At 52.7% G+C, this 71,079-nt stretch overlaps 2 protein-coding genes across 2 annotated transcripts; both read right to left on the reverse strand.

The window, feature by feature from the left end:
• Nucleotides 1-11,161: 11,161 nt before the first annotated feature.
• LOC148161562 (voltage-dependent N-type calcium channel subunit alpha-1B-like) lies at nucleotides 11,162-28,252 on the reverse strand. The gene is given in 11 exon segments (XM_088020737.1): nucleotides 11,162-14,339; nucleotides 14,342-14,471; nucleotides 14,876-15,120; nucleotides 15,356-15,563; nucleotides 16,948-17,064; nucleotides 17,297-17,369; nucleotides 18,725-18,852; nucleotides 19,858-19,970; nucleotides 20,475-20,582; nucleotides 26,507-26,615; nucleotides 27,871-28,252. Coding segments are annotated over 11 exon segments (1,638 nt in total). The 5' UTR covers nucleotides 27,880-28,252; the 3' UTR covers nucleotides 11,162-13,941.
• A 7,405-nt stretch (nucleotides 28,253-35,657) lies between these two features.
• Nucleotides 35,658-51,518, reverse strand: LOC114204121 (uncharacterized). Its single transcript, XM_088020738.1, has 5 exons — nucleotides 51,079-51,518; nucleotides 50,081-50,282; nucleotides 38,115-38,217; nucleotides 36,753-36,945; nucleotides 35,658-35,789 (listed from the first exon to the last, which is right to left on the reverse strand). Exons 3-5 carry the CDS (start codon nucleotides 38,186-38,188, stop codon nucleotides 35,658-35,660), a joined length of 399 nt encoding a protein of 132 aa, XP_087876864.1. The 5' UTR covers nucleotides 38,189-38,217; nucleotides 50,081-50,282; nucleotides 51,079-51,518.
• Nucleotides 51,519-71,079: the final 19,561 nt, after the last annotated feature.

Consider the following 71,079-nt stretch of genomic DNA (forward strand, 5'->3'; position numbering starts at 1 on the left):
CTGCAGACTGGCTGGGATCATCTTCAGGCTGAGGAGGAAGGTGAGGGGAGCAGAGGGGACTGAGGAGGTTCGGCTCAGACAGGAGAGGGCTGAGCCACACTTTTGGGGGAAAAGCGGGGTCAGGTTCAGGCTCACAGGGACAGACCTTGAGGCCATTATGCCATGTGAAATAAGCCAGTCCCTAAAGGACCGACACTGGAGGACCCCACTTGTGAGGGATGGAGAGCACTCCCATCACAGAGGTGGAAGGAGCTGCTGGGTGCCGGGGCTGGGGAAAGGGAATGGGGGGTTAGGGTTCAGTTGGGGATGATGAAAACATTGTGGCGATGGACGGAAGTAGCCGGTGCAGAACAGGGAATATACTTATTGCCACTGAAACGCGCTTCATGGTATCAACTGTATGTCCATTATACCACAATACAAAAGAAGTGAGTCAGGACGTCGGGGCCGTCACAAATCCCTGGAGGGCCCAGGAGCAGGGAGCCTGTATCTTAGTTCTCGCTCTCACGCTCTGCCCCTTGTTGGGTGACTGAGCTCAGTAAGTGCTTGCTAAGACACAGTGCAGGCAGCTGGTCCAGAGAAAGTGCACAAGTGCAAACCCACTGGTGGGCACTGAGGAATCCCAAGGGGACGTGCATCCAGACGGAGCGAGTGCCCACATTTCACAAACACCAGCATAGAAATAGCCATTTATTTTTTTTAAAGATTTTATTTATTTATTTGAGAGAGAGGGAATGAGAGACAGAGAGCATGAGAGGGAAGAGGGTCAGAGGTAGAAGCAGACTCCCTGCTGAGCAGGGAGCCCGATGTGGGACTCGATCCTGGGACTCCAGGATCATGACCTGAGCCGAAGGCCGTCGCTTAACCAACTGAGCCACCCAGGCGCCCAGAAATAGCCATTTAAAACCAAGGCAGGAACCTTATATAGCCCAGAGGGCTCCACGCTCCTGGAGGCCGAGCTAGTGGCCACGGCCAAGGCCTCTGGTGGTGAGGGCACTGGGGGGTCTGAGAGGTGACTCGGCGCACCCTGACCCTGAAGCCCCATGGCTGGGGTGAGGTGTAAGGACTGGGAGGGAAGACCCGGCCAGCACCTGTTCTGGCTCCATGGCTGCTACAGGGCTGCTCCCAGCCCCAACAGGCAATGTCTGTTTAGAACCAGAGAGAAAACCTTTTCCCTCAATTGTTCTTTTTAAAGATGGTTGCTCAGCATTGACACAGAAAAACCTCTGACATAAAACTGGAGCCGTTCACAGCTGCAAATGACCCCGAAATGATCAAAATGTAGTGACCACAAAGAGAGGAACGTGTGCCCCCAGGCAGGCCTCCTGTGCACAGGGGTGCCTGGGGCGTTGGCGTGCCCATGCAAGCAGTGCTGGGCTCCACAGTTTCCCTCAAGGGGACAGAAGTAGGAATCTGCTCTGACAGCTCCGCTCAAGGCAGCACCCCCTGATGGAGACGGGGGCAGCCCCTCGTGACTTCCAGATGTCCTGGTGATTCTTGGGCACAGCCATGGATCTCAGCTTCTTCATGACCCAGGGAATGATGGGGGACCAGCCCAGCAGCCTCGGGTCCCGCAGATCCTCCAGGGGACAGCCCAGTAGCCGCGGGTCCTGCATGGCCTCTGGGGGCAGCCCCTCATGAGTTCTGTGTGTCCTGGTGATTCTTGGGCATGGCCCGAATCTCAGCTTCTTCATGACAGGGGCCAGCCCAGCAGCCGCGGGTCCCACAGGTCCTTCAGGGGACAGCCCAATACCGTGGGTCCCATAGCTCCTCTGGGGACAGCACCTTGGTGGGCCTGTGCAACTCCCATGCGCTCCCACTGGGGTCACTTGGCATCTCCCTTGCAGCGGCCTGCGTCTTCCTGCGCTGAGTCTCCTCTGAGCAGTCTGTGAGGCTGCACTGTGCCCATGTCACGGGCACGGAAGCGAGAGTCCAGAAGGTCCAGATGACCTGCTCCCAGTCTCACCATGTGGAGCCTGGGCAGGGAGTGGTCCCTGAGCAGAGGAGGACTTGGGCCCAGGGAGCCTGAGGGAGGATGTGGCACAGTGATCCCACAGGAGGAGAGTGAGCAATGTACGGGCCTGGTGCTCAGACCTGCTGGGAGACCACATCGCACTGGCTCTGTCCCCAGGGCTGGAGGTTGTCAGGGTATCCACCCTCCCAGGCTGCAGGCTGGCAGGGACTGGCAGGAGAGAAGGCCCCTGGTACAGGACAGAGCTCTCAGGCAAAGAGGAGGGGGCAGGTGTTCCCCCAGCAGCTGGAGGAACTCTGGGTAGCCACCCTCCCAGGCTGCAGGCTGACAGTGACTCGCAGGAGGAGGCGCACCTGGGGCAGGAGTGAGCCCTCTGCAGAGAGGACGGGGCAGGTGCTCCCCCAGCAGCAGGGGCACTTGGACAGCCTGAGGGGGCATCAGTGGACAGCAGTGCCTGCAGCTGGGGTCTCCACACAGACCCCATCCTCAGGCTCAGCACAAGATTGTCTGATGGCCTTTGTCCCCCAAATACAAAGTCTGGCCCAGGATCCCCCCTCAAGCCCCAACTCCCAATCCTTTATACTCAGCTCAAGTGACAAGAAATGGCCAATAGTTTAGGTGGGGTGGGTGCACAGGGACATTTGTTTTTGTGGCCCATGCTGTACCGTGGCTGGCATTTTAAAGATCTCAGGGCTTTGATTCGAAAATGGTAGGATGCCGGGGACCCCAGACAGCTTTTGGAAACCTGCCTCTGGGCCTTGCAGCCCTCCCATCCCACCAGCGCTGCTCAGAATCCCTCCAGGCCACAGACCCACAGTCTTGGGTCCTCAGATGGCCCAGACGATGTGCCTTCAAAAAGCGATCCTGGTGAGGCTGCAGGACACACTGCAGATTCCTCCAAATCCCCCTCCCAGAAAGTGAGGGTACGACTGGACCAGCTGCCAAAAACTGACAGGTCAGGGTTCCAAGAAGACACCAGAGGCAGCATCTGAAGGCCAGGTAGGGACAGTGAGAATCTCCAGTTTTGCCTAGGGGCAGCTCCCGTCCCCCTAAACCCTCAGTGGGATGGCTTTACTGGGGGATTGGGGGGGACCATGCCTGGAGGACCCATGGCTCCACTGTTAGAGGTCGCCGACTTGATCAGTGCACAGGTGGGGAAACCTGGCCACACCCAAAGAATTTCTAGAAACAGTAGCCATCTCAGTGGTAGCTGACCTGGGAGGTCAACCTTCCAGCTGCCTGAGGTGGGATCGAGCCACAGACTAGCACACTAGCCAGAAATGGAAGAAGGAGAACAAGTTCTTCATTTCATAGTTTCTAAGTCACCGGTTTGTTCCTACGGTCAGTATACTTTGCATCCTGGGAAATCTCTGCCTGTCGAAGGTCATGAAAATGTTCTCCTCATGTTCTCTGCTGGAGTTCTTAAAAAATCTCTGGTTTATAGGTAAAAATCATCCGGAATTGACTTTGGTTGGCACAGCCATGCTGGGAAAAGGATGGATTTTCCCCAAAATACTAAAAATAGAACTCCTGTATGATCCCACTGTCAGGTAGACCTTTTGGCATCAGCACAGTGGGTCGGTCCTGAGGCCTTGGAACACCTGTCCTCGCCCCGGAGGAGGAGGGCTGAGCGCGCATGCCCCGCACGGGTCGCGGGGCGGGACTCGGGCGCCTCCCGGCGGGAGGTGGGGGCAGTGCAGGATGCGGTGCACTCAGTTCCGTGGAGGCACCTGTTCCTTCTGGGGTCCAGCTGAATCCATTACATTTGGGAAATTCGAACTGAAATGGAGTCCAATTATCCCCTGACTTCTCCAGAAATAGAAACTATTAATTAGAAACCGTACGGAATTAAGTGAAATGCAGACACAGGCTTTACAACTTACACCAAAATTCATTTAAAATTGTAGATAAATTTAAAATGTAGAACTATCAAAATAAAGGGGGCTCCTGGGTGGCTCAGTCGGTGAAGCGGCTGCCTGCGGCTCAGGTCGTGATCCCAGGGTCCTGGAATCAACCCTCCGTCGGGCTCCTTGCTCAGCAGGGAGCCTGCTTCTCCCCTGCCTGCTGTTCCCCCTGCTTGTGCTTGCTCTCTCTCTTTCTCTCTCTCTCTGTCAAATAAATAAATAAAATCTTTCAAAAAACAAAAAACAAAAAGTAAAAAAAAGAAATCCACATGGTCTTGGGTTCAGTGATGAGCTTTAACACACAACACCAAAAGCCAATCCACAAATGAAAAAAATTGATAACATGAACTTCCTAAAATTAAAACTTTTGCGGGGCGCCTGGGTGGTTCAGTCGTTAAGCGTCTGCCTTCGGCTCAGGTCATGATCTCAGGGTCCTGGGATCGAGCCCTACATCGGGCTCCCTGCTCAGCGGGGAGCCCGCTTCTCCCTCTCCCACTCCCGCTGCTTGTGTTCCCTCTCTCGCTGTGTCTCTCTCTGTCAAATAAATAAATAAAATCTTAAAAAAAAAAAATTTTGCTCTGTGAAAGACCTTGCTCAGAAAACTAAAAGACAAGTCACGAACTGGGAGGAAATATTTGCAAAGCGCAAATCTGGTAAAAGATTTGTATTCAAAAAATACAAAAGACTATCAGAACTCAATGATAAGGAAACAAACATCCTAATTGATAATGGGTAAGGATCTGAACAGATGCCTGGACAAAGAAGATATTCAGATACAAAATAAGCATACAAAATTATGTTTGACATCATCATTAGGAAAGTACAAATTTAAACAACAGTGAGACAGCCAGTACTGCACACCTATCACAAATACTAAACTCCAAAAACAAGAACACCAATTGCTGGAAGGTGAGGAATGGCAGCAACTGTCCCTTCAGAAGACATTTTGGCCATTTTTTCCAAACCTAAGTTAGTCTCATGTTAAGATCCAACAATTGCACTTCTAGTATTTAGCAACTGCTTTGAAAAACTATTTCCGAACAAAAACTCACATGCAGTTATGCATGGTAGCTCCATTCATAATGGTTACAAACTTAAAGAAACCAGGATGTCCTTCCATTAATGAATCCATAAGCAAACTAAGTGCATCCATGTGAAGGAAGCAGAATATGCCATGCAAAATATACCTCTTTGGCACAAGGGATATTTGGGCTGATTAATTTTAAGAAACGCCAGACATGGGAGAATCTCTGAAAACTGGGTAAAAGTTGCCATTTGGTGAGTGAAATGTACACTTATAAAGGAACGCCCCATTTGTAAGCCTGTCTCCCTCTGTATCAGGAACAGAATTACTAAATCTCAAGAAACTCTTACCAAAAGAGAAGGCACAGACTTAAAGCTGTGTAACAACCATACCCTCGTTTACTGTGCTCACCTGAGAACATCCCTTAACTGGCCTTCCCACCACCCAAAATCTTTTGGTCTTTAGCTGAAGATAGCATTTAGGGTGAGGGCTGGGCCACTTCAAGGAATTACACCATTTTCCTGGGTATCTCCCATGAATACAGGACATATGCATGATATTAAACTTTGACTTGTTTTTCTCCTGGTAATCTATTCAGCAATAAAAAGAAATGAACCATCACCCCATACAATCACATGGATGAACGTTACATGTATTTTTCTAAGTGAAAGAATCCAGTCTGAAAAGGCTGCACACTGAGTGACCCGATTTGTAGGAGATTCTGGAAAAGGCAAAACTAGAGATGATATAAGGATCTGGGAGTGAATTCCATGATATTTTCATGATTTATACCTGCCATTAAGCATTTGACAAAACCCAAACCTTTTGGGGCACCTGGCTGGCTCATTTGGTGGAGCGTGCAACTCTTGATCTTGGGGTTGTGAATTCGGGCCCCATGTTGGGTGTGGAGATTACTTAAAAATAAAATCTTTAAAAAATACAAACATTTCTACATCCCAAAGAGTAAATAATAATCTACAGAAAGTAAGTTGTTTAGGATGTGGGAGTGTCACAGGATGGTGTGGGGGCCAAGGGCAGGCTGCCCCAAATCTGCCACTTTGACATACAGATCATTTTAAATAAAAGTTACTTAAGAGACAGCCTATGCAATGAGGACACTTAGACCCTCCTCTGTCCCCCTGGAAAGGAAATCAATCTCCCATGTGAAGGTGTCCCTATACCAGGAGGTAAAGAGATTTTGACATCACCAGAGATGGGAGATTTGGAGCCCATAAGGCTGTATAAACAACCCTTGTTACTTTTTACTAATTTACGACCCCAGCCCAAATTTTGTTTAGAATTCCTTACTAATCGAAGCTCCCAAGGTTAAGTTTTCTTTGTCCTGTGATTTCTTCACAGGTGTAGTTACTCTTTGTCCAAAAAGTATAAAACCTGGCTTCCTTGGTCATTTCTTTAGACCTCAGGTTCATTATTGGGTCTCCATGTGCACATTATTGCACTTTAGGTTTTTTTCTCCCATTTATCTGTTTCATGTCAATTTCTTTCTTCATCCCGCAGTAAGAACCTTGGACCAAGGAAAATTTCTTCCTCCCCTTCAATGGAATACAGAACGTGACACATAATCTAACTGTATTAGAAACATATGGGGGGAAAAAACCCTCACTGTAGGTTGTATGACAAAAGGTGCTGACCTAAGTAACTTTGGAAATGAATGGAATCTGTAGATTAAAGAAAAAATGTACTGTACGTACACAGTGGACTCCATTTGATAAAGCTCTCTGCCATCAGAGTGGTAGCTAACAGTTCTGCAAACACCACATCTGTAATCTGGAATGGAGCAATGAATTAAATAAAGGGCCGGTGGTGAGAGCCAGGTTTGTCACTGTTGGAGTAGGAAGTTACAGATCAGCAAAGGGAGTAGATCACAATCTCCATGTGGTGGCGGACCAGGTTGGAGACATCAGTATAAACTCATCCTTAGCTTAATATGGACGCAGACGGTTCCACACAGAAATCTTTATCATTAGGTGTGTCGACATAGGTGGGAATACAGGCATATATTGCCTTGCATTGTCCGCTGAGCATGGACATTTAGCTCCCCCGTGTAGGACTTTAATACCGTTCTCTACTACCCAGAGCTCCTTAAAGAACTTGCTGATGCTAGAACTTGGACAGTAAGTATAGGAGCCAGGATAATCTTGACGTATCAGAAAGTAAGGAAGTACCAAGAAAAGAGCCACAGAGATGGAATGATGTCAATGGAAAGCAGGAGCCGATGGAAAGTGCTCTCCATCACCAAAGGAGGAATGAGCCAGCGACCAAACACTGAGGTGCTGGAACATAACCTACCCTGGTGTCCGTGCTGGTAAAAATAAATGATTCTTTTTAAGATTTTACTTATTTATTTGAGAGGGAGAGAGAGTGCATAAGCAGAGGGGAGAGACAGAGGGAGAGGGAGAAGCAGACCCCCCACTGAGCAGGGAGCCCAACGTGGGGCTCGATCCCAGGACTCTGAGATCATGACCTGAGCTGAAGGTAGACACTTAACTGACTGAGACACCCAGGTGCCCCCAAATAGACGATTTTTTAAAAAGAAACCACAGGGCCAAAATGGAGTCACTTACGTCAGGAGACCCAAGCCAGCAGACCAAGACTTACTACCTGACCTAACTGCAGTTCCACACACCCTCACCTCCATGTAAACTTTAACCGGTCAACCTGGAAAATGAACTGAATGGCCCCTTCTGTTCCCCTTAGGAGGGGGACATTGCCTAAAATAGTGCATCCTTTTCTAGTAATTTCTTTTTTTCAATGCCCTCTCTGCCTTTAAAATCCTTCCCCTCCCTGCAGCTCAAAGGAGCCCCTTTCTTTTTGCTAAATGGGATGCTGCCTGTTTCATGAATTGTTCAATGAAGCCAATGGGACTGGGATCTTTTAAATTACTTTGTTGCCTTTTTATTAACAAATTACATAGCTTTTTATAAGCGGGACTGCATAGACCTCTCCTATAAGAATTCCAACTAATAGATGTAGATAACCATTCATCAAGTAAATGGAGCTAACTCTCCTCTCCTAAAGTGGGGGCTCAGGGCAGTTGTCTTCCTGCACATGGGAAAGAGTAACTTCCTGGTGGGGAAGCCTGACCAATGCTGCCTCAGCCAGGTGACCAGCGTTACATGGACAGTGACAAGTGTTCCCTCGTTGTAAAGTAACGACAAAGCACTTTACCTCCCTGATCTGCTTCCTCAAAACCCATAACCCCAGTCTAATCAGGAGGAAAACAAGTAAATCCCAATGGGGGACTTTCTACAAAATGCCTGACCGGTCCTCCTCAACACTGCCAAGGTCACTGAAACAAAGCAAGACTGAGAAAGTGTCACAGCCAAGGAGAGCCTAAAGACACATGATGAGCACATGTCACGTGGTGCCCTGCATGGGATCCTGGAGCGAGAAAAGGTAGAACAGAGGGAACCTGAATAAAATACGGACTCCCGCTAAAAACAACATATCAATATTTGTTCACTAATTGTGACAATTTTGTAGAAAACTAGAAAAAGAGGAGAAATTAGGGGCACCTGGGTGGCTCAGTCAGTTAAGCGTCCGCCTTCGGCTCAGGTCATGATCCCGGGGTCCTGGGATCGAGCCCCACGTCGGGCCCCCTGCTCCGCGGGAGCCTGCTTCTCCCTCTCCCTTGCTGCTCACCCTGCTTGTGCTCTCTCTCTCGCTCGCTCGCAGTCAAATAAATAAATAAGATCTTTATAAAAAAAAACAGACATTAAAGGTCAAATAAGGGAAACCTATTGCATCGGACTGGAAGTCTAGAGGAAATGGGTGATTTCCTAATAAAAATGCACAATAATAAAATGGACGCTAAAATAAGGAAAAAACAGGCAGACCAATGAGCCATCCAGGGCCTCATCTTACTGCTGGTTCTCCTCTCACTGTTCTGGGGTTTTCCTCTCCTAGGACAGAAAAGGAACAGGGACAGAAGTGTTCTGGAGCTGCCCTTAGACCCGACCCCACTCACTGTCTTCCTCTCCCCCAGCCATACCCTGCTCAGCGAGGACACTATGCACAGGGAGTCTCAGGGATTGTGGATCGTGATGTGTCACCCAGTTCTTTTTTGGATGGCAAGGGACTGGACACACTTACTAAAGTAAAAGAAGTTAATATTTTTTAATGGTAGAAATACCTTAATACTTGCAAGAGACAAGAGTGGGTTTGGACCTGGCAGGCCCAAAGGCTCACACTCTCACAGTGTGACCTAGACACACTCCAACACTCCATCCTGCTAAGCGCTCTGGGGTGGCCCCATTCATAGGCACAGTCTCTCTCACTGCATCTGGGGCCTCCCACAACTCCAGGCTGACACCCACTCACCATCCATTCTACTGGGAAGGGTTTCTCTTTCCCTTGGGTTCCATGAAAAGTCATGGCTTTAACTGTCTTTGGCCCGGCTTGGGTCACACTCTCATCCTTGAAGCCATCAGAGCACCCAGAAAATAGAGCAAGGGGTTGGGTAGACTTGGATCATACACGCAACTCTGAAGTGGGTGGAAAGTGGGGTCTGCCCTCTGGAACTGTCTGGATGGTAGGCAGGTGACATGGGGTTCCCAAAGGCAAGCTGAGATGCTGGACTTGGACGTGAGAAGAGATGCCAGGCTGGGAAAGCAGCAGACTCCGCATCACTGGTGACTGACTGCACGGCTTTGGAATCTGAAGCCCAAGGAAGGAAGGGGTCACTTCATTAGGGTCACGGGCTGCAGCCGCCCATCCAGTGCTCTTGCTATTTTCCCATGACGGCAAGGCGCTCTCCTACTTGCTGAAAAAGCAACTTTGCTGTTGGTAGGAAACTCAAGGCTCCTGCCTTGGATATTGGGTCCTCACATCTCAGAGACTGGAAGGCACACAGACCTCACTCTTCTCCCTGGGAGGAAGGAGCCCCGGAGTCACACCTGCCCCCCACATTAATCGCTCCTCCCCAAAGAACAAACTGGCTCATTCTCCAGTCTCTTCTCTCTCCTTTATGAAGAACAGAGAGCAAATGTAAGGATGATAAGGAAAGTATCGCTCATTGAAACAGTGGGAGGCTCAAGGATTATTCCACACCACAAATCCACACATGGCAGACTTTCTGGAGGCCACAGTCCCTGAATCATGCATGTGACTCTCTGAAACCAGGCAGCCTCACTGAGAAACTGCCTGCTGGGAGGCACAGTTACTCCCATAACCTTAATTCTTAACAAATACGTATGTCAAAGGTTTACATCACAATTGGGAGGCCAAAGGACTGCAGGGTCAGTCTGCCGAATGGCTGTATGGCTGCTGTGGACAGGGCCACATCCAACACTTGGAGGGTTAAGAGACTGTGAAGGAGGAAGCCCTTGTCTCAACCACACAGACGTTGGGAATGGAAACATCCTGTGGGGCTGTCTACACTGCCCATGGGCCTGTTACACTGCCAGGAGCACAGTCAGCTCAGTAATGGCTGTGGGGGTTGTCAGGACCCTTTCTGGCCTGAGCTGGAGGGCCACAGATGGCTCCCTGGATGGTCAGAGGCCAAGGGCTGTCCTGTCTACTGCCTGTTTCCTGCCGATCACTCAGATGGGATGAAGGATCTAGCCAGCGCCAGGGGGGGGCCCCCCAACAGCCTGCAAGAAGGCTGTACATGGGGGCGGGCAGGCCACGGCAGTCAGTCCTATATGAATCCATTCGTGTCTACAGAGTGCCCTCGTGGGGTGGGGCCGTGCTGGAACTTGCGGCTGCCCAGGCAGAGTGGGGCCAGCAGCACCCTTCCCAGGTCGGAGGGTGGAAGAACCCTTTATAACCTCTGAGTCCCCCTATAACCCCTGACTGGGGATGAGTTGGATCTCAAACTGTCAGGAATCAGGTGGACATTTCACTTTTCTTCTGTCTGAGCCCAGGAGTGAAGGGCTGAAAACCAATGCTCCAGCTCACCTCTGACTCGTGTGTGACCCTGGGTGAGTCCTGTCTACCCTGGAGGCCCAGGGAGTTGGAGGAGGGGGAAGAAAGCCAATTATGCTTAAACCTAACCCCGATCCAGACCCTGGCCCTGACCCCAACCCATGACCCTCACCCCAACCCCACCCAGATTCTCAGGCTGATCCACACTTGCATCACGAACAGGCCCAAATCAGTTTTAGGGGGTTATTTTCTCCAGAGAGCTGCTCAGCTCTGCACTCCTGCCCACACGCCCATGGAGGTGGCCCTGCCTCCTGAGGACGCACAGGTTGCTGACTCCCACACCTCTTGCATACATCACCCAGCAGCATGGTGGGGTTTGTTTTGATTTTTTGCTAAGTTTTATTTTAATCCAAGGACTTTGATTCATACCAAATGTCATTGTAGAAACAATAGCAGAATCCAAAGTCTGGGTGATCAGTATTACTCAGGCAGCAAACTCGTCAATCACAGAATTGTTTTAAAGCAGGTCCCAGTTGTGTTGCATGGTTGGGACTTCTTTTTGGGTTTTTTTTTTTTAACACTGTTCTTAAATATAAAGCTTTGCAACAAACCTTTGACTTATGTCAAATATAATTAAAAATTAACAAATGAGTACATTGTATCAAAAAGTACGAAGATATACATTTCATGCACATACTTGTATATATGTATATATGTATATATTTTACATGCACACATAACTTCATCAAACTACAGCCACTGCTTGACTGGTCCAGATGCAGACAACTGGTTAATGCATTTCAAATTTGGCAACTCACTATGAGATCTCAGTGGAAACATATGATAGCTGAGAAGAGACGATACAGAAACAAAACCCAAAGTCAGGAAAACAAGACACAGTATCTCTTCCCCCACTCCCTGTAGTTTTCACCAATTCCAGTGTCTAGAAGAATCCAGACAGACTGGTGAGGCCGTGTGGGGCTAGAACAGTGATTCTCCACCCAACATGGCCTGGGAAGCAGCTGCGGTTCTGCACAGAATGGATACATTCACAATAACGTGGGCCAGAGATGAAACATCAGTATCAAAATACACATCCTTCTGCTTTGCAACAGGAACAGAGCTATCTCATGCAGAGTCTGAGATACCATTCCAGTTATTATTTCCTATTGCATGTAAAATACTCTGTAATCTTAAAGTTTCAGAGTATTGTGCCTTCCAGTAAGGAGGTTCTATAAAATGGTTTGGTCACAATCATGCTGAAACCCTAGAACAGGTGGTGGTCTTACGTGATTTATTTCTATTGAATGTGTGTCCTTTGTTGCATAGCCCTGTGGGTTAACGACATCCACTCACTGGGACACACCTCCACACAGAGAAACACACACACACGTCACAGGCCAGGTTTCTTTAAGGTGAGTCATGGGGCAACAGCCAATGGGAACACTCAAATGATCCAGCGAAGAGATCATCTGACATTTCCAAACACGGAGGATGCACCAAAATCTAATCATCTAAATATTCCTTTTGTTCACAAAACAAAGGGTCTCCCGGCATTTTATGCACAGCCTCCTACCTACGGTGTTTCCCTTTTGACAGTGGCCATGAGGTTGGATTTCCCTTTCGCTTCCTGCTTTCCCGTGTCTTGTGCCACAGTGCTGGGCTTCAGATGGCTCCTACCTGAGCCTCAGTCGCCAAGCTTCTCCTTGCCCCATCGCTTCCTCCGAGTTTTGGCCTCATTTCAGTCGGGCCGTCCCAAGTGCCCGCACCTGCACAGACACAGGCCCTCCCTCCTGCCCGCCGGGTCCATCTCCACTCCCCCACCTCTCCCTCTTCCCACGACCTCTCCCTCTCTCTGGCCTTATCTGAAAAGAAACTTTCACAACAGATACCATGCCCTCTTTGGCAGGCATCCTGTCCCTGAGATTCAGACGTAGAACAGACTGAAAACACCCCATACAAGGACATGCTCTACACTGCTCTGTGGCTTCCCAGGGAACCCTTCCACTTGTGGCAGGAAAACAGGGAAATGGTCACTTCGTTTCCAACTACAACCGTCCCACTGGATGTTATATGAGTGTTCTCCATGGACACCAGCTTTCTACTTGGTTGATATTTGGAACTGGAAACAGTTCCAAGGATTCACCCACGCTTCACACAGGCTTCACATCACCGCCCCCAGGAGCCTGGCACGAGAGGGCTCGGAAGTCAGGCACTTGGTCGAGAGCAGCAGAAGCCAGGGGAGCTGGGGGGCCACCCAGGCTGGACGCAAGAGCATCTCCTCGCACGAGAGAGAGAGAGAGAGAGAGAGACACCACCCCCCCCCCACAAAAAGCTGAGAGCTTCCTCCAGGTTGGATTTTTTTTAAGTTCTGTTACTATTTCCTTCCCCATTTTTCTGTTTTTCTCTTCTTTCTAGATCAAGTATATGGAATTGACAAAAGAGGGAAGGGTGTTTCGATTAAAAACCAAAACCAACAGCAAGAATGTTTTCCAGATTTGGTCCCTGTCAAGGTTGACAGCATCTGGGAGAGGACAGAGTGTGTGTGAGTGTATTTCTGGTGTCCACCTGCTGTTTCAGTACAAAGAGCCACGCTGGATGTGTTTGTGTTTGTGGGCGCCGACAAGAATGCACGGAGCCACAGGCCGGGCTCCTGAGGTTACTGCTGTTGACCATCCACTCTGTCTTATCTGGCCAGGCGTGTAAACATGCCGGGCTCCGTACCACACACGTGGATAAAGGATGGTCTCTACCAGATCCAGACCTCCTAAAAGTGGCCCAGGCACACCCCCCAGACGCTGGGAGCCATCACACAGGATTCAGACTGACAGGGTCCCACTCAGCACATGCAGTGACTTCCCGTGTAGGGTCTGTGGCACGAGACCCAGGCAGGCAGCATACAAGGGGACAGAGAGAGCCACGTCCCTCTCCGAAAGGGCTTTAGGAATTGGTCCAGCGTGAAAGAGAAGGTGGGGGCGGGGGGGTGGGGGGGAGCCACGGGGCCTCCCCTCAGCTGGCCCCAAAGGCGGGGTCGCTCCAACCAGGGGCTGCTGCCCCTGCCTCAGTGCCCCTGCGCGTCCCTGGGAGCCCAGCATGGATGATAAAACTCATCGGCTGGAACGCGCCCACTGAGCAGGCGTGAAGCGGAGGTGCGGCTAGCACCAGTGGTCTTGATCGGGGTGGTGGTAGCTATGCTGAACCCGGCCGCCCGAGCTGAGCCCCAGAGTGCAGTGGTAGCTGTTGGGCACGCGGCGGAGGGGGTGCGACTGGGAGGTCAGGGAGGACACATAGGAAGTCCGGGAGGAGCGGCCTGAGTTGGTGGCCACAGCCTCCTTGAAGGTAAGCGTGTCCTCAGGCTGGGTGCTGGCAGTGTCCTCACTGTCCAGACGCTGCCCCAAGTAAGGGTCAGAGCCGATCCTAGAGCCGGCGGCCAGGGGCTGGCTGAGGGGGTCTCTCTGGAGCAGAGCGTTGTGTTCGGAAAGGCCACGGCTAAGCCGGCCCGGGGAAAAGGTGGGGAGGCTGGTCTGTGCCCCAGCAAAGTGGACAAGCGAAGATTGGCCATCTTGTAGGTGACACTGGGAAGGGGGGTCAGCGAAGTCTGGGGGAGCTGCCTCCGCCCACCACGGCCAGGGGTGCTAGCACCGGATGTTGACAACAAGGGGCTCCCATTCACTGAACCACCACCCTACAAGAAAATAGAACAGAGAAAAAAAAATCAAAGTCCCAGACCAGAGGCCAATGCAGGTGAGAACCATGGAGGTGGGGGGTGAGGCATGGAGAGAGGCAGGCACCCTGGGAGGGGACCCGTAGGGTGTGTGGTGGAGGGGGGAAAGCCGCTGGTGCCGGTAGGCCTGGGGAGGTGGTTGGGGACCAGTGGGGAACAAAGGGACAGGCACAGCTCAGGGAGAAGGGAGACCAGAGGCCAGTCCAGGGCAGTTGGGAGGGGAGGATCGGGCTGGTGCGGGAGGAATGGAGCAAGGAGGGGGGGAGCACAGACTCGGGCCTGGGAACCAGGACATGAAGGAGGATTCAGAGCATGGTGGGGGGGGGGGCTCATAAGGAGGGACAGTGAGGGGGGTCCTGTCTTACCGGTCTTGGGGGTCCTGGCTCCTGCCCAGCTGTTGGTGACGTGGGGTGGCTGCTGAGGGAGGGTTTGGGCTGCGAGGGCTCCTGGCCCCCAAAGCGGTCACAGGAGTAGAAACGCTGCTTCTCCGAGGAAGAGGAAGAGGGCTGCCTCCGCTCTTGGGACCGGCCCCGCTCCTGTCTGCGCTCCGTCCGGCAGCCTGTGGGCCCCTCTTGTGGGGGTGGGCCTGGCCCTGCAGCACTGCTGGGTGCTGGCCAGGAAGAGGGGAAGTCAGCACAGCGAGCCAGGTGGGGAGACAGACCCCCAGCCCAGACCCAGTCCCCAGGGCCAGCAGGGGGACCCAGGGGGAGAGCTGAGGTGCGTGGGTGATCCTGCCTGGTCCCCAGACCTGGGCCTCACAGCCCCCTACTCAGGGCCATTTGGATGGTGGAGGCACAGAAAGGAATGCCTCAGGCCCTGGCCATAGGAGGGACCCCCACACGCACCGCCATCTGTGTCTGCGGACAGGCTGGGCCCCTTCTCCAAGGACTTCTGCTTCCTCTCCCTGCGGCGATGGCAGCGGTGGTGGTGATGGGGCGCAGCCTGGCTGGCTGGGGCACGGTCCAGGGCAGCGCTGCAGAGATGAGCCATGTGGGGACGCTGGGGCGCCAGTGTGGAGATGGAGCACTTCATGGGGCTGGCGTTGGGGGCCGGCTGCGGGTGGGATGTGGGTTGGCACACAGTCTGAGAGAGGGGCCTGGGGCAGGCTCCAGGGTGGCCCTGAAGGCCTGGGGCTCAGGAACCACCAGGCCCCTCCCTCTCCCCAGAAAGCTCTTCCCCACCCAGGCCCACCCTTTCTCCCAGAGCACGCTGCACAAGGTGCTGTCCGTCTCTGCCAGCGGGGCCCAGAGAGCTGTTGGCCTCAGTGTCCCTGGGGGACAGGGAGGATGCCAGGAAGAGGGAGGCTGCGGGCCTGGCTGGGAGAACCCTGAGGGGTGGCTGCGTGTGATGGCCCTGCTGGGCCAGGGCCATGGGGCTCCTGCCCTGGGCTGAAATCGGGACCTGCGGAAAGGGGCCCTCCCAGGGGAGCTGACCCACAGCCTCCACTCGGCGTCCTCAAGCTGGCCGCCCAGCGGGCCAGGCTCGGGAAGGGGAAGAGGGCGGGAGCCACCACCAATGGGAGGCAGAGACAAGTTTAGAGAATGAAGTCATTGGAATGTGCAGAACCAGGAACCACAAAAGGAGGCAGGGACAGGGCCAGCCCCAGGCAAACACTGAGGGTCCCCGGCTGGAGGACATGCCCCTCTAAAGCCCCTCACCATCCCAGGAAGTGAAAGCAGGGCCCCCTGACACAGCCTCAGGTCTGCAGGCCCCTCTCTGAGTCCTTGTGAATGGGCCCACAGCCCCCTTGCCCTGGAGCTTCCTGCTCGGTACTCAAAGCATCCCCGAAGGAGCAGGGGATGGAGGTGGTGCCGCCTCCAGAGTCCAGAGAAAGAACAGGGCAGGTCGGGCGCCTGGGTGGCTCAGTTGGTTAAGCAACTGCCTTCGGCTCAGGTCATGACCCTGGAGTTCCAGGATCGAGTCCCGCATTGGGCTCAGCAGGGAGTCTGCTTCTCCCTCTGACCCTCCCCCCTCTCATGTGCTCTCTCTCTCAAATAAAATAAATAAAATCTTTAAAAGAAAAAAAGAACAGGGCAGGTCCTCCCCAGAGCATCGATGGGGGAAAGGGAGGACCAAGCTGTGAGGCACCGTGTGCATGGCGGAGGGGCTGGGAGGGGCAATGCAGGCTGGCGTGAGGAGGGGTGTCCTAGAGAGAGGGAGAGTCTGGGTCAGGGACACTGGGCTGGGAGATGGAAGCCCCAGGGCCACCGCAGGAGGCTGAGCACCGGTGGGTGGTGGGGATTCCTGGCAGGCCTCCGAGGACTCTGGCTGCACCTCTTGAGACCATCGTCCTGGGAGCTCCCAACAGGGCTGACAGTGTACAGGCCGCCGTGCAGGTAGGGAGCCCTCACGCGGGACACAAGCCCTCCCCAAGCCAGGACTCCTCATCCCCCACGCCCCCACCCTCCCATGACCCTGGCCCTCCCAGGCCACCCACCTGAGTCTCTGCAGCCGGGCGAGGCATGGAGGCCGTGCGTCCCTGGCTCTCCAGTCCGGGTTGGGGCTCCCCGTCCGGACCTCTCAGGGCCATGCTCTGCATCTGGACGTCCACAGCCTGGGCACACAGCAGCCCGCAGTCACACCGGCCCCCACCCCACTCTCACCTTCCCCCCCATCCTGGGCTCCCCGCCACACTCCTGCCATCTCCCACCATCCCTGTCTCACCCCAATCCTTATCTCATCCCCCATCCCCAGCCTGGCTCCCCAGCCCTGGGAGCCCTCCCCGGGTTTCCTGGCTGCACCACTGGGATCTCTGTAGAGTGGCCACGCTCCAGGGGTGTCCTTGCCTCATAGGGTACCTCCTGGGTCCTCTGAGTACCCCAGGAAACAGACTCCTTGATGCCACTCTCCTGGGTTTGTCTGTAGAGAAGAGAGGATTGTGCTGTTGGCTCAGAGGTCTGTGGGCCTTGGAAGGCCCACCAAGGACCTGGCTCCAACCTGCCAGGAACCTACACTGGCCCCTTCTACTCTGGGTTAGAAGCAGCCCAGATGCATGAGGCCCTTCAAGTACAGGCTCTCAAGTGGCCACAGAGCAAGGGATGTGGACTCAGTACCAGGGCTCAGAGCAGATGGGCAGAGAGGGCCCCGGACATGAGTCCGAGGGAGGTCTGGGCCCACCGCTTGCTGGTCTAGGGACACCCGGCAGGTTCCTCGGCCCTAGACAGGGCCTCCCAGGAGTAGTGGGAGGCCACATGTGCACAGCATGCATGACGCAGAGGGCAGACATCCTGTCTACGCTGGTGCACAGCAAGCCGTGACCACTACGTTAGGGGCAGTGTAGTACTCAGGAAAACCTACCTGATTAACAGTCCAAGACCCACAACCAGGCTGCAGAAAAGAACATCCAAACATGTACAGATGAGGAGGAAATCAGGAGCCCTAAACATGCATGCTGTGCCCAGTCTGGTACCAGGCCCCACACCTTAGCCCTTGCTGGATGAGGCAGAGCACAGTCCCCCCTCTTTGGGCTCAGCCAGTGATTTCCTTTAGCCAATAAGGGTGTTAGCAGACCTGGGACCCTGCTGGCCCTGAGGGGGTGGCTGAGAGGAGCCTGCCTGCTACCACCCCCCAGCGACACACGGTACAAGACAGGTAGGTGACTGTTAGTTCGCAACACTTGGTTTTGGGTGGTTCATTACCAAGAATTATTGTGGCAAGAGTTAGGGGTTAGGTAACAAGGACGTTACCAATTTGTCTACAAAATACAATTGCTTCAGAAATCACTACTGGAGTGGAGATCTGAGGAAAAATGTCTTAGAGGAGTTAGGAAGACTAGACACACACAGGCCGTCAACAGAATGGGGTCGAAACAAATCATTTCTCAACGGGCAGTGAGGAAGCAGAGGCAGAGGCCCCTCACTGGAAAGGGAAATGGGCACGCACAATGGGAGGAGACAGTGGGAACCACCGACTGTCTAAATCCACTGACCTCAGTGCCATCAGAGGCACCCGTGTAACGTTTTGGGAATTAGCTTTGGAGTCCACCATGGACCGCTCCAGCAGCCCGCCTGGACTAGCTTTCAGGCAGCATCTGCGGGGAACCATTTGGGGGGAGGTGGGCACGGGGTGGAACAGAGAGGCCAGTCTCCCAAAGTGGTGATGGGACCTGAGGGCTCCATGTCCTGCAGCACAGCCTACAGGGAGCCCCTCTGGGAGGGGGAGAAACCAGGAGTCCTACCTCCTCCGTGCACCTCACACCCTGGCCAGGTACTGACACGGCCCCGCCGTTGCTGAGGGACGCAGAGCTCTTCTGCCGAAGGAAAACCCGGGCTCCTCGGAGCACAGCCGGCTGTGTCTGCTCCAGCGTGGCCTTCAGAGGGTGGAACAGGGACACAGGGCCCATCTGTAGAAGGGACGCAGGGAAGAGGAAGAGCTCTAAGGGCACAGACAGGTGTGCCAGAAAGCTGGCCTGACCCCACAGCATGGGTTGGTGCTCCTTCTGCCCTGCCCCAGCCCTACACAAGAGGTAGGCGGGGGCTTACTCCCAACCTGGCCTGTGAGTGACATCAGGAAAGTCATTTCACTTCTTGGAGCTTCAGTATCCCTACCTACAAAATCTGGGGACCTCATCCAATTAAAAATGGTAAAAGGTTTCATCTCATCATCAACTTGGATTGATGGGTAGAGGCTGCATGACCCCGGACTGAGCAGAATTCTAAGGACATTTCAGGGCTCGGGGGGTGGCGGGGGGGCACTAATGGGTGTCTGCAACAGAGAGGGGAATGGGGGATGTGGTGTGGGCATCAGATACTTCCCATCCCACGATGGGTGAATGTCCCTGTAAGCTCCGAACCAGGCAACTTTCTAGACAGAGTCTACGTATGGTCACTGATGGTTTGGCTGCATGGGAAAGTTGTTATCTTTGAAGGATGACGTCAGGAAGATGGGGCCCCAAACCAGCCCAGTCAGAGTCATGAGGGGAAGAAATCATGACCCTGGACCCATCAGTTTGATTCTCTCCGGTCCCTGCCAATGTGCACGGTAATCAGGTTCTCCTCGAACCTCCCCAAACAACCTCCTCAAATATTCTTCAAACTTCTTTCTTCTAACACTTAAAACAGTGGTATCTCCAGGGAACAGGTCCTCACCCCTTGTCTACTGCTCCTGAACACTAGGTCTCCAAGTCAGGGGGCCCCCAGTACCAGCAAGAGACCAGCCGTTGGAAAGCACTCAGGCTGTATGGGGTTTCTGACTTTGGGGTCGGAGAGTGAGGCTACAGTAGGAACCTCTCATCTTCCTTTTCCCGCCGTGCAATCCCCAGGAAGGATGTGGGTTTCCTCTGCCGTCAAAACAACTGATGCGTGCCAGAGTCTGAGGTTTACTTCTTGGAAATCCTGGAACTCGGTACCTGGGACAGGCCTCCCGTGGCCTGGTGAATCTGGTCTCTGGGGGTCTTGTTCTGTTTGTAGAAGTCAAGTATCATCAGAGCTGCATACACCTTTCCTACGGTCATCTCATCGGCTGGAGGGAGAGAAAACAGAGGGTGGGGTGTGGAGGAGGAAGGGGAGGTGGGGGGGCAAGGGAACAGCCTCCACCACAGGGACTCCTGGACACGCTCAGGGAAGGGCACAGGGCTTGGCCGAAGTTGCATCTGTGGACACTGAGCACGTGTCCTCTGGAGCTGTACTGACTCTCCACAGGGCCCTCCATCTCCTCCCAATGAAGTGGATGTGGGGTTTAATCTTTAAGCACCTCATCTCTAACTGTAGGAGTCTCCCTGCTGTTCTCTGGATTTTTTTAAGTATACACCCCCACCAGGAACGTGGGTGACTGTGGTCAACAGAATAAAGCCCAGGGAATCCCTTCCCACAGTCCCTATGCACCCACTGGTAAGACCGTTCTCCCTGCAGGTGGAAACTAAGTCTAGACTATTGACGAGGTCACCCTGGCCCAGGCCTCCCGGCTCTGCCTCTGGGTGGGACACAAAAGAGGGGTGAACAAGGAGAATTTCTTGCCCTCACTTACGTTTATGGGGTGGCACCAGTAACTCCAGGGTCTTCTGGGGCAGATTGGCCCACACAGAGGAAATCTCCTTCCTCAACTCTGCATCACACTGATGCTGCTTGGTGCCGGCTGGGGCAGGACAAGGGTGTGGAGGGGAAGAGAGATGTTAGGAGCTGTCTCACGGGCCCCCTGGGGGAGCCGGCAGGGAGAGGTGTGGTGTGAGGGGAAATGGGGCAAGGACCGTGCCAGGAGAAAGGGCAGAGCGGGGAGAAGCACGGCCACGGCGTCTGTCGGAGCGTCCCTGATGGGCACGTGCAGAGACAGAGGCCTGTGTGCGTGGGCCCTGGGAGTGGAGAAGGGATATGGTGGCGGTCCAGCTGTTCGTCCAGCCATTCAAAACTATCAAGAGAGCACCCTCCCGTGCCAGGGACTATTCTAGGTGATGGAACAAAAGCAAAGGAGCCGCCTTTGTGGCACCATGTGGCTTGACTCAACAATAAAGTGGCAGTAAGTTCAAAACCTAGTGTGTTGGGTGCAGAAAAAGCTTAAGTAGGGAGGGATGAGAAATATTAGGAGGGCTGAAATTTTGGACAGGGGAGTCAGGAAAGGTCTCATGAGAAGGTGGTGTGTGTGTAAGACCCCGAAGGCAGAAAAGGACCAGGGGGTGCAAAGGCCTTGGTGTGTCACACAACCAGCCAGGAAGGCAAGGCTCACTGAGCGGGGGGTGGGGGTGACGGGCTGCAGGGAGCAGATGTTGAGATAGGAAGCAGCAGAGCGTGATAAGCAGAGGGATAAAATACTCTGACCTTTTTTTAGCATCAGGTTTACTATGGTATAATGTACATACAACGAAATCCACCCTTTTCAGTTATCCCATTCTATGAACTTTGGTAAATCCATAAAGCCACACATCCACCCCACAATCGAGTCATGGTATATGGCCCCACTGCCAAAGTCCCTCTGTGCTCCCTTTGTAGCTGACCCCTTGGCCTCCTCTCACCCCGTCCCATCCCTAGTGTGTTTTCTGTCTCGGTCTGTTTTGCCTTCTCCAGAATGCCCCACAAACAACGTCATTGGGTGTATTGGCTTTTGAGTAGGACTTCTCCACTCATTGTGGTGCCTTTGAGATTCAGTCCACGTTGTTGAGTGTATAAGTAGCCTGTTTCTTTTGATTGCAGAGTACTACCTTGTGGTATGGATAGACCCCAATTTGTTTATCCATTCACCAGTTGTGAGCATTTGAGTTGCTTACATTTTGAGGAGATTATGAAATAAAGCTGTGAACATTTGCATATAGGTTTTTGTGCAGATGTATGTTTTCTTTTCTTCCCACTTGGGAGTGGGCTGGCTGGGCCGTACGGTAAGGAACTGCCAAACTAGGATCACAAGAATTCCATATTATGCATTCTCACCAGGACTTAATATTGTCATTTAGAAAAGTACTTTAACCGTATTAATAACCATGTAGTGTTATCTTACTATGGCTTCATTTTGGATTTCTCCCATCCAAGTACGAACCAGGCCCGACCCTGCTTAGCTTCCGAGATCAGACGAGATCGGGCGTGTTCAGGGTGGTATGGCCGTAGACTTCATTTTGGATTTCTCTAATGATTAATGATATTGAGCATCTTTATAGGTGTTTATTTGCCTTCCATATATATTTTTTGGTGACATGTCTATTTGAATCCTTTACCCATTTTTATTAGGTTGTTTACTTTCTTATTACTGAGTTGTGACAGACCTTTATCTATTCTGGAAACTGATCCTATATCAGATACATGGTTCAAAAATATCTTCACCAATGCTTTAGCTTTGTCTTTTCATTTTCTTAAATGTCTTTTTGAAGAGCAAAAGTTTTTAATGTTGATAAAGTTCAATTTTTCAATTTTTCTTTTATGGCTCATGCTTTTTGTGTCTTCAAAAATCTTTGCCAAACTCAAAATTGCCAAAATCTCTCTCCTGTGTTTCCTTCTAGAGGTTTTATAATTTTACATTTTACATTTATGTCTATGATCAATTTCAAGTTAATTTTTGTAGGAGGTAAAAGGTATGTGCTATGGACTGAATTGTGTGCTGCCCCCGTTCACATGCTGAAGCCGGAACCCTCATTGTGACTGTATAAGGCCAAGAAGGAGGCAATTAGGTGAAATGAGGTCAGAAGGATGGGACCCTGACCCAGAGAGTTAGTGTCCTTATGAGAAGAGACACCAGAAAATTCGTTCACTCTCTGTATGCACTCAGGGAAAGACCATGTGAGCACACAGTGAGAAGGTGACCACCCTACAAACCAAGAGAACAGGCCCAGGAATGAAACTTACCTTCCTGGCACCTTGATTTGGACTTTCAGCCTCCAGACTGTGAGAAATAAATTTCTGTGTTTAAGCCACTCAGTTGTGGTTCTTTGTTATTGGCAGCCCTAGCAGACTAAGACGCTAAATGTCAAGATTTTTCCCTTTTCTGGGTAGTTGTCTAAATTTTTCAAGTACCATTTGTTGAAAAAATTATCTTTTCTTCATTAATTGCCTTTACAACTTCATCAAAAATCCATTGGCAATGTAAGTACGAGTCTCTATTGTGTTCCACTGACCCATGTCTCTGTCCTGTCACCAACACGATACGCCTCAATTGACGTGCTTTATAGAAAGTCTTTGATTCAGGTAGAGTAAGTTTTCTTTGTTCTCTTTTCAAAATTGTTTGTTATTCAAGTTCTTTTGCTTTTCTAGATACATTTTAGAATTTGTTTGTACATTTCTACCTAAAAACCTGTTGGGATTTTGATTGGGTGAACATTTATTCTATTGATGAATGTGGGAAGAATTGACATCATGACAATATGGAATCTTCCAATGCATGAAGATGATGCAGTGCTTAATTTTTAGATCTTCTTTGCTTCTTTCAATGTTTTGAAATTTGCAACATAGAGATCTCACATATATACTTTTTAGAGTTATCCAACAACAAAGAAGTACTTCATGTTTTTGGTGTGATTTTAATGGAACTTTTTCCCATTTCAATTGTTAATTGCTAATATACAGAAATACATTTGCTTCTTGCACACTGACCTTGTATCCTGTGACCTTGCTCTATACTTGGGGATGGTTTTAGTTACTTTTTTTAATGGCTTAAAACAACAGAAATTTATTATCTCAGTTCTGGAGGCCAGAAGCTCAAAATCAAGGTGTCCAGCATGACCGTGCCTCCTCCAAATGTTCTAGTGAAGAATTCTTCCTTGCCCGTTTCTAGATGTTGGTGGCTCCCAGCCATCCTTGGCATTCCTTGGCCCGTAGATGCCTCCATTTTATTCACTTTTTCTTAGAGTCTTTCAGATTTTTCTCCATAGATAATCATGTCAGTTGTGAATACAGGCAGTTTTATTTCTTCCTTTCCAATTGGTATGCCTATTTCTTTTTCTTAACTCATTACAATGGCTAGGACCTAACGTATGGTGTTGAACAAGAATGGTGACAGCAGACATCCTTTGTTCTTGATCTTAGGGAAAAAGGGGTTAGTCTTTCTTTGTTAAGTGTGTCATTCGCTGAAGGTTTTTCATAGATATCCTTGATCAGATTGAGGGGGCTTCCTTCAGTTTCTACTCTATGCAGAATTTTTAAAATCATGGATACTGAATTCTTGTGAAATGCTTTTTCTGCATCTATTGAGATGATCATATAGTTCTACTTCTTTGATATATTAAATTATATTGATTGATTTTTTATACTTGAACTCAACTTGCATTCCTGGGATAAACCCTACTTTTGTCATCAAGCAAATAGATATATATACAGCCAGACTCAGTTTGAGAAAACTGGGTGGAATATTTTTGTGTCTACAGTCATGAGGGATACTGATCTGTCACTTTCTTTTCCTATAATGTCTTTGTCTCATCTTGGTGTAGGAGCAATGTCAGCACAATATGGTAAGTTGAGAAATGTCCTCTTTTTCTCTATTTTCTGGAAGAGTTTATACAGAGCTGGTATTATCTCCCCCTTAAATGTTTGGTGGACCTCACCTATGGAGCTAACTGGGCCGGGGATTTTCTTTGTTGGAAGGCTTTTAACTATAATTTAATTTCTTTAATAACTATAGTGCTACTCAGATTCTCTCTTCCTTTTTTTAACCCACTCAGGTTATCCATTCTTGAATGAGCTTGATATTTGGTGTCAAGGAATTTTTCCATTTCATTTAGGTTGTTGAAGTTATTGACAGAAAGTTGTTCATAAAATTTCCTTGTTATCCATTTAATGGCAGCAGGACCTGTAGTGGTGTTCTCTCTTTCATTCCTTATATTGGTTATTTCTATCTCTTTTTCTTGATTGGTCTAGCCAGAGGTTTATTAATTTTATTGCTTTGGTTTTTAACATGATCATTCTAGCTGTTCTGTTGCAGGCAGATAAGAACAGAGGCAGACCAGTCTGAAGCTACTCTAAGAATCGAGTCAAGACCCGAGAGAGGGGCTTGGACCAGGAGCTAGCAGTGGGAGAGGACATAGAAGTGACCATATTCTGGTATATTATGAAGGTGGAGTCAAGAGATATGACAGGAAATCATATATGGATCAAAACTGGGAAAAGGATTTTAAAAAAAAGAAAGAAAGAAAGAGGAGGTAAGAATGACTCCAGAGGTTTTTGTCTTGAGTGACTAACTGGAAGAACAGAGTTTCCACTGATGGAGACGGGAAAGATCATGGGGAACACGTGGCGATCAAGTTTGGGCAAGTGAACTTTGGAATGCTTCCTGGGCCTCCCAGTGGAGACAGTAAAAATTCACATGAGAATGCAGAATGCAGGTCTGGAGTTCAGGAGGAGGCCTGCACTAAAAACACAAAGTTGGAATTCCCAGTATTTAGAGCCATGAAAATAGGTGGAATGACGAACGTGGCAAAGGGAACAGTCTGAGGGGCACCGTGACATTCAGAGGATGGGAGACATGAGAAAACAGAACAGGAAACATCAAAGGGATTCAAGAAGAACTACACGACCACGGAGGAAGGGCCGAGCCGCGGGCGGACGCGGCCACGGAGGAAGGGCCGAGCCGCGAGCGGGCGCGGCCACGGAGGAAGGGCCGAGCCGCCGGCGGACGCGACCACGGAGGAAAGGCTGAGCTGTGGATTAGGTAAAATGAGGACCGAGCACACGGAGGTCGCCGAACAGCTCAGCAAGAGTGGCTCCAGCAGCATTGCAGTGGAAACCCACCTGCAGACTGAACAAGAGAGACCAGACAGACAATACAGACCAGTCTCTCGAGGAGTTGGTCGCGAGGAGGGGAAGAATAAACATAGGGAAGCCAATGGAGGGAGCAGAAAACCTTTTAAAGATGGGAGAGATCATAGCTTGTTTATATGTTGATACAAAGAATCCAATAGGGAGGAAAAACTGACAGGGCAAGAAGCAGGGTGCAGAATTTCTGGCATGACATCTGTGGGTAGATGATGAGAACGGGACCTAGAGGGCAAGGGGGGCAGGGTACGGGACTGGCCTCGACTCATCCGCTACAAACGAAATGGCTGAGCTCAAGGGCTCGAGTGCAGCCAGGAGGGTGGTGTGGGGGCAGAGACAGTGCAGATCCCCTCTGGTGGCTCTAATTTTTCTAATTTTCACAGGAGGGTGAAGGTGGAAAGGATACACTGGAGGTTTATTCTCTCCTAGATTTGGCACAGGCTATGCAGTCCTATCAGTCAGCTCAGGAGAGGACCTGACAGGGCCCGGGGTCACTACGGGGAGTGGACAGAAGGCACACAGACGCTGCACCCTGGAAGGGTGCTACCTCATGTGAACCTATGTTCTGCCGTCCCATGCTCTGGGTAACCTGGACAGGTCATTTAACCTGCACCTCAGCTCCCGCACATGAAAATGGGATCATTACAAGGCTCAAAGGCAGGGCGGTTATCAGGGGATGAGGTCAGTGCCCAACAGAGGCGCCATGAGCAGCTGTCCTTGGTCGTCTCCAGACAAGCCTCCTCACCCCCCTTCCCTGCACACCCACCTGGGGGTGGCTCTGGACTGAGGACCGCCCGGTCCTGGCTTGGTGCCCTCCCCAGATGCTGCCTTGCTCACCTGGAGCCAGCTCGATCTCCAGTGCAGTCCGAATGAGGGCCATCAGCGTGGACGTGAAGTGGACGGTCATGTCCTCATTGGAGATGGGCATGTTCATGCGAACCAGGCGCTAGAGACAAGGGGAGCAGGTCAGGGCCAGGCCTACCAGGGTCCCTCCACCACAGGACTACAAGGGGCTGGAGGCCCCTAGAGGCTGGGCTTCGCCTCCTAGGGGTGCTTCTGCAGGCGCCCAGGCAAAGTTGGGTGGCTGGGAGTTTTGCCAGCATTCACACTCACCCTTGGACCACACCCCCCCCTTGGAGCAGTCCCTCCTTCTCCTAGCTACGGAAAAATAGAAGTCCAGGTAAAGACTGTAGCATAGCACCAAGCCAGAAGCCTGGATCCCTCTGAAAGAACAGGCACATGCTTAGCCAGAAGGACCCCTGCCCAAGGCTGGAATAAGGGGCGTGGGGCCTGGGCTGAAGAGGGAGGGATCTGGGCTGCAGAACAGAGGCGAGGCACCCTGGGATGGCCCACAGACAGGAGGGAAGACCCCTGTCCTTACAGCTCTGCCCAACGTCTTCTCCTCCACCGGCAGCCTGGAGCACTGGACAAGGGGCAGGTTAGCCAAGAGCACAGCTCTGAGCTCCCACTCCCAGTGAGGCATCCCTTCACCCCAGGAAGGCTTCTGCCTCTCACCACCCAGCCAGGGGGCCTGGAAGAGGCAGCCAGCACCTTCCAGTCAGAAGGACCCAGAACAGATGGTACTGCACAGGGCCAGCGTGGAGGCTGGTAGGGAGAGGCTCAGGGCCATTGCACAGGAGTAAAAGTACTTCGGACCAGACTGGGAGCAGTGCCCTGCTGCTTTGCTCCCTGTTTCCGCATCAGGTGAACAGCCCCTTTTCTCTCCTCATTTTTCAAGGACAGAAGAGCGGGAGACAGATGTGTGTCTGTACCACAGACCTCCGGGTAGAGCCAGCAGCTGCCCAGAGCCTGAGGCTCTGAGAACTTAGGTGGTGTCCAGGAAGAAAAGTACCCTTGGTGTGTCTGGCATGGTCTCAGCCTGGGAGGTCACCTAGCTGACCAGGTAGAGCCCTAGGGGCACCGTGACCTACCTGTCTTCTCTCACCATTCTCTTGTCGTCTACCATAAGACAGAGCTAGAGAAGGGGGCACAGGGCCCCTCCCCGGGTTGTGCCTGTCCTCTGCCAAGCCCACATCCCATGACAGAGCAGCCTCTCTTCCCCTCTAGGGGGGGCCCCCAGCCCAGCCCCCAGCCCTGCCCCCAGTGTCTGGGCCCTAGATCCAATCCTCGGCCTAGTAGAGACCGGGTGGCTAGAGACACGAGCCCAGACTCTGCCCCCCTGAATCCTGGTGAAGCCCCACCTGGCACATCGAATCGTGGTCCCAGGACCTCACACATCACCTTTGTGATGCACACCAGGAAAATCGGCTTTCCAGAGCACAGGGTCCCTGTAGACCAGCACCGATGGCAGGAGGAGAGGCAGAGGGATTCCTCTCTAGGGAAGTCAGGGAGTCGGGTCCCAGCCTGAAGGGGGAGCAAGCAGGTGATTTCCAAAAGAAGAGAGCTCTGTCCAGGGCACCTTCACCAGAGGCTCTCCTCTGCCTGTCCAGGCCCTAGAAGGGCAGGGATCTCTGGAAGTGGCAGAAGGACAAGGCCAGGGTAAACAGACAGGCATCTCTGCCCTGGGCCTAGGACCTCCTGGTCATAGCACCCTGAGCATCTCCTGGACCCTCCCCAGCTCCCCAAGCCCATCCATTCCTACCCACCCTGACGCCTCCCCGGTCTATTCATGACCAGAACCTTGGAACTGGCCAGCACAGCTGGGGAGGGGCCCTAAAGGCTAGCCCATCAGAGCCCTGCATGCCCAGCCTGGCCCCAGGTATCAGTGTGGACAGAACTCTCCTCCTTGGGAACAAAGCTACAGTCTTGCATGCAGGCCTCAGGCAGGCGCAACATGCATGCCAGGCAGGGGAGGGCTGAGGAGGACAGCAGAGGCATCTGCCGATGGCCTGAAGGAGCCACTTAGCTTCCAAAGGCTGTGCTGAGCCAGGTGACAGAGGGAGGCCCAGATTGAGAGCACAGAGACAGACAGCACAGACAGAACCAGAGAGAGGAAAGCTCTGCTGGGAAGCTCGCTCAGAGAGAGGCCGGTGGCACAGAGGCTGCAGACACATGCTGGTGGAGCTGCACGACTCAGGCTGGCTCTGTTTTCTGGGAGCAGTGGGAGCTGCAGCAGGGCTCTCTGTGTGGCGCGACGGGTGGGGGGTGGTGCTGGAGGGATGGGAGGTGCCTACACACCAAAGGGCACATGGGGCAGGTGGGAGCAGGCTTGGGGCTGGGCCATGTGACCTGCCCGCCCCCCAAGGAGGGAGGCCTGGAGATGTCCTTCAGTTTACCACCTCCTTGCCGCTCAGCCTCCTGGGCTCCTCAGCGATGGAGGGAGGGGGCGTGGGACTACCTGTCCTTACCCTGCAGCAGTCTCTGAAGCCCCAGGAATGACAGCAGAACGCCTCTCCCTGGCATCCTTTCCTTCTTAATGCCACAGCGCCTCCTTCCCGCTGTGGAACTTACAAAGCCCTAGGGATGCTGCCTCCCCAGGCTGACAGCAGCCCAGACCTGGGGAAGTTCTGCATGTGCGGAGCTGAGTGGGGGTTCCTCAGAAGTGCCAGAGGCCCTGCAGGCCCCTATTACCCCAGGCTCAGACCCAAAGGGCTGGATACCTCCACCCTCATCAGGTGCTTATGGGACAGAGAAGCTGAGTGCGGTCCTGAGCCCGGAACAAAAACAGCTTCTGTCTGAAAGGTGGTCTGTCCCCTCATTTCTGGGAAAGAGAAGGAAAGGAAAAAAGGCAGGTGGAGGGCTCCGGCTCCGTCTTCCTGAGCCTCTCAGGGGCTCTCAAGGGGGCACACCTGCGGGCACAAGGGGCAGGTGCAGACACCATCATGGTATCTGTGTCCCTCTGTCTGGGAAGGTAGAGGACATGGTTGGAGCAGAGAAAAGGAAGAAACAGTGAGACAGCAGAGCGGCAGACACACAGATGGACAAGCCCCGAGAGGAGACGGGAGACCAGCCCCAGCACAGCCAGCCTCGGGGTGCAGGGTCGGGGTCTACCTTGTATGCAACTCGAGCATGGCATTTCTCCCCCAGCCCCAGGGGTGGGGACATGTGTTTCAGCATCTCAAACATGTCATTGTACCTGATGCGCCCACTGGACACCCGGCCCAGGGAGGCAGAGGCAGGGTGGGGTCCACAGGAAGGGGTGCGGCGGGAGGGGGCCGGGGGGAGGAAGCAGACAAGAAAACAGATCCAGTTAACCAGCGTCCGATTACACGCCAAAAGTCAAAATACGTAAAATGAGGGACTTCTCTGCTTGACACGATCCCCTCCTTGCCCCTCCCAGCCTCACCTCCACACTCCAGCCCCACGCAGGGCAGCGGGCAGGGGTGACATCTGAGCTAATGAACATGGAGGGATGAGGAAGGGCTGCATCGGGGCGGCTTTGGGTTGTCAACTTCTGATTTTACACTTTTAGAAACCACAGATAATGCCAAATCAGAAGAGCTGCTTCACCATGCCGGGAGAGCCGGCAGACAGAATTACGTGACTGATGAGGCCGGCCTGAGAACCACGGCAGAAACATAGCTTTCCGTCACGCTCAATTTGCTTCCAAGTTAGCCTAGAGGCTAAAGAAGTGGAGAAAACTCTACAACAAGCCAGAAAACTAGAGCTGGGGGAGCCCCGAGGCTCTAGAGACAAACTTGACCGGTGAGTCCTGCTCCAAGCCCAGAGACACCCTAGGCCGCCCAGGGCGGGGCTGCTGCTGGGAGTCAGGGCTAGGCAGGAAATGGGAGATGGGGGGGGGGTGGAGGGGGCAGGGGCGTGGTGGGCAGCTGGGGTGGGGTGTGGCTTGGAGCCACTCTTGCACCCTCCTGTCCACACCAGGGGCAGGGCTGGCCCCAACATACGGGACAAGGCTGCGGATCCAGGGAGGTGTCTGGGGGCCGATGACTGTGTCTTCCGAGGTAGACAGGCCACCAGGCCTGCAGCCTCACCTCCACCCCTGGGGACACCTGCCTATGGGACCTGCTTGGGGTCCCAGAGACGAGGTCGGGTTCAGGCCACCCAGGAGAGAAAGGCAACAGCTTTTTCCTGGCAGGCACAGCTGCCCCAGGGCCTGGCCCTCCTCCCAGGGTTCCCAGCCTTGGCTGAGTGGATCGATCCAGAGGTGAAGCAGGAGGGCCCGTCTTTGGGCCTCCACTGCCTCTGTCCTCGCCTCCCTCGGGGACCAGAAGCCCCTCGGTTGTCAGGCTCTTCAGACTGGGAGGGGCCGCTCCTCCTGGCCTGCTTGTGCCCATGCGCTCCTCCTCTGGGGCCCTTGGCCTCCAGCCTGTCTGACCATTAGCCCACCCTGCAGAGCCTGGAGGCAAAGCCGGGAAAGACAGCTGCTTCCTCGGGCACAGGCAGGGCCTGGCCCCCAGCTCCCACCCAGCAGCCGACCCCTGCCCTCCAGGCCCAGCCAGCAAGCTTCGTGTGCACCGCCTCAGAAGGCTGCCTCTCCCCAGCCAGCGGGAGGGGTCGGGAGATCAGATGGGGCACCAGAGCGTCCAGGAGGTTGGAGTGCGGGGCGGGGCAGGGCAGGAGGAAAGAAAGGTGAGGTGTCCTCATTCCCAAACCAGGCAGGGAGTGTGCGCTGTGTTTGCATTTCGGGCAGGGAAGGGTATGTCCCATGGAGGCTCTGAGTTGCAAACCTTGTAGGCCAACCTACCAGGGCAGTTCTTCCCTAAGCCGACAGGTGGCGCAATACAACGCAACAAACTGTACGTATCCTTACAATGAACCCGGCAAGTGGAAAGGAAATGTCACAGGTTATGGCAACCAGGGCACGATGAGCCCGTCCCGCCCGCCCACCCAGCCTGCGACAGGAAGAGGAGCCGGGCGGCTGGACAGGCAGCTCCCTGCAGGGAATCCTGGGGCTCAGAAAGCCCCGGGAGGCAGGGCAATCCCAAGACCATTTCCAGAGCCTGACGCGGGCAGGAGGCACACCATACAGAACCAGTGCTGGCCCCTGTCGCAAGCCCCCACTGTGCACGCACTGCAACCACTGGTCCGCCTCCCCCCGGGTCTTGTTCGCCCACCCTCTCTGGCAGCCCCTGCTCTCGCTCCCTGAGTTCTGGAGACCCCATGCCTGGCTCTCCTGACCGTCTCTACCTCCTGCATCTCCTGGAGTCTGCTGGCCCGGCTAAGGACCCCCTAGTCCCAGGGTGGGCACCCTGGCCCACACCGACGTTTCTCTTTCCTGTCCAGTCAGCTCCAAGTCATTTCTGCAAAAGAGGGAAGAAAGAGGAAGCCCCACTTTGGCCTCACCCAAGGTGCTTGCTACCTCACTGGACCTAAAGGATCATGACGAAGGGTCTGGAAGCATGGTGAAGCCCCCAGCCCCAATAATCACCCAACCCAATTCACAGCCTGTTCTCTGGCTCATCTTCTCTCTTCCACCATCGAATCCCTCACACGGCACCAGATGGAAAGTGGGGGCACCATACTGTCACTGCAATGCAAAAAACTGTCCTCGCTGTCTGTAAAGCAAAGTCAAAGCTCCTTGTTTATCCCAAATTTCAAGACCTTCTCAACCTGTCCCAGCCGCCCTTCCAGCCCCTTTGCAATGCGTTCTCTTCTGCATCAGACACAATCACAGCCCCTTCCCTTCAGCCCCGGCCCCAACCTCTTCTCTAGAGCTCAATCCATCCTGCCCTCTTCGGTTTGGCTCAAATGCCACCTCCTCTGACTCACCGGCCAGATGGGGTTTCTCCCTCCTCGAACACCCCGGGCTCACACTATGGCTCCTCTGTTCTCCCACAGTCCCGTTGGACTCAGCATCCCGAGAGCACGTGCTTGCTTCACCTACACACCCCTGGTCCCCAGCACACGGCGGATGCTCAGGAATGTTGACTGGGCAGACGGATGAACACAAAGATGAGTAGACAGATCGCTTACAGGTGTGATTGTGATTCTCCTCTCGACTCTCTACCCTTCACCAAGTGAGGCAACGGGGAAGATGGGAGAAGGCGGCACCATAAAGCAACAACCCCACGCCTTCTTCATCTCCCCACAGCAGGCATGTGTGCACGCACATGTGCACATACATACCCATGCACACCTGCGCTCACACACATGTGCACACACAAGCATGCACGCCCGTGTATACCCGTGCACACGCACATTCACACACGTGCACACATGCACTGCACACACCTGCACACAATCACGTGTGCACGCGCGTACACATATATACAAACCATGTGCGTGTGCGCACATGTACACATGTATGTCTGCTGCATATTCACACACGTGCACACAAGCACACACACGTGCACATATGCACCGCACTCACATTTGCACACACGTGTGCATGCTCATACGCGTACACACAAACCATGTGCACGTACACCCATGCACACACGCGTGCACACATGCACCGCACTCACACATTTGCACAATCACGTGTGCACACTCGTACGTGTACACACAAACCATGTGCGTGTGTGCACATGCACACATGTATGTCTGCTGCACACATGCATGTACGCATGCCACATGTGCACACAAACACACCCGTGCACATATGCAACACGCACCCACAGAGCCATACACACATATGAAAGCTTGGGAAATTTCACAAAGTTTTGTTGTTCTTTAAGTCTCTCCAAGAACGAGGAGACAGCAGAGTGGCCACCTGGGATATAAAGCGGACCACATCCCTACATCTGCCACGGAGGCTAGGAAGGGCTCAAAGCACCCTCGGTCCTGTGCCCAGGACTCAGTCTCCTCAGCTGCCTCTGCTGGGCCTTCCCCTATCCCCTGCCATCTGGAGGCAGGCTATGTTTTCAGCCCAGGCCACTTGGGAGCAGCAAGTCTGAGTGTTAGTTGCGGGTCACATTTATGCTACTTTTGGACCATGGTCTTGGGTGCTATTTCACAGATGCCACCTCTGGGGTGACGCTTATATTTGCTGTCTACTCTTCCACAGCACTTTCTTTACCCCACTCCCAATGGCCCCTGCCTTCCAGAGGCCCCATTTTCAGAACTCTGGATTTGGGAAACAGTCTGAGCCCCCTGTGCACCATCACAAAACCACAGTCTGGCCCAAGTCCATTCCCTGTATGTCCAAATTCTGCTCCACCTGTGGCTGGACTAGGGGAAGCCCTGGGTCTACAGTTCATAAAGATTGGGGGGAAGTCCTCCCCTCTCACAGGCCTGCACTGACTTGCCTTTGTCGTGCACCTATGAACATACTGCCCATACAGCATCTCTGCTTCCCTGCAACACACCCTTTAGAAACAACGTGCCCGGTCCTCCCTTTGGCAGCACATATACTGGAAACAATGTGCCCAGAAACAGCAGCATCTCTTGAGACCACAGTGCAGATGACCCTCCTAGAATGAGCCTCAAGCCTGCCTCACTTGGAGTCTCTCCTGCTCTCTGACCTGACTGGGCCCTCCTGACCAGAGAACCCACACTTACCCCTGAGCCAGAACGACACTGGGCACTGCAGGGCCGATGTGCTGACGCATCAGCAAAATGACAGGACTCTCCGAGGCCACAAAAACGGTCACCTACACCATGAAACATAAATAAATCCATGCTTGTTCTGCACTGCGTGAAAATTATTCAGTTTTCACTACAATGGAAAACACCCGGAGACACTACAGGAATGGAAATGCCCTAGGGTTGCTGGTGCTACCAGTGGTTTCAGGACTTGCCCAGCCTGGGAAGGGTCTCATACAGCATCTTCTGGATCCTCACATGATGGGGTAGGGGCTCCGGGAAGGCTGGATGAGAGGAGGGTGGGGGAGCCCAGCCAAGCTCCCAGGGGCTTGAGGGTCAGAGAGCTCTGGAGCAATCCCCTTGCTGAGCTCCAATTTAGGGAAAAACTGTGGGCAGTAGGGTCCTCACCACGACGACACTGACCATCTCCTCCAGGCCTCTACCACGCAAGGGGTGACCAAACACAGAGCTATGCGAGGGGGACACGGGCAGGCTGGGAGCCTCGGAGAGAGGAGGTGGGAAGTGGCTACACCCCATCTTCACAGTCTTCTCATTCCCTTCGAGCGTGGGAAGGGACGGATGCCCATCCGTTTACTGATGCACTTGGTTCATTCACATTCATGTCTGCTGAGCGCTCACCATGAGCGAGGCGATGAGCCGGCCTGTGCCTTCCCCAGCAGCCAGGTGTCTTGGCCCTTCCATGTCCTGTGTTGGCCTTGCAGAGAGCATGCCCTGAATAACTACTCAAGTATCCGCTTGAGAGAATGAATGAATGAATAAGCAAATGAAGAAGCGAGTGATGAAGGAACAGACAAATGGGCAGATGGTGAGTCCATGCTGCTTTGCTAGCCCCGAGGATAAGAGTATGTGTCCTGGGTGTGCAGGACTCTCCCATGGATCACGGAACACCCTTCTAATGCAAGCCAGTCCCCTCATGACATACTTGCTCTGTCTGGAAACAAACTACCCCTCACTTAATGCAACACAGTAACCCTTTCCCACCATGACCAAAGGGTCTTCAACATACTAGACCCTTCCTGGTAGCTCCTTTAATTTCAGTGAAAGTTCACCAAGCGCCTGCTATTTGCAGCCTGGGCTGGGGACACAGGTGCATGTTGGCTCCTGTTCCCAAGAGATGGCAGAGAGGGAGAGGCCTGAGCCCATGGGCGGGAAGAATGTCATTTCTGCCATGAAGGCCTCCAAGTTTCATGAGGATGGTGAGGCCCCAAGGGAAGGCCCTCCTGCTGTGTCCACACCCTCTCCCTTGAGCCCTCCACGCCCCTCATGTGACAGACCTGTGAGGAGACAGTACACTCCCGTTTGGCAAGAGACTTGAGCCTCACAGACCCCTTGGAACCTCCTAAGCCTGGACTAAGGGTCTCACAGAGCATTTCTCCGCCCAGGGAGCTGTGTAAGAGCACTGTGGGCATGAGAAGGAGCGTGCCACCTAGAAGGGGACCTGGCACCACCCTCTGCGGACCCCGCCAAAACCTGAAGGGGTTTGACAAAACCTGTGCCACATGACACAGGTCTGAAGCCACCCAGCCCTGTCCCGAGATCCGTGGCACGGACCACCCTGAGGACCACGGAACACGGGGGCCACTCACCACGCGGCCGGGTCGTACTCAGCCCAGACCTGGATGAACTCGTCCAGGGGGTGAGGCCCTAGGATGGAAGAGTCCCGTGTAAGGTACTCAAAATTGTCCATGATCACGGCCACAAAGGGGCTCAACATCTGCAGGACAGGAAGGAGAAGGGGTGACGTAGAGAGACCTCAGCCCGCCCTCTACCCTAGCCCTTACCCTCCAGCCAAAGTCTGTGCGAAACCATCATGGCAGCGGAGGCCACTCTGACTCAGCCAGAGCCCGTCCAGCCCTGCTCCCCCCAGCCTCTGGGCCTCCCCTGCACCACCACCACCACCACCAGCCCCCGCAGCAGCCAGCCTCCTACCCCGGGGTTCTGGTCCCGCAAACTAACCCAGGTCCCTCCCACTCCCTGCTTCTGCTGCCCTACCCTAATTCATGTTGGCACCCCTCCCGCCCCACCTCCCATCACCACCCTCTTCCCCACCTAGCCAGCCTTCAAGGAAAACAGTGACTTTGGAGTTAGTAGTTTGGACTCCAGAGGCCAAAAGCTCACCTTCTTTTTTGTTTAATTGAGTTGAAATTCACATAACATACATTTAATCATTTTGAAGAGTACAACTCGGTGGCTTTAGTGTATTCACAATATTATGCAACCACCTCTCTAGTTTCAAAAATTCTTTATTTTTTATTTTTTATTTTTTTTTATTTTTTTTTAAAGATTTTATTTTATTTGACAGAGAGATAGAGAGCACAAGTAAGCAGAGAGGCAGGCAGAGAGGGAGAAGCAGGCTCTCCGCCGAGCAGGGAGCCTGACACGGGGCTTGATCCCAGGACCCCAAGATCATGACCTGAGCCGAAGGCAGCCGCTTAACCGACTGAGCCACCCAGGCGCCCCCCAAATTTTTTTTTTTAAGATTTTATTTATTTATTTGACAGAGAGAGACACAGCGAGAGAGGGAACACAAGCAGGGGGAGTGGGAGAGGGAGTTGCAGGCTTCCCACGGAGCAGGGAGCCCGATGTGGGACTCGATCCCAGGACCTGGGATCGTGACCTGAGCCGAAGGCAGACGCTTGACGACTGAGCCACTCAGGCAGTAGAGGGAGCCACCCACCTCGTTCTTCTCCAGGCTGCATTCAGACATCACCTGCTCCTCGAAGGTGATGATGATCAAGGCCACAAAGATGTTGACGAAGAAGAAGGGGAAGACCATGAAGTAGACCACATAGAAGATGGACAGCTCCATGCGGTACCCAGGGCCTGGGCCCTGCTCCTCATAGGTGGCGGCCACAGAGTGTTTCAGGACCCTGCACCAAGGGCAAACACCAAGTGTCAGGGGGACCCCTGAGGAAAGGGCCATGGGAAAGTCAAGACCTGTATCACAGGTGAGGCTTGCATATCTGAGCCCAGAGATGGCAAGAGGAAGGGGATGCTCAACACTGCGGGCCCCAGGCCGCTCCCCAGGACCGCAGTCTCCTGAGGTAGACTACCCTCCCTATAGGGCTTGTTCTCAGGGCTGTTGGAGGGCCATCAACGGGAGGTCTCCAGGGACCGGAGGTCCTAACCCCAGGACAGGTGGAGGCCCAGGAGTTCTGCCCTGCCTGCTTACTCCTGGCTCACACCTGCTCAGGCCCAGCTCACCAGTTCATAGCCAGCTTCACCTGCCTTTAGAAAGCCCTGGGCTCCTGGCACAGCACTGAGCCTACCTTCTGAGCGGTGGTCCTCCCAGCCCCAAAGGAAGTCCCCAGTCATCCAGTGTGGCACTGAATACATACATCACTCTGTCTACCCTTAACTGAGGCCAGAAGGGTAGCACAGGGAGACACCAAATAGACCCATCCTCCCTCTGGCCTTCAGCCACTCAAAAACGATTTTCAGGAGATCACTATGCTGTGTACTTTGTCTTAATCTCATCCTCTTTCCAGGTTGCCCGCCAGAAGGCAGAGCCATGTCTTACCTGGTAGGTGCAAGAGACTATGGTGTATTTGCTGGAAGACTAGAACACAAACAGAGGCAGAGTTTGGGACTCCCTGCCCAAGCTGCCCCTCTGCTATAGCATGATCTGCTACAATGAGCCAGTGAGCACTCACATGGGCCACCCTTCTCCTGTGGACACTGTGAACAGTGTCAGCAGAACCCAGAGCACCCGTACCTGAACCCTAACCCATACCTTAACCCGTACCCTAACCCATACCCTAACCCATACCCTTACCCCTAACCCCTAAACCCAAACCCTACACCCTAACCCTAGGCCCTAACACTAACCCTGGCCCTACCCTAGGCCCTAACCCTAACCTTAACCCTAGGCCCTACACCCTAACCCCTATGCCCTAACTGCTACGCGCTAACCCGTAGGCCCTAACCCCTACGCCCTAATCCCTACACTCTAACCCCTAGGCCCTAACCCCAACCCTAGGTTGGCTCCTGAGTGCTTTGTTCCCTCGGGCTCGCTCCAGAGCAATACCAGAGGACTCACCTTCCACCCAGAAAGAAAGCCCGCCGTTTGGAACTCCGGAAAGGATTCACAGCAGGAGAACGCGGCATGCCCATCCCAGCGAACTCACACTTTCAGCGGTTCCCTGGCCAAAAAGAAGAGCAAGACACTCACGCTGACCCACGCCCTTAACCCCCACCGCCGGGAACCTCGACGCAGCGCTGGCACATCAGGCCTCCCGTGTCCCTATGTCCTAACACTCAGTCTAGGTTGGCTTCTGAGGGGTCAGTCCCCAGAACCTGGCTACAAAGCCCCAAAGATTCGGGACACCCGAGCAGTATCGGGGACTCAGGCTGCCACCCAGAAAGTAAACGCACCATTTGCTCTCCTGAAAGCAATCAGAGCAGGAGGACTCTGAATGCCCATCCCAAGGAATGCACAAATTTTGCGCCCTCTAGCGGCAAACCCTGAGCCTCACAATCAACCTCACCCAGGCCCTCCAGACAAACCCCGGGGAAGCAGGCCACAGTGCTGGTACGTCGGGCCTGCCGTGCCCCTAGGCCCTAACCCTATCCCTCGCTGGCTTCTGAGGGCTCTGGCCCCAGAGGCCTGGCTCTAAAGCCACAGGGGTTGGGGGCACCTGAGCAATACCAGAGGATGCAGCCTGTCCCACAGGAGGAAGCCGCACCGCTGGGAACTCGGGGCAAAGCTTTCCGAGTAGGAGCACTCTGCGTGCCCATCCCGGCGAAATGCCACTTTCAATGGCCCCCTGCCCGCAAACCCTGAGCCTCACTCTCACCCTGACCCATGCCCCCCACTCAGATCCCCCGTCCCCCAAAGCTTGCCCCAGCGGGGGCAGATGAGGGCTGAAACGACCCTAGACCGTTAGCCTATCCCTAGGTTGGCTTCTCAGCTTCTGTCCCCAGAAGCCTGGCTCCAAAGCCCCAGGGATGGCAATAACTGAGCAACACCAGAGGACTCAGCTTCCCAAAAAGAATTCAAAAACACTACTTGCAACTCCGGAGAGCGTTCAGAATACAACTCTGAATGCCCATCCCAGCCAATTCACAAATCTGGCGCCCTCTGGCAGCCGACCCTGAGCCTGACACTCAACCTAACCCACGGCCTCAACTCAGACCCCGGGAAGGTCATCACAGCGCCAGCACATCAGGCCTGTCATGCCCCTAAGCCTAACCCTAGGTTGGCTTCTGAGTGCTCTGTCCCCAGAGCCTGTATCCAAAGCCCCAAGGATTCAGAACACCTGAGCCATTTCAATGGAGTCAGGCTGCCACCCAGAAGAAAAATGCGCCATTTGGAACTATGGAAAGGATTCAGAGCAGGAGACCTCAGCATGCTCAACCCAGTCATAACCCACATCTATTGGCCCCCTGGCAGCACACCCTGACCCTGCCACTCACCCTGAACAATGCCATCAACACAGACCTCTGGGAAGCTCTCCCCAGTGTGGACACGTACAGTTCGCCCTGACCCTAGGCCTTATAAACACAGGTTGGTTTCCTAGGGTTGTGTCTCCAGAGACCTGGCTCCTAAGCACTATAGATGGGGACATCTGAGCAATACAAGAGGACACAGCCGGCCACCCTGGAGGAAACCACGCCAATTGGAACCCCAGAAAGCATTCACAGCAGGAGATGTTTGCATGCCAATTCCAGCGAACCTCAACATTCAGAGGACACCCGGCCACCAACCCTGAGCTTGACACTCACCCTGATTCATGCCTTCAACTCAGACCCCAGCTCGCCACAGTGCTGGCACATCGACTGCCATGCCCCTACAGCCTAACCCTAATCCTAGGTAGGCTTCTGAGGTTTCTTTCCCCAGAGACCTGGCTCCAAAGCCTCAGGGATTCGGGACAGCAGTGCAATACGAGAGGACTCAACCTGCCACCCAGATGGATAACACACTATTTGGAACTCAAGAAAGCATTCAGAGTAGGAAAACTCTGCATGCCCATCCCAGCGTACCCCTACTTTCAGTGGCTGCAAACCCTGACCTTAATCTCACTGTGACCCACGTGGTCAACTCATGCCCCTGGGAAGCATTCCACGGCACAAGCCGATTGGACCTGCCACACCCATAGGCCCTAACCCTTACTCAGGGTTTGCTTCTGTGGGCTCTGTCTCCAGAGGCCTGGCAATAAAGCCCCAGGGATTGATGACACATGGGAAATACCAAAGAACTCAGCCTGCCACCCAGAAGGAAACTGTGCCATTTGGAAACCTGGAAAGCATTCAGAGCAGGAGAACCCTACTTGCCCATCCCAGCGAAACCCCACGTTCAGGGGTCCCCTGGCGGCATACCCTGAGCCTGACACTCACTCTGACCCATCCCCCAACTGAGAGCCCTGGGAAGCATGACACAGTGTTGGCAGATGTGGCTGAAATAACCCTACGCCATTATCCTAACCCTAGGTTGGCTTCTGAGGGATCCGTCCCCAGAGGCCTGGCTCCAAAGTCCCAGGAAATGGGACACCTGAGCAATACCAGGGGACTCAGGCTGTCACCCAGAAGGAAACCGCACCATTTGGACTGCGGGAAGCGTTCAGAGCAGGAGTGCACTGCACGCACATTAAAGCACACCTGCACTTTCATTGGCCCCCTTGCCGCAAACCATGAGCTTCACACTCACACCGACACACGGCCTCAACTCAGACCCCCGGGAGGCTAGCCATAGTGCCCGTAGATTCAGCCTGCCAAGCCCCTAAGGCCCTACCATAACCTAGGTTTGCTTCTCAGGAGTCGGTTCTCAGAGGCCTGTTTCCAAAGCCCCAGGAATTGGGACCACCTGAGAAGGACCAGAAGACTCAGCCTACACCCAGAAGGAAACCTCACCGTTTGGACTCCAGAAAGCATTCAGGGCAAGAGAAACCTGCAATTCCACCCCATCCATCTCCCACATTCAGGGGTCGGGCCTAAAATCCTGGGCATGGCACTCACCCTGACCCATGCCCACAATTCGGCTCCCTGAGAAGCTCACCACACTGTTGGTAGATCGGGCCTGCCACGCACATAAGCCCTAACCTTAACCCTATTTTGGCTTGTGAAGGGTCTGTCCCCAGAGGCCTTCCTCTAAACTCCAGGGATTGGGGACAACTGAGCAATACCAGAGGACTCCGACTGACACACAGAAGGAAACCTCGCCATTGGGAACTCCGGATGCCCATCCTAGCAAACCCCACTTTCAGCGGCCCCCTGGCCAAAATCCCTGGCATGACATTCATCCTGATCCACACCCTCAAATCCATCCCCTGGAAAGCCTGCCACAGTGCTAGCAGATCGGGCCTGTCATGCCCGTAGTCCCGAGCCCTAACCCTGGCTTGGGTTCTGATGGGTTTTTCCCCAGAGTCCCGGCTACAAAGCTCCGGGCACTGGGGACACCTCAATAATAGGAGAGAACTCAGGCTGCCACCGAGAAGGATCCTGCGTCATTTGGAACTACGGAAAGGTGTCTGTCCTGGAGAAATCTGCACGCCTATCCCGGCGAACCCCCACATTCCGCTGTACCTCAACAAGAACACTTGACAGTTCAATATGCATTTATGATAAAAACTCTAAACCATCTGGGTATAGAGGGAACACACCTCAAAATAACAAAGTCCATATATGAAAAACTCACAGCTGACATCATACCCAAGGGTGAAAAGCTGAAAACATTTCCACTAAGATCAAAAACAAGACAAAGAGGGCGCCCGTGTGGCTCAGATGGTTAACCGTCTGCCTTTGGCTTGGGTCACAATCCCAGGGTCCTGGGATCGAGTCCTGCATCGGGCTTCCTGCTAGACGGGGAGCCTGCTTCTCTCTCTGCCTCTGCCTCTCTCTCTCTGACTCTCATGAATAAATATAAAACATATTATATAAAAGACAAAAAAACAAGACAAAGATGCCCACTCTCATCACTTTCATTCAACACAGTATTGAAAGACCTAGCCAAAGCATTCAGACAAAAAGAAAAGAAAGAAAGAAAGAAAAGACGAAATCCAAATAGGAAAACTGTCACTGTTTGCAAAGGACATACTATATATAGAATTCCATAGAGATTCCAACAAAACTGTTAGAATCAACAAAATCAGTAAAGCTGCAGGATACAAAGGCAATATACAGAGACCTGTTGCATTTCTTTTTTTAAAGACTTTATTTGACAGAGAGAGACAGGACAAGCAGGGTGAGCAGCAGAGGGAGAGGGAGATGCAGACTCCCCACTGAGCAGGAAGTCCACTGAGGGTCTCGATGACAGCACCCCGGGATGGTGACCTGAGCCAAAGACAGATGCTTAACCGACCGAGCCACACAGGTGTCCCAACTTGTTGCATTTCTGTGTACTGATGACAAACCTTCACAGAGAGAAAATAAGAAAGCAATGCCATTTACAATTGCATCAAGAAAAAAAAAACCTAGGAGAAAAGTAACCAAGAATGAGAAAGACCTGGTACACTGAACACATGTTGCAAAAGGAAGGAAAAACACATGCATGTTGAGGGGGCGTGTATGGGTCAAAGAAACAGAGGACGACACAAATAAACGGAAGCATTCGTCCTGCTCATTAACCGGAAGAGTTAATCATGTTCACATGTCCACAGCAACCAAAGCAATCTACAGATGTGATGAAATCCCGATCTGAATTCCAGTGCCATTATTCAAAGAAATAGAAGACAGTCCTAAAATTCATATGGAATCACAGAAGACACCAAATACCCAGAGCAACCTGGAGAAAGAAGAGAGCAGGAGTCACCACACGCCCGGATTTCAAGCTAGATTACAAAGCTGTGCTCATCAAAACTGTATGGTGCTGACATAGAAACAGACACACAGGTCAATGGAACCGAATAGAAAGCTCAGGAAATGATAATCACAGCACTTTGGGCAGAGTGTACTCATTAGAGTCAGTACATTAAAGGTATATTTAGACTTAGCTCTGATATAATTATTATTAACTCTGAACGAGAATATTTATCTCCTGTTTCAACAGCTGATTCCAATAAATGCATTTCTTTAAACTTGTTTTATATAAACACATATTATTAAATAAGAGTGATTTAGAATCCACGTTTTTAAGAAATATTAAAATCACTTTAATAAACCTATCAGGGAAAAGAAACAGAGATATCAATCATCACAACTGACAGCATCACAAAAGACAATCAGACACAATCTCTGATCTGATGGAAGAATATAACATTTTGAGTAGTTCTGCCCAAATGTTAAACCTGTTGAAAGCTATAAATCCGGCAAGTCATTTACAAAAACACACGAGAGAAATGTCCTAACAAATAGTATGAACATGTAATCAATAAAGTCCACACTGCATATATTCCAACAGGAAAAAATACTTTCCCAAAAAATAAACTGTAAAACAAAAAAATGAAGGAGGAGGAGAAGGAAGAGGAAGAGGAGGAGAAGAAGAAGAAGAAGAAACCTGAGAAACTAACCCACACATGTATGGCCTTAACTTACGACACAGGAGCAGAAAATATACAACGGGGAAAGGACTGCCTCTTCAGTGAACGGTCCTGGAAAACCGCACACTACATGCAGAAGAATGGAGCTGGATCGCTTTCTGACAGCACACACAAAAATTTTAAATGGATGAATGACTTGAATACAAGACCGGAATCCATAAACCTCCGAGAACAAAACACAGGTAGTGAGTTTCTCGACATTGGTTTTGGCAAAGAGTCTTTTAGATCGGACACCAAAGGCAAAGGCAACAAATGCAAAAATAAACAAGGGGAACGACATCAAACTGAAATTTCTACATGGCAAAAGAAACCATCAAAACTTAAAAGGCAACCTACCCAATGAGAAAAAAAAATCTGCAAATCATATGTATGAGAAGAGGCTAATATCCAAAATATACAAAACACTCATACAAATCAAAACAGACAAAAAAACCTGTATAAAAAATGGGGAGAATATGTGAATACTTTCCAAAGATGGCACCCAGGTGGTCAAAAGACACAGAAAAAGTTGTTCAACATCACTAATCGTCGTCAGGGAAACCTAAGTCAAACCCATAATCCGCTATCTCCTCACACCTGTCGGGATGGCATTTGTCCCAGAGACAGACACCAGGTGTGGTCAAGGGTGTGTAGACAAGGGGACCCTGTGCACTGTTGGTGGGAATGTACATTGGTACAGCACCTGTGACAAAGAGTATGGAGGTTCCTGGAAAAATGAATACAACTACCACATGACCCAGTGATTGCTCTGGGTGGATTTATTTGGAGAACACAAAAACACTACCTCAAAAAGATAGATGCACTCCCATGTTCACTGCAGCATTCTTCACAGTAGCCAGACATGGAAACAGAGACCTTGGGAGCATTATGCTAAGTAACTCAGACACAGAAAGACAAATACCAGATGTTCATGGACGTTCCACATGGAAAAAAAAATACTGAATGCACAGATACTGAGAACAGATTGCTGGTTGCCAGATCCAGGGATGGGGGAGGAATGGGGGAAGGTGGTCAAAGGCACAATGTTTGGGCGCCTGGGTGGCTCAGTTGGTTAAGCGACTGCCTTTGGCTCAGGAGTCCCGGGATCGAGACCCACATCAGGCTCCCGGCTCAGCAGAGAGTCTGCTTCTCCCTCTGACCCTCTTCCCTCCCGTACTATCTCTCATTCTCTCTCTCTAATAAATAAATAAAATCTTAAAAAAAAAGGCAAAATGTTTGAGTGATAAAATGCATAAGTCATGGAACGTTCTGTGCAGCATGGAGACTAAAGCTAACCCTGCAGGATGGCGTACAGGTTCCCCCGCTATTTGAAAGTAGTTTCCTTCCTTCCTAGGAAGGAAACCTCTCACAGCAAGAATGGTGTAGACCAAAGGAGGAATTACCATTCATTTCTACAGAAAAAAATAGCGTGCTCAGGCTCCAAAAACGACTTCTCTTTGGCTTTTCCTAGGCCTCGGGACACGACTTCCTAACAGATGCCCAAAATAAATGGAGATGAAGCACAGCAGATGCTCACAGACACAATTCAAAGTGCTGGGGGCTGGACGTGGAGAGCGGTTCCCAGGAAAGACCTGGTTGAGGTGCACGCTGCCCCTGCAGTGGCTCCCCGCAAAACAGATGATGAACGCAATGCTCACTTTTCGACTTTTTTCATAAGAGCAAAATCCTCTTCAGGATTCCTCCTGTTATTGAAGCTGGGTAATGAAACAGATCTTTAAAAAAAAAAAAAAAAGCCATGTGTACCGTGAACTTTTAAAAAGTGGGGGATATTGTACTTGAAAGTCGCTGAGGGAGTAGATGTTAACTGTTCTCCTGGACACGCACATCAGCAGATCCACCGTGAAAGGCACCTTCCTGAGCATGCGGAACACAGACGACCTCCTACCCCCAGAAACCTCCTCCTTCTCCTCGCTCAGGACAACCAGCCACAGCTGGGAGTTACCCCAATTCCTCTTTCTCCCATTCCCAGTATCTAACCCATCAGCAAATCCGGTGAGCTCCTTCTTAAACGTACCCAGAATAGGACTGACCACTCCTTCCAAGGCCACCTATCTGGTCCACACTAGAGGCCATCTCTTGCCTGAGTTCCTGGAAAAGCTTCATCATGGACCTCCCCTGCCCATCCTCAATCCTCTGTCATCTATTCTCAACACTGTAGCCAGGATGGCCCAGTGAAACAGGGTCCCATGGGGTCACAGCACTGCAATGGCTTTCTGTCTCCCTCTGTCACCTCCCTGAGGTGATGTCCTAAGCTGTCTCCCGTGGCCACAGGGCCTTCTTGCTACTTCTGGACATACCTGGTACGCTCCTGCCCCGGGACTTATACACATGCTTTCCTTCCGTTTAGAATGCTCTTGATGTGATATCACTCACCTTCTTTAGATCTTGACTCAAGGATCACCTTCCCAGTGAAGTCCCACCTGGCTCTATGTGAATAGCAAGCACCACCCTTACCTCCCCTGCAGCACCCCAGCCCCGTCTCCTGCTCCGTATTTCCGTAGCAGTTATCACAGTCACCAGTCCATCTCGGCAGGGCAGAAACGAAGGCCTACACTGACGCTTTCACCACTGACTCCCTCCGATTTCCTGGTCCAAAGCCCCGGGGGAAAAGGTGCCCCAGGGCTCTGGCACAGCCAGGATGCCAAGGACCAGGGGTCCATCGACTGCACCCTGAACACTATCAGGAAAATGAGCCACACAAGGAATCCACCTGCCCATGAGACCTGAAGCCAGACACCTTCCTCAATTACAGGTGAGCATTCACACTTCCTCTCCTTGCCTGAGGTGCTCATCTGAGAAAGCTGAACAGAGACCCATCCCAGGATCCAACTCTCCCTCTGGCCAAGGTCCTGGGAAACAGACATCTCTCCTCCCTGCACCAACCACCTGGGATTGACGTCCGGAATACTCCGGCGGTCAGGCAGAGTGGTGCACCTGTCCCTCTTTCCTGCGATATCATCACAAACCAGGCTGTGCTGCACATTTTCCAGGAAGGAGCCTGCAGCGGCATCAACAGGCCGACCAGGCTCGGCCTCAGTCTCGCACATCAGGCCCCATGCAGAAGTAGAACTGCACGGATACTGGTGTCCTGTGTGGCCTCGGAACCTAACGGTAGGAGCTGAGATTTCAGTTCCAGATGAAAAGCGACCTCTTGCACACAGCACAGGAATGTGGAGAGGATTTCTCAGGGGTGGGGCTCTGGAAGAACTGCTTCTGCTGACTGAATTCACACACACCAGGCAGAGGACATCTGCTGTGCCTCCTCTGAGGAAGCAGGGGCACAATGGGCAAGAATCGATAATGCTGCCTGTGGGCTGCTTCCCACCAACCACCCTGCTGAGCCGAGGGCTCAAGCACTAAACAGGAAGCAACTCTCTCATCACATCTGCAGCAGGAGGGCTGGCCAGGGAGTACAGCCCAGTCCCTGTCCCTGTAGCAAGCTGGCCTGCCCATCATGAGCAATGGTCCACCACCACGGCACCACAACCTCCCAGCTATCTGATCCGACTACCCTGCCAGGCTCAGACCTGCTCACACAGTGAGTCATAAGACCCAGCGACGTCTTTCCACTGCAACTCAATGCTTCTCACAGAGAAGCAAACTCCAGCCTCACAAATGTGCTCACCATTAGCTCTGGAATTCCCTGGGTGGCGTCTACACTGGCCCACACAGGTGTCCCATCCAGACCACTCCACAAGTACCCTAGGGTTTCAAGCCACTTTCAAACTGCCCTTAGAAAGGCAGGAACTAGCTCGATTAGGCACACCAGCCAAGTGACTCGATGTGCTGGAAACTCGGACAACATCCTCGCTGAACACCAAGGCTTCCAAGTCCAAGCTTCAAACCTTCGCTCACTGGGCATTGAGCACCATGTCGGCATCAACACTGGTCTTGCAATTCACTTGTCTCCCATTCCTTAAAATCAGAAACCAAGCTCCAGTCACCACTCTATTTTCCCTCCAGAAAAAATAAGGCAAATGACAGAATAAAACACTATGTGTGCACAGCACACTTCTAATCGAAATATAATTCCTTGGTCTTTCTCATACGGGCAGCCCTACATTACCCATACTAATGAGAGAGGCCACGAGTTCAATCATTATATATATATATTTGATCTTGTGTTTTTCTTTACGATATTTGTATCTCAAAGTCAATGTCTATATTGTTTTCTCAAAATAATAATAATAATAATAATAATAATGACATGGTCACATAAGGGTCTGGATCTCCATAGCCATACAACATGGCTTGGTCCAGATAAGGATGAAGACACTACCTCAGCCCACGAAGTGAAGCCCTTTCCCTCAGGGATCCCGACACGCCTCACGGGATGATGAGTTCCTTTGCTACATGGAGTTGTCCGAGTACAAAGGATGCAGGCACGCTCCAGGATTCCTTCCATTTTCTTCACAAATTCCCCAGCTCAAGTCACAAGTGACTCACCGGGTCAAGCTTCCAGAGCCCAGGATGGGCCACCAGGTAAGCAGCCCCCTCAGGGAAGGCTAACAGGGGGCTCGATTTCCGTTGGGAGCACGATGCACCACTCCACGAGCTCCTGAAAAACCTACACTCCTTCTCCATGTGCCCCTCTCACAAAGGGCAGGGCACCTTGTTACAGCTCTGAGGCTGTGTTTTACTTTAAAACATGATTTCTAGTATCGGAATGTGGTTCATGGAAGAGGAAAACATGAACACCCACCAAGCATTCTCATAATATTTCGGAAGATTATTTTCCCACTGTTTAATTAAATCGAGATATAAAAACACACAGATAGCCCCTTCCACTAGCAGGTATGATTCACTTTGGTGATGGAAAGAAGAGCAGGAAATAAAAGAGTAACAGATGTTCCGATGACCCGTCATTTCCATAATCAAAATTTTGAAACTTCACACACACTCAAAGAAAGAAGCTCAAACAAACGTCTTGGCCTGGCACCTCTGAGACGTCTGAACTGGAGTGACAGGGACAGACGATGATGTCGTGTATGTTGGGTGAGGCTGGTGGCACAGAAGAAGGTGCTCGGCCAGCTCTCCACCTGGGCCTCACCTGTCCTCGGCCAGGAACCTCCTCACGGCCCTCCACCTGTCACCACTCTCACTTGGGAGACCCAAAGCCACCCCTGGAGCCCGCCCTGCCGACACCCTTCTGCTCGATGCACTCAGCTCTCCTCTGAGACCCCTGTCAGGTTTACCCAGACCTGGAACTCCCCCATCCGCTGCACAGCTCCAGGACTCCCCTCTTCTTCCAAAATGACACTGGCCCAAGGCTTTCATGAGAAAGGTGGAAGGCTACCCAATGAATGGTTCACTACTTTCCCCTTCTGTCATATTTCTCTCCAATTACCTTCCTACCTGGGCAAACTGTAAGGAACGTATCAATGGAACATGGACATGCTATGAGACCTGCTTCTTTCATTGCAGCCTTCTGAGGACTCCTTGTACAATAAAACACCGTATCCTATGACGGGGGGGGGGTTAAAACCTTTATTCACAGAATAACACAGCCCAAATCACCTCATTTTTAATTGCTCTTCATCAGGCAGAACAGTTTCTGTGGAAAAAGCCTTTCCATAGATATTAGATGCCAGCAATTTCATAAGGAGTCAATGGAAGCTCTGTAGGATAACCTGACTCACCTAGGGTCAGGCAAGCAGTTCCAGAACTCAACCCAGTGCTCCTGACGCCAAGCCCCTTGATGCCACCAGCATCCAGAATTCTCAAAGACTCTCCTTCTGACTCCACCACCAAAGAAGCTACAGAGAAAATCAGCATGTCAAAATATCTAGATGACACATATAGAAAAACTAGAAAGTCAAGCTCAACTTTTTTTTTTTAAAGATTTTATTTATTTATTTGACAGAGAGAGACACAGCAAGAGAGGGAACACAAGCAGGGGGAGTGGGAGAGGGAGAAGCAGGCTTCCCACGGAGCAGGGAGCCCGATGCGGGGCTCGATCCCAGGACCCCGGGATCATGACCTGAGCCGAAGGCAGACGCTTAATGACCGAGCCACCCAGGCGCCCCTCAAGCTCAACTTTTAAACAGTAAAAGGCTGCTTTGAATAATTTTGATTTTTCCCTCGACCCTAATTGTAACTCTTCTGATGAAAAGACTAATCAATTATGAAACATCACCTTTGACAAATGACAAGACATCATCCGAGTCTGTATCCTACGACAAAAAGCCAACTAACTCTAGATGCTGGCCACTCAACCATATCCTAGGCCCAAATGAATAAACGCTGTTAGATGAAGGAACAAATGATATGTTAAAAACACACAAAGAGTAAATTTCACCTTCCCTTTCTAATAAAGGTTACTTCTAGGAAACAGATAATCAGAATCTATTTTGTAAGCAGTAAGTGAATAGAGAAAATGGGATCCCCTGCACCTGCAATCTTCTACCTGCAGGGAAATTAACTAACTCCTGCACCAAATGGAGAATGCTGACAGCTACTGAAGTTTTACTTCATGGCTCAACTAGAGAAAAGAGGAAAGCCCAGGAGGTTTGGGGTTCACGAGAGGTTTTACCTCCTGTCCTGACATGATGATGACACTGTGCCAAATGGACCTGCTGCTTTCTCTGAACGCTGACGTCCTGTGACAAGCTGCATCACTGACTCACATGCTGATGTTCAGAACTTCAGGTCTCCTGGAGCCAGAGCAGAGAAGTGCTGTCGGGTGGGGATGAGAAGGCACCTCCGACCTATGGCCTGCAAACCTGCTCCGGTTTCTGGGAGAAGGGGAAACACATGCTTGTTTTTTAAGTAGTCATTATCTTCATTCTAGTGTAGACCAATGACTTTGACATTTTTGGAAAAGCGAAATTACTCTTCCAAATGAACACCTCAACTCATCTGTTCCTCATGCAACTTGAGTGGAGTCTGGTTTACTCCAGCCTCCAGGCCGCCACCTGGAAGACCCTCCTGCACCATCCTGACAGCCCATTACCACCATCCCCGGGGGACACGGGGCACAATGCTGAAGTTGGGGGATGACTCTGGGGCTTGTTGCCACCGCACCTGTGCCTGGGGGAGCAGGAACACGGAGGGCCCTCCCAGACGATCATAAGGGACCATTACCACCATCCCCCTGAGGACATGGGGCACAATGCTGAAGTTGGGGGATGGCTCTGGGGCTTGTTACCACCACACCTGTGCCTGGGCGAACAGGGGACACCCTGCTGAACTCGGGGTGCTGCTCAAGGTCCATTACCTGCACTGTGCCAGGGGACAGGGGGCACCCCACTGAAGTTGGGGACTGTGTGCGGTCCTTACGTGCACTCCTCCAGGGGAACGAGGCAAACCCTGAAATGTCCGCAACCCATCCCCCAAAAACTCGGGTGAGCGGGGCCCTGGAGTTCACGGGGCTGGGGGATACCGCCAGTTGAAGGGCTTTCAAGGGAAAAAGAAAACTCATCTGAGTTCGCGGGATTAGCTCGCTCCCCGCCGCCTTCGAGAACCCCCAACTCCCATCCAGGGCGCACCCTGCCCCCGGGACCCCCACCCCAGCCCACAGCGCGCTCTCACCCAGCCGCGAACGCCACAGGTGAACTCTCTGGGAGCGGGCCCAGCTGCCCGACCTCTGCAACCCCCGGGCAGCTCCGGGTCCTCCCGCAGAGGTAGCTCCACCCCCACGCGGTGACTGGTCGGGGAGGGTGGTGCCCCGAGCCCATTGGATGCCGCGCCTGCCTCTACCGGCCAACCCGCCCTCACGCCCGCGGCTCCCCGCGACCGCAGGTGGTCCAGGAGGCCCCTCCTCAAGCCAGCACCTGGCTCGGCGGCGCAGGCATGGGCGGGGGTTATGGGCGGGGTCCGCCCCAGGCACACACCCGGCCCATTCCGCGGACGCCTCGGGCTTCAGACCACCCCCAGAGCCCTGCCCCTTCCCTTCCTGCACCAACCCTGCCTGCAGAGCTGTTCCTGGCCCCCCGCAAGGTCAGCCACACTCGGACCTTCCGAGGCTTTGGGCTTTAGGAAATGCAATGGTTTCACGCATTTCCAAGGCAGTTTTAAACCCAAAAAGTAATTCTCTAAGCGGGAAGAGCTTCACTTTCTGGTCTCACCCATGGAGTGGATAGTGCTTCTTGGACCTTCAAAGCATCCTTGTAGGATGAGCTCTTTTATGCTGGAATATATATATACATATGCTTGGTTCTGCAGGGAAGCTCCAGGATGAAGAACAGCCGCCCTTCTGTGCTGTTGGAGTCGTGAACCAGGAACATTTATTTTTCACTTAAAATGAAAACGTATTGTTATTGTCGACACTAAATGAGCAAACCCTTTTAAACAGCTGAGAGAGAAAGGAAGAGAGTTTTATTCAAACCCACCGCAGGACAGCTGCCTGGGAGACACAATCTCCAGAAAGAAGGGAGTGCTCCGGGGAAGGAACATCTGGGGCAGGTTTATATATTTGTTCTGTGTTGTTTTACATACAGAGTTACACATCGTCATGAGGGAGAACGTTCCAGAAACTTATAGACTTCTTCCTATGCTTTCCGTTTGTGCAAGTCGGTATGACTTTAATCTTATGGGAGCCAGAGAGGTTCTTCCGTTTTTCTTATCTTTATGTTTGCAATGGCATTTTTGGGTTATCTTTTTCTTCTCAAACCAGATGTACAATATGTGCTTGGGACAGAAATAGGACCCACGCTCTGAGGTTTTGCCCATTCGGAACTTGGTAAAATGTTAAAGGATAGCTTCTCTGGGAGCCCAGGATCCGGGCCCATGGATGGTAAAAGATTAAAATTTCCATTATCATTAGAATTACTACTCAAGGGAGGAACTTGAGACAAAAGGACCTTTAACGATAGTACCAAGAAATCAAAATGATGCCTACAGAAGTTTACCTGTTCCATGGTCCACACGGGTAACAGAGGGGTTCAGAGACGCTGGGCTCCTCCCCTTCTCCTGCCCAAATCTCTGAAGCACACAGATAACTTAAAGTCAGAATTTTAGAACTACTAGACATCTTAGAGATGTCTGGCACCATTCCCTTAGACTACAGAATAAAACAGAGTAGCTCATTTTCACAGCACTAATGGAAACATGAAGTGCTCCTAAAGCTTGGATACACTGTCTCAGTTCTTTCCTTGCTGATTTTGACTAATGTAAGTCTTAGTCATACCATATAAATGCTACGATGGTTGGGAAGGAAATAATCGTAGCTAAGAGACTATTTCAGCTGTGTTTATAAGCACGGTCTCACTTTGTAGAAGAGGCTGAGCTGAGTGTTTTTAAATACTATTTCAGACCTCTCTTACGGTACACTCTGATCATACCAGAGCCTGAATCAACTAAAAAAAGATAGTTCTTTCAGTAACTGTAATATTAGAAAAATATTATAATGTCTCTATTCCTAGAGATCGTGGAGTATCTCACTCAAAGATCCTTCAATTACGGTGGGCAGAGGTTAAAAGGCCAACTGAATTAATTCCAGTTGGCCACACAACATAAAATTCCTGATCCTTGATATGTTTCCAGATAGAGAAGACCAGAGATAAGAGGGAAATAGCAGGACGCCTGGGTGGCTCAGTTGGTTAAGCGACTGCCCTCGGCTCAGGTCATGATCCTAGAGTCCCAGGATCGAGTCCCACATCAGGCTCCCTGCTCGGCGGGGGGTCTGCTTCTCCCTCTGACCCTCCCGCTCTTGCGCTCTGTCGTTCTCTCTCTCTCTCAAATAAATAAATAAAACCTTAAAAAAAAAAAAGAGGGAAATAGTACCGTGTATGGAATAACAAAGGATTTGGAGTCAGTTTGGAGATCCCACTTAGGTCTCTGACACTCAAATCCTCTGTGACTCGTATCGTTTCTGAGCCCCTGACTTACCATCTAGAAAATGTGACTAATAATACCTACCTCATAGTTTAGAAGTTCAAGAGGGAGAATTCCACAAAGAGCCAGTGTGATGGCACTCAACGGCAGGTGCTCAGGAAGCCATAATTACTATTTGGATCTATTTCTTTTCCAGATAAATGAACACGTGTTGAAACCCTATTTCTAATAGATGACTCACAAGATGATTTTCAAACCTTAAGGAAGGTCAAGAAGCTGCTATTGTGTCATCTTTCACTCAGAAATCATGTTGTTGGACTGGTGAGGACAATACAATAGCACCATCGTCACTAGGAGTGTGGAGCTTCCCATTTCCACATGGCCATGTTGTCCCCCTTAGCTCAGGGCCACCAGAAAGGGCAGCTTGGGTGGGAGACACCATCATCACTAGGAGTGTGGAGCTTCCCATTTCCACATGGCCATGTTGTCCCCCTTAGCTCAGGGCCGCCAGAAAGGGCAGCCGGGGGCGACCACATACCAAGGCTCCCAGGTGTGGCTGAGGCAGGCAGAACTTGGACTTAAGCCTCAACTCCTGTCTACCTTATTTATAGTGCTCTTCATGGATAGAATGCCGTTGTCTGTGAGCTCTGATGTAGGAAAGATCGAGAATTTCCATTGTGATTCCCTCTCTGACCCTTAGGATATGTAGCAAAGTTACATTTAAGTTTTAAACATTGAGGGACTTCCTGGTTTTCTTTTCATTATGACTATGGCTCAATTCCCCTGTGGTCGAAGAATATAATCTAGTTAATTTCAGGCTTTTAAAATGTGTAGACTTGATTCACGGCCCAACGTATCAGCTATTTGGGTAAATATTCTAGGACCACTTGAAAATAATGTATTCTGCACTTACTATGTAATGTTCCATATATGTCAAATAGGTCACATTTCTTACCAATGTTTTGTCTGTTTTTCTATCGGATATTGCGAAAGGTATACTAAAATCTTCAAACAATGCTACTCTAGTCAACATTACTTTGGAGAATCTCCCAAGTGTTATAAGCCAAGAGAAACAAAAAGAATACCCATTGAGGAGATAATTGTGACTATTCACAGATAAGATGATGGTGTACATAGAAAATCCAAAGTATTCTATAAATACACTATTAGAATTAAAAATGGAAAACTTGCAAATCTTAGAACCAAGGAAGCAATACAGAAAGCAGCCAGGGGGAAGAGATTTCTTACGTACGGAGGGAGGAACATCAGAATACTGTCAGAATAACACCAGGGAACTGGCAAGCCAGAAAGGGCTGGAAAGACAAGTACATGGTACTAAATGAGAACATGCAGCCAAGGATACATAGCCAGGAAAATGTTGCAAAAGAAAACCAAACTTGGGGCATCACAATGCCTGACTTCAATCTATATTACAAATCTGTGACAGGATGGTATTGGCACAAAAACACATAGATCAATGGAACAGAATAGAGACCCCAGAAATGGACCCTCAACTCTATGGTCAACCAATCTTTGACAGATCAGGAATGAATGTCCAATGGAAAAAAGACAGTCTCTCCAATAAATGGTGCTGGGAAAAGTGGACAGCCACATGCAGAAGATTGAAACTCGACCATTCTCTTACATCATTCACAAAGATAAACTCAAAATGGATGAAAGACCTCAAAGTGAGACAGGAGTCCATCAAACTCCTAGAGGAGAACAGAGGCAGTAACCTCCTCGACATCGGCCACAGCAACTTCTTTCAAGACATGTCTATAAAGGCAAGGGAAACAGAAGCAAAAATGAACTTTTGGGACGTCATCAAGATAAAAAGCCTCAGCACAGCAAACGAAACAGTCAACAAAACTAAGAGGTGACCCATGGAATGGGAGAAGATATTTGCAAATGACATTACAGTTGAAGGGCTGGTATCCGAGATCTATCAAGAACTCAAACTCAACACCCCAACAACAACAACAACAAAATAATAATAATCCAATAAGAAACGGGCAGAAGACATGAACAGACATTTCTCCAAAAAAGACATAAAAACGACTAACGTTTACCATCACTAGCCATCATGGAAATTCAAATCAAAACCACAATGAGATACCACCTCACACCAGTCAGAATGGCTAAAATTAACAAGTCAGGAAACGACAGATGTTGTGAGGATGTGGAGAAAGAGGAACCCTCCTTACACTGTTGGTGGGAATTCAAGCAGGTACAGTCACTCTGGAAAACAGTATGGAGGTTCCTCAAAATGTTAAAAATAGAACTACCCTACTAACTAACAATTGCACTACTGGGTATTTCCCCAAAGATACAGACGTAGTGAAAAGAAGGGGCACCTGAACCCCAATGTTCATAGCAGCAATGTCTGCAATAGCCAAACTGTGGAAGGAGCCGAAATGCCCTTCAACAGATGAATGGATAAAGATGTGGTCCATATATACAAGGGAAGATTACTCAGCCATCAGAAAGGATACATACCTACAATTTGCACTGACGTGATTGAACTGGAGGGGATTATGCTAAGTGAAATAAGTCAAGCAGAGAAAGACAGCTATCATATGGTTTCACTCATATATGGAACATAAGGAATAGTGTGGAGGACCACAGTGGAAGGGAAGGAAAACTGAATGGGAAGAAATCAGAGAGGGAGACAAATCACGAGAGACTCTGGACTCCGGGAACCTAACTGAGAGTTACAGAAAGGAGGGAGGTGGGGAGATGGGGTATCTGGGGGTGATGGGTATTAAGGAGAGCACATGTTGTGATGAGCACTGGGTTATATGCAAATAATGAGTCATTGAACACTACATCAAAAACCAAAGATGTACTATATGTTGGCTAACTGAACCTAATTAAATAAGTAAATAAATAAATATGCTTTCTACATGAAAAACAAATAATAATGAGTACAGAATTTCAGACTTGCAAATGAAATGTTCTCAAGATATGTATCACAGCAGTGTAAATAGACTTCACACTACCGGACTTTATACTGAAAATGTTTGAAATGGCAAAATCAATGTTATGATTTTTACAATTTTTTCCTTTTTTTATTATGTTGTGTTAATCACCATATATTGCATCATGTTTCCCTTCCTACTATCTTCTTTTTTCTTAACATATAATGTATTATTTGTTTCAGAGGTACAGGTCTGTGATTCAACAGTCTTACACGATTCACAGCGCTCACCATAGCACATACCCTCCCCAATGTCTATCACGCAGCCACCCCATCCCTCCCAACCCATCCCCACTCCAGGAACCCTCAGTTGGTTTCCTGAGATTAAGAATTCCTCATATCAGTGAGATCTTATGATAGATTTTTACCATTTTTTAAAAGTACATTCTGTATGATTCCATTTTTATAAAGATTTTATTAATTTATTTTAGAGAAAGAGCGTGGCACGAGAGTGGTAGTAGACACAGGAGGTGGAAGAGAGAATCGTGAGCCCGCGCTGCCCTGAACACAGACCCTACGTGGGGCTCGATCCCACACCATGAGATCACATCCTGAGCCAAAATCAAGAGTCGGCGGCTTAACGGACTGAGCCACCATCCATCTCCTTGGGCATTAGTACTGGTGCATTGCCTGCTCTCTCCACCACCGCTGTGCTGAACACTCCTGAAAACACATCTGTGAAAAACCAGCCAGAGTTTCCGGGGGAGAGTCTGAGGCCAAGCACTGCCAGGTGATGGCTGCACCCGTGGCCTGGGATGGGTGCTGCTCACTGTTTTCCAGGCCTGGGGTGCCCAACACCCTTCTTTCCAGGGGACCTGCAGGGGACCCCAATGTCCTCAGGTACCTGAGGGCAACCCGGCCCAGGAATTCACCTTCTGTAGCAGAGGACAGATGGGACTTCTTTCTCTGGCCAGGAGTGTGAACCCTGATCCCGGGAAAGGAGAGCTCTCCTGGACTCCTCGCCCAGCCAGGCAGCTGTGGCCATGATGTATGTGACGGAGCCAGAGCGGCTGGGACTTGGAGGGAATGAGTGCCTTAAACCAGCCTTGTGCGGGGCATGCGGGAGCAACAGCCCCTGCTTCTTGGGGAGCAGTGATGTGTGCAAAAGGGAGGAGGCTGGGGTGGAGCCTTCCAAGCCACACCACAGTCTCTCCCTTGGTTCTGAAACCAGCAGGAAGGGACCTCCAACGGCAGAGACCAGACTCCAGGAGGATGCCTATCCAGGGAAAGGGGGTCCACTGGAGGGCACTGAAGCACCCAGCCCCACCGACCTGCAGGCCATTTGCACAGGATCACCTCCCACACTTCCTCAAAACGTTGTCCGTCTTCGTGTGTGGACAGTGACTGGCCCACTCAGGGCTGGTGCACTTCCAGAGGAGGACTAGAGACTTTTCAGGGCTTGCTCATGGGTCAGAGGACCACCGCCAAAGAAGCAGAGAATATCCCTCTTCCTCCGGAGCTGGGGAAGGCAGCCACCGTCCTGGGGCGGGACCAGTCCAGAAATGTGTTCTTTCTGAAGCCCCAGCCTTCCGTGGGCATTGCTATGCCTGAGAAAGGCCCCCTCAGCCCCAGAGTCAGGAGCAGTGAGGAGCTGTCTCCAACCCTGGCCCAGGATCACGACCCGAAACCATCCTGTCTTTGGGAGGACAGGTCTCCTGCAGGAGCCAGGGAGGGGACTGGCCCCTCTCCCCACCCCAGTTCCAGGACTCCCGGGACCTGCAAGAGCTCTTCATCTGAGGAGGAGTCATGGAGAGCAAGTGTGTCTCGTCAGCCCAGCAAGTGAAAGAACCAAACTCCAACGCTCAGGTTCTAACAGAAGCAGAATTTCAATGTACTGTTTGGGGGCAGCCTCCTCCCCTCTTAGGCCTACGGGGCCTTGTGGGACCCCAAGGAAAGTCTTTGTTCTCCTTCCCTCAGAGAGAGGAGCTGGCCCCGTGTGCCAGGGTCCCCACCGTGTTCCCAGTGCTGAGGAAGAGCCACACGCAGGGGCCTGGTGTCAGGAGTGTGGTCGGCCACTGCTCCTGGGCTCCCAGCCAGGGGCCTGGTGGCTGCATGGAAAAGCTGAATTGCTTTTGGGGGAAGGAGTGCTCACTGCCCACACCGCTCGCCATCCCCCTCTGCACTCTGCAATCCAGGCTCTGTGCCCAGCTTACGTCGATCACCAGCACTCCCCATGTTCCTGCCATGGGAGGGATCATTGAGCATCACCCCATTGCACAGAGGAGGAGAGCGAGGCCCAGAGAGGGGAGGTAAATGGCTCCAGTCCCAGAGCTGGTCAGCAGAGAACCTGGAAAGCCAGCCCTCCGGAGCCCCTGCTAGACCAGTCAGAGACTCCCTGAGTTGAAAGCAAGCCCTCCCCTGCCTGACAAGCCACGCACTGGCCCCTGACCTTCATGATGGCCTGTTCTTGACCGTGAAGGTGAGCTGGCCGACTAGGAGGGGGAGTCCAGCTGGTGCGACAGGCTGTAGCTACAGGACAAAGTGACACGTCTGAGCTAGCAGGAGCCACACTCTGGTCTCCCTCCCGGAGCCTGCCTGGGAGCTGGAATCTGGGTGCCCTAGGGTCCAGCACACAACAGGGTCTGCGCTGACCAGGGAGCCATGGCCCCCAGGGAGAGTCCACTCTGCCCTCTCCCCGCACCTGCCTGGCCTCACCTCTCCTCACTGTGGGGCTGCAGGACCCGGAACCAGGCCCCATAGGGATGGCTTGGTTCCAGCTTGTAATGATTTCACAGCCCGTGGAGCCCCTGGGGCCGGAGGGAGGACTGGCTGTGGACCAGGACTGGGCTGGGGAGGATGCAGGGCCTTGTGGAGAGTGAAGGATGGGGCAGGGGCCGAGTCCTGGGGCCACTGCTCATGTCTAGAAAGGGCTGAAATCCCTGAATGCCCATGGGGCCCCTCATTACAGTAACGACCCCCTTCCCACTCGGGCATCCTGCTGGTGGGCCCCTCCACCCCGGCCTCCTTCCCGCCCCTCTGACTCCAGCCGGGGCTGCAGCCAGAGACAGGCTGGACCTCTGTCCCGGATCCTGCCAGGAAGACAAGGCAGAAGGAGGAGAGGAGAAGGGGAAGGGGCAGACTGATCTTCTCCCTGTCCTGAGTCGGCCTCCACTGATGCCTCCAGGTCCTCTGGCCCAGCCCTGCACTTAGCTGGACCCTGAGAGGGAGTCTGCATTCCAGGCCAGCTGGGTGGGAGGGGTATTCAATGACCTGTGCGTCCCCAGATGTCCTACCCACCTGGCCTTGCACCCTAAGGCCTGCGGCCCAGGGTGGGTGTAATTGCGGGGCCCAGTGGACTTTGGGGCCACAGAGCAGTTGGCTGTGGTGAGGGAATGTGTGGGACCGGTCAGGTGCAGAGCCATGGGGCTCATGTACATGTGCTGCAGGGCTGGTTCACCGTACAGGTGCTGCGTGCAGGTCTCCTTTGCACACCTGGCCATGACACACCTGGCTGGCCCTCTCGGTGGGGAGGTCTGGGTGCCTGGTGCACCTGTCCCCCACCTACCCCTGGAGGAGCGGCCACGTTCAAGCGTTTCCATGTCCAACCCTCAGGGACAGTTGGGAACCTGGGTCAAGAGAGGCAGGGACTGGCCCAGGACAAATGAGGGGTGCAGAGCCCAAGGAGCAGGGCTGCTCTCCAGTCCTGGGCCAGCCCCAACCCTCCCATGAGGGTCGCTTTGGGGGTGAGACCCCCTCAGATCCTCGGGGATAGCTACCCACCCTGTCCCATGTGGGGACATGACCTTGGCATCCCCAGGCATGTAGAGGCATGTGCACCTGCAAACCCACCCAGACAAACACACCACTCTGACTGCCCAGCTGGGGGTCAGAAGGGGAGGACACCCTGGGAGCGAGGTGGGGACAAGGGGGAAAGAAGAAAGAGGTTGGAGACAGCTGGGCCATGGGGCAGGGCATCAGGACTCCCGGCAAGGACCCAGATCCAGAGCATGGGGAGGGGAGACAGCCCAGGCTGATGGTCAGGGGTCCCCAAGAAGCCCGGGGGGTTGCCAGGGCACTGGGAAAAGACAGGGTCTGGGTTCTGGTGTCCACCACCACCCTGGGCACTTGGGAGTAGGAAGAGATACCCACCCCCAAATCCAGAGCCCAAAAGGCCTCAGCTTCCTCTGCTGTCACTTGGGCTGCAGAGATGCAGTGTCCCAAGGGTCCCACGGGCTTGTAGAAGAGCCTGTTGGCCTTGGATCTCCATCCCTGACCCTTTGTGATCCCAGTGCTGGGAAAATGCTTTGAACTCACTCTTGGTCCTTCTCAGCAGAGGACAGACTCGGGGCTTGGGAGGCTGAGGACCTGGCTACGCAGAACGTGGCAGAGCCCTGGGCCACCAGTCTGGAGACCAAGGTCAGGGCCCTCCTTGTTGCAGCCTCAGGGTCCCCATGTGGAAGAGGATCCAGAATCACTGCTCTGGTCAGGGGGAGGAGGCCTTAGGAAGGAATGGGGCACCAGGACCGGAGAGGGAAACGGGGACAAGGGAGGCTGCTGAGGTTTCTCACATCGCCCATGGATCCCACAGATCCTGCTCCTGGGAGAGACACAGACACAGAGACAGAGAAGGAGACAGAGAATGAACACAGGACAGAGGGAACCAGAAGTCACAGACTTTCCTCCACCAGCTTGGAAATGACATCCCGGCATTTTGTGCCATTCTATTCCGGAGAGCGCCGTCACATAGGCCATCCACCCTGGAGGGGAGGGGATTCCACAGGGATGTGTGACCAGGACTCAGGGGTATTAGGGGCCACTGTGGGGACTGCCCAGCACACGGGCACAGACGAGGCCCTGGGACCTGAGCCTAACCCTAATGGGAGCCCCTGGAAGTCTGTGTTGTGAGAGGACAAGGTCAGAATCAGTTCATTACTACCTTTTCATGGGGGCTGGGACACAGGCAGGAGGGGGGTGGCTTTGCCTGGACCCCAGAGCAGACCCAAGCCCCTCTGAGCTGTGTTCCATGCCAAGCCCAGCTACTTGGCTCATCCTTGCATTGCCAAGTATGCACCAGCCTCCTGTGATAGCAGGTATGGAACACGTGTAAGGTCCTACCCCTGATGGCGTCCCTAGAACTAGAAGCCAGAATACCCTGATGTGCAGATGGGGAGCCTGGGGAGGCCCTGAGAGGCACGGGGTCTGTCCAGGGTCATAGCCCTGGGCATGCGCAAGAGTCCGGTCTGAACCCAGCTCTGTGTCCTCACAGCAGGGACACCGGCTGCACCCAGGCCTCCCGGGGCTGTGGGTGGGCTGTGAGGGTGTCACTGTGTGGATGCGGCATGGGGGGAGGGTGAGCATTCCGCAGCGGGGGAGGGGGTCCCTCGGGGGGCTCTTGTGTGAGGAGGAAGTTGGGTAAGGGGACCCCAGGCAGTGGTGACCTCACTTCCCTGACAACAGAGCCCAACAGAATTTGGAACCCCGGTAACCAGGCACCCACATTCCACAGACAGCCCCCTGCCCAGCTCATTTCATTGGAGATCTTAATGGCAAAATGTTCACGTGTTGCCTGCCAAGGTCCCGAGGCTGCAGGCGGAAGAAAGGGAGCCCTGCGGACGCTGTCCCCCGCTGGGGATTTCATGTCAGGACTCTGGCCATTTGGTCGGAAGGACAGAAAGGTGACAGCAGGAGGCCCAGAGCCGGCCACCCAGCCCCACTTGCTCTGATGACCTGTGTAGCCCCAGGTGCCCTCCCTGTGTGTGTGTGTGTGTGCACGTGTGTGAGTGTGTGCGTGTGTGTGTGAGTGTGTGTGTAAAGAGGGGTCATGGGGGTGGGGCCACCCCGAGCAGGAGCAGGCTGATGAGGGGTCAGATACCCAGTGGGCAGGTCATGTTCAAGGTCAAGGCTGGCTGTGTGGGATGGGGTGTGCGGGCGCTGCCCCTTCTGCCCAAGGTTTATCCCGATAGCCCTGCAGAGATGGGTCACTGCATCCCGGGTGCAGGGCTGTGCACGCACAGGTGTGTGTCTGATCTGGGAGCAGCAGGGGGACTGGGCAGGAGGGCAGTGCGGATGGCCGGGCAGGGCTGTGATACCTCCGGGCCGGCTACCAGTCCCTGTCTTTGCAGAAGGCCACGGAGGACATGGAGAGGAGGCTGCTGGACACGCCCTCCATCTCCTCGACAGAGGGGGTGACCCCACAGGGGTCCCCAGGAGCAGATGCTGGGGATTGTAGGGGAAGACCTCCTATACCACCCAGACCACTGTCCCAGGTGGTTGTCCACCGGACAGTGGTCCAGAAGCCAGAGCCCACGGAGGCCAAGGCTGAGGGTGAGAAGGCTGGGGCTGGGTGTTTGTGGTGTGTGGGGATGGGTCACTCCTGGCCCCACAGGGAGGAGCCCCCAGAGGCTGTTGTGGGGCCAGGAGCAAGACTGGGCTCAGAGCACACAGCGGGTGGACTGCAGTCGGGGAGATGTCCCTGTGAGGGTTCCTTCCCGGCTGTGGCTTCTCTGGGAGGCCCTGGGCTGGGCTCTGTCTCTGCAAAGGCCCATGGAGAGTAGGCACAGAGGTGAGCTTTTCTCTTTTCACAGCTGCTCCACCCTCTGAGGACCTAGAGCTGGCTCCAACTCCATCAGCAGCTCTGGGGGGAGGGGTGGTGCCTACAGCGACTTCAGGAGCACACCAGGAGCCGGCAGGTAACCAAGCACCTGCCCACGGAGAGCCTGGCATGGACCAGGAAGAACTGGCACCTGCTCCTGCCCCAGCCCCTGCCACAGTTCCTGCCCCTGCCAGAGCCGCTCTCCCTGCCCCTGCCCCTGCCCTTGCCCCTGGCCCTGCTCTTACACCCAGCCCTGCCCCTATCCTAACCCCTGCCCGTACTCCTGCTCCTGCAGGGCTCCCAGAGCCACATCCAGAGCCCACAGCCCTGCAGGGAGAGCTCCTTGTACCATCGCCGGACCCCGACGCCTCACCAGAGTGTTTCATCCCCTTAGTTCCATTGCCGGACCCTGACGCCTCATCAGAGTGTTTCATCCCCTCCCCCGATGTTCTTTCTCTCTGGTTCATATTAACTGTTATTTTATCTTTTCATGTTCTGTATACTGTTTATTATTTGTTTTAAATAAAATTACTTGTTTTCAATTGAACATGTCATGAGTATTAAGTACATGCCCAACGCTGTGCCACCACACCCCAGAACATTGCTGCAGAATATCTCATTCCCCAAAGGAGTCCCCGAACCAGAAGGCCTCCCTGCCCATTTATCCCCCAGCGCAGACCCTGGCAACCCCTAAACTGCTTTCTCTCTCTCTGTTCTTTTACCTGTTCTGGATGATTCCATAAGTGGAATCACGCAGTAAGGGCCTTTGTGTCTGCCCACCTATTTTCAAAAGGGACTCCTTTTCTCCTGTGTTTACTTGACATAGAATTTCTCTTATTTGATATTGAAATCCCGATGGATTGCACATCACATGTAATCATAGAGGCCACTTTAGGAATTATGGGCACAATCTCTGGGCCACCACAGCCTGACCCCAGACAGGAAACGCTGGTTCCTCCTGTGGCCCACACAGAAACCAGGGAAATGCAGAAAGCTGGAAGACACACCACAAAGGGCAAAAGCATTGCTCACAACCCAAGGCCAAAGAAAGGGTTCACCTGACTCTGGTCCAAACCACGCTCCAAGTCACTGGGTTCCACAGGGACGGAGACCAAACACATGCAAGTCCAAGGCGGAAGGATAGGCACGCAGGGAATATGTGTCAGAGATGTGGGAGCTCCTGGGGAAGGACTCCGGCAAAGGAAACCCTATGGAGGCAGCGCTGGTCACCCTCAGACTGGCAGGTGTCTGGTCTGGGGACCAGCAGCCCTGGGGAGAACGTGAGGAAGCGGAGGTCCAATGCAGGTCCCCTGGAGAGAAGGGTGACGGGCACCTCTGTCTGGGAGAACAGTGAGCAGCACCCATCCCAGGCCACAGGTGCACCCATCACCTGGTATGCTCAGCCTCGGACTCACCCCCGGAAACTCTGGCTTGGTTTTCACAGATGTATTGTCAGGAGTGTTCATCACAGCGGTGCTGGAGAGAGCAGGGAATGGACCAAGACTAATGCTCAAGGAGATGGACGGGATCCACGGTCCCCGTCCTCATGATAGAATGCCCTGCAGCTACTGTCCCAGTGTCATCCGGGGCACAGGATCCGGGAAGCCCCTCCTGAGACCCCCCTTCCTGCCACGCTGTTCCTGGGAACATTGAGAATTGTTTGAGGAGGAGGGGGAGAGGATCCAGGATGACAGCGGGTCCAAGGAGAAGGAAGGTCAGCACTGGGAGGACAGATGGACGTGCCCTGAGCCACCATCCAGGGCCTGGGCTGTGATGCCCTTGGACCTTACCCCAAATAATGGCTCCTGAGGTATGGATCCAGCTTCTGTGGTTTCATTCCCTCCCTCCCTGCATCATTTATTCACTCCCTCATTCATTCCCCCCTCCCTCTCCTTCCCCTCCACCCCTCCCTCCCTCCCTGCCTCCCTGCCTCCCTCCCATTCTCCCTGCCTCCCTCCCTCCCTTCTACCCCTCCCGTCCTCCCTTCCCTCCTCCCTCTCTCTTTCCCTCTCTCCCATCCTCCCTCATTCAGCAGAGGATCTGGGGTCCCTGCTGTGTACTGAGCACTGGGGCTTCATCAGTGAGCACCCCACAAACCACATGGTCACATCCACTGTGGGAGGTGACGGGGCAGTCCTCAGGGCTAGCAGTGGTGATGAGCACCAGGAATCTGCTCCTGAAAACAGGTCAGTTGCACAAAGAATGGACAGACCCATGCTTAGCACTTCCTCTAGAAAAATCTAGTCCTGAAAAGTGATGAAAAGTAAGTATATCCTAGACTTCATGCGATGTGAGTTCTAATGGCAGGTACCTACTGATTCCTAGAACCAACAAAGAGTAAATCATCCAGTGTCGACTGGGGTGTTGTGACCCAACTTTTCTGACCAAATGACACGTTTCAGCCAACATCTCCAGGGCCTCTGAGTTTTCCCAAGGGTCTCTGCGATTCTCTGATCCTTCCATCAACCTCCTTGGGAAGCTCTATCCTGTCGTCTTCCTTGTCTCCTGCCTCTTCTGGGACCCTTCCATGGCCTCCCCACCAGTGCCACCCCCACCAGGACTCCCTGTGCCCCCTGGCCTGACGCCCACATCCCATGCTGGGTCCCGTGAGCCCCGTGCTTTTTGCAAGGACTGTGTGCTCCCTCTGGGTCACTTGGCATCTCTCTTGCAGTGGCCTGCATCTTCCTGTGCTGGGTCTCCTCTGAGCAGTCTGTGAGGCCAGACTGTACCCATGTCACGGGCATGGAAGCGAGAGTCCAGAAAGTCCAAACGACCTGCTCCCAGTCCCAGCGTGTGGAGCCTGGGTCAAGGATGGTCCGCGAGCAGAGGAAGACTTGGGCCCAGGGAGACTGAGGGAGGATGTGGCACAGTGAGCCTGCAGGAGGAGAGTGAGCACTATGGGGGCCTGGTGCTCAGACCTGCTGGGAGACCGCATCTCACCCACAGCAGCTCTGTCCCTAGGGCTGGAGGGTGTCAGGGTAGCCACCCTCCGAGGCTCTAGGCTGACAGTGACTGGCAAGAGAGGAGGTGCACCTGATGCAGGAGAGAGCCCTCAGGCAGAGAGGAGGGGATAGGCTCTCCCCCAGCAGCAGGTGCACTGGGGCAGGCTGAGGGGCATCCGTGGACAGCAGTGCCTGCAGCTGGGGTCTCCACACAGACCCCCTCCTCAGGCTCAGCACAAGCTTGTCTGGATGGCCTTTGTCCTCCACATACAAAGTCTGGCCCAGGACCCTCCTCAAGCCCTGACTCCCAATCCTTTGACCTCAGCTCAAGCGACAAGAAATGGCCAATAGTTTAGGTGGGGTTGGGTGCACAGGGACATTTGCTTTTCTGGCCCATGCTGTAACATTGCTGGCTTTTAAAGATCTCAGGGCTTTGATTCAAAAATGGTAGGATGCCGGGGACCCCAGTCGGCTTTCGGGAAACCTGCCTCTGGGCCTTGCAGCCCTCCCATCCCACCAGTTCTGCTCAGAATCCCTCCAGGTCACAGACCCACAGTCTTGGCTCCTCAGATGGCCCGGACGATACACCTTCAAAAAGCAATCCCGGTGGGGCAGCAGGACACACTGCGGATTCCAGCAAATCCACCTCCCAGAAACTGAGGGTGCTGCTGGACGAGCTGTCTGAAAACAGCCATGTCAGGGTTCCAGGAAGATACCAGAGGCACAGGAGTAACTGAGGAGCATCTGAAGGTCAGGTAGGGGCAGTCAGAGCTTCCAGACCCTTCTTCCGTAAAGCTCCTCATTCCTCAGCCTTTCTTCCGGTGATTCTGCCTGGTTTCTATTTGCCCCAACTGTTATCCATTGCCTTAGGCAGCAGAGACTCACGTATGCCTTTAAATGTTTTGGACATTGAATGTCCTCCAGTAGCCACTTCACTACTGGGAAAGTTGGTAGCAAGCAAGAAGTCCCAGAGGACTCCAAGGGTCTGGACTTGGTGTTTCCCTCTCCTGAGATGGGGACACCTGTGGGAGGTGCAGGTGGTCAGCTGGGGGAGCGGGGCAGGCACCTGACGTGGACAGATGGGGCATAGGTGAGGCCCGAGGCCCCCGGGGTATGTGCCTGGCATCCGGACTGAACAGGTCTTCAGAGCTGCAGACTGGCTGGGATCATCTTCAGGCTGAGGAGGAAGGTGAGGGGAACAGAGGGGACTGAGGAGGTTCGGCTCAGACAGGAGAGGGCTGAGCCACACTTTTGGGGGAAAAGCGGGGTCAGGTTCAGGCTCACAGGGACAGACCTTGAGGCCATTATGCCATGTGAAATAAGCCAGTCCCTAAAGGACCGACACTGGAGGACCCCACTTGTGAGGGATGGAGAGCACTCCCATCACAGAGGTGGAAGGAGCTGCTGGGTGCCGGGGCTGGGGAAAGGGAATGGGGGGTTAGGGTCTCGTGGGTAGAGGTTCCATTGGGGATGATGAAAACATTGTGGCAATGGACCGGAAGTAGCCGGTGCAGAACAGGGAATATACTTATTGCCACTGAAACGCGCTTCATGGTATCAACTGTATGTCCATTATACCACAATACAAAAGAAGTGAGTCAGGACGTCGGGGCCGTCGCAAATCCCTGGAGGGCCCAGGAGCAGGGAGCCTGTATCTTAGTTCTCGTTCTCACGCTCTGCCCCTTGTTGGGTGACTGAGCTCAGTAAGTGCTTGCTAAGACACAGTGCAGGCAGCTGGTCCAGAGAAAGTGCACAAGTGCAAACCCACTGGTGGGCACTGAGGAATCCCAAGGGGACGCGCATCCAGACGGAGCGAGTGCCCACATTTCACAAACACCAGCATAGAAATAGCCATTTATTTTTTTTTAAAGATTTTATTTATTTATTTGAGAGAGAGGGAATGAGAGACAGAGAGCACGAGAGGGAAGAGGGTCAGAGGTAGAAGCAGACTCCCTGCTGAGCAGGGAGCCCGATGTGGGACTCGATCCTGGGACTCCAGGATCATGACCTGAGCCGAAGGCCGTCGCTTAACCAACTGAGCCACCCAGGCGCCCAGAAATAGCCATTTAAATCCAAGGCAGGAACCTTATATAGCCCAGAGGGCTCCACGCTCCTGGAGGCCGAGCTAGTGGCCACGGCCAAGGCCTCTGGTGGTGAGGGCACTGGGGGGTCTGAGAAGTGACTTGGCACACCCTGACCCTGAAGCCCCATGGCTGCGGTGAGGTGTAAGGACTGGGAGGGAAGACCCGGCCAGCGCCTGTTCTGGCTCCATGGCTGCTACAGGGCTGCTCCCAGCCCCAACAGGCAATGTCTGTTTAAAACCAGAGAGAAAACCTTTTCCCTCAATTGTTCTTTTTAAAGATGGTTACTCAGCATTGACACAGAAAAACCTCTGACATAAAACTGGAGCCATTCACAGTTGCAAATGACCCCAAAATGATCAAAATGTAGTGACCACAAAGAGAGGAACGTGTGCCCCCAGGCAGGCCTCCTGTGCACAGGGGTGCCTGGGGCGTTGGCGTGCCCGTGCAAGCAGTGCTGGGCTCCACAGTTTCCCTCAAGGGGACAGAAGTAGGAATCTGCTCTGACAGCTCCGCTCAAGGCAGCACCCCCTGATGGAGACGGGGGCAGCCCCTCGTGACTTCCAGATGTCCTGGTGATTCTTGGGCACAGCCATGGATCTCAGCTTCTTCATGACCCAGGGAATGATGGGGGGCCAGCCCAGCAGCCTCGGGTCCCGCAGATCCTCCAGGGGACAGCCCAGCAGCCGCGGGTCCTGCATGGCCTCTGGGGGCAGCCCCTCATGAGTTCTGTGTGTCCTGGTGATTCTTGGGCATGGCCCGAATCTCAGCTTCTTCATGACAGGGGCCAGCCCAGCAGCCGCGGGTCCCACAGGTCCTTCAGGGGACAGCCCAATACCGTGGGTCCCATAGCTTCTCTGGGGACAGCGCCTCAGGAGTTCTGGGTGTCCTGGTGATGCTTGGGCACAGCATGGATCTCAGCTTCTTCATGACCCGGGGAATGATGGGGGCCAGCCCAGCAGCCGTGGGTCCCACAGGTCCTCCGGGGAGAGCACCTTGGTGGGCCTGTGCAACTCCCGTGCGCTCCCTCTGGGGTCACTTGGCATCTCCCTTGCAGCAGCCTGCGTTCTTCCTGCGATGGGTCTCCTCTGAGCAGTCTGTGAGGCTGCAATGTGCCCATGTCACGGGCACGGAAGCGAGAGTCCAGAAGGTCCAGATGATCTGCTCCCAGTCTCACCATGTGGAGCCTGGGCAGGGAGTGGTCCCTGAGCAGAGGAGGACTTGGGCCCAGGGAGCCTGAGGGAGGATGTGGCACAGTGATCCCACAGGAGGAGAGTGAGCAATGTACGGGCCTGGTGCTCAGACCTGCTGGGAGACCACATCGCACTGGCTCTGTCCCCAGGGCTGGAGGTTGTCAGGGTATCCACCCTCCCAGGCTGCAGGCTGGCAGGGACTGGCAGGAGAGAAGGCCCCTGGTACAGGACAGAGCTCTCAGACAAAGAGGAGGGGGCAGGTGTTCCCCCAGCAGCTGGAGGAACTCTGGGTAGCCACCCTCCCAGGCTGCAGGCTGACAGTGACTCGCAGGAGGAGGCGCACCTGGTGCAGGAGTGAGCCCTCTGCAGAGAGGACGGGGCAGGTGCTCCCCCAGCAGCAGGGGCACTTGGACAGCCTGAGGGGGCATCAGTGGACAGCAGTGCCTGCAGCTGGGGTCTCCACACAGACCCCATCCTCAGGCTCAGCACAAGATTGTCTGATGGCCTTTGTCCCCCAAATACAAAGTCTGGCCCAGGATCCCCTCTCAAGCCCCAACTCCCAATCCTTTATACTCAGCTCAAGTGACAAGAAATGGCCAATAGTTTAGGTGGGGTGGGTGCACAGGGACATTTGTTTTTGTGGCCCATGCTGTACCGTGGCTGGCATTTTAAAGATCTCAGGGCTTTGATTCGAAAACGGTAGGATGCCGGGGACCCCAGACAGCTTTCGGAAACCTGCCTCTGGGCCTTACAGCCCTCCCATCCCACCAGCGCTGCTCAGAATCCCTCCAGGCCACAGACCCACAGTCTTGGCTCCTCAGATGGCCCAGACGATGCGCCTTCAAAAAGCGATCCTGGTGAGGCTGCAGGACACACTGCAGATTCCTCCAAATCCCCCTCCCAGAAAGTGAGGGTATGACTGGACCAGCTGCCAAAAACTGACAGGTCAGGGTTCCAAGAAGACACCAGAGGCAGCATCTGAAGGCCAGGTAGGGACAGTGAGAATCTCCAGTTTTGCCTAGGGGCAGCTCCCGTCCCCCTAAACCCTCAGTGGGATGGCTTTACTGGGGGATTGGGGGGGACCATGCCTGGAGGACCCATGGTTCCACTGTTAGAGGTCGCCGACTTGATCAGTGCACAGGTGGGGAAACCTGGCCACACCCAAAGAATTTCTAGAAACAGTAGCCATCTCAGTGGTAGCTGACCTGGGAGGTCAACCTTCCAGCTGCCTGAGGTGGGATCGAGCCACAGACCAGCACACTAGCCAGAAATGGAAGAAGGAGAACAAGTTCTTCATTTCATAGTTTCTAAGTCACCGGTTTGTGCCTACGGTCAGTATACTTTGCATCCTGGGAAATCTCTGCCTGTCGAAGGTCATGAAAATGTTCTCCTCATGTTCTCTGCTGGAGTTCTTGAAAAATCTCTGGTTTATAGGTAAAAATCATCCGGAATTGACTTTGGTTGGCACAGCCATGCTGGGAAAAGGATGGATTTTCCCCAAAATACTAAACATAGAACTCCTGTATGATCCCACTATCAGATAGACCTTTTCAGGAAATGAAGTCAGTTTCTCGAAGTAAGATCTGCACTCTCCCACCCAATCTCCCTGAGGAGGGGCGGCCACCCTTGGCAACCCTCCCCTTGAGGCAGGCGCCTCCCTGGACAAGGGGCTACCCCAGGGCTGGGAGGTCTCCACAGCAGCACACCCAATATCCTGGATACTAGGAGACAGAGTACAGCACCAGGCCAGTGAGGGTCAGGACACACTAACCCAAATATGGCACCTTGGCAAATTAAATATAGAAGCTAAAAGAACTTTTGCATAGAGCAGAAGCAAGAAGGTCTCTCTGACCCCCAGCCATCAGCCTTTCTTCCCTTAAGCAGGTCAGAATACTCCCATGTGGAACTTTCTCTCCCCGGACCACAGGGATGATGTGCTTATCACCAGAGTCAAGGAATTTAGGACCACGGGGTCTATACGAACACACCGGGTTAAACGAACCCTTATCTTCCTAGTTACCTTCTTTACCGT

Source organism: Eumetopias jubatus, unplaced genomic scaffold (assembly GCF_037043125.1).
Source record: "Eumetopias jubatus isolate StellerSeaLion01/CBP00866 unplaced genomic scaffold, mEumJub1_p1.0 scaffold_149, whole genome shotgun sequence".
NCBI lineage: Eukaryota > Metazoa > Chordata > Mammalia > Carnivora > Otariidae > Eumetopias > Eumetopias jubatus.

What these genes read in the sequence shown, in the direction of transcription:
- LOC114204121 (XM_088020738.1), bottom strand. Translation starts at nt 38,188, where the DNA reads ATGGGCATGCCGCGTTCTCCTGCTGTGAATCCTTTCCGGAGTTCCAAA. An exon ending in GCTTTCTTTCTGGGTGGAAG is followed by an intron (nt 36,946 to 38,114) that starts GTGAGTCCTCTG and finishes CCCTTGGTGCAG; the next exon opens with GGTCCTGAAACACTCTGTGG. An exon ending in GCAGCCTGGAGAAGAACGAG is followed by an intron (nt 35,790 to 36,752) that starts GTGGGTGGCTCC and finishes CCTGTCCTGCAG; the next exon opens with ATGTTGAGCCCCTTTGTGGC.